The sequence below is a fragment of the Sciurus carolinensis genome, chromosome X (assembly GCF_902686445.1).
Source record: "Sciurus carolinensis chromosome X, mSciCar1.2, whole genome shotgun sequence".
In the NCBI taxonomy this organism is placed as follows: Eukaryota; Metazoa; Chordata; class Mammalia; order Rodentia; family Sciuridae; genus Sciurus; species Sciurus carolinensis.
The window spans coordinates 16487149-16543823 of record NC_062232.1 but is presented as its reverse complement, the minus strand read 5'-3'; the positions used below and the strand labels follow the sequence as shown (position 1 = coordinate 16543823).

General features: G+C 38.0%; 1 protein-coding gene across 1 annotated transcript; it reads left to right on the top strand.

The window, feature by feature from the left end:
• Nucleotides 1-10212: 10212 nt before the first annotated feature.
• Eif2s3 (eukaryotic translation initiation factor 2 subunit gamma) lies at nt 10213-27925 on the top strand. The gene is made up of 12 exons (XM_047535785.1): nt 10213-10315; nt 10891-10954; nt 12693-12820; nt 12919-13040; nt 15342-15436; nt 16160-16318; nt 17302-17436; nt 19966-20060; nt 20464-20608; nt 23045-23214; nt 25026-25198; nt 27488-27925. The coding sequence occupies exons 1-12, from the start codon at nt 10247-10249 to the stop codon at nt 27549-27551; spliced, it is 1419 nt and encodes a 472-aa protein (XP_047391741.1). The 5' UTR covers nt 10213-10246; the 3' UTR covers nt 27552-27925.
• Nucleotides 27926-56675: the final 28750 nt, after the last annotated feature.

Genomic DNA, 56675 nt, shown 5'->3' with positions numbered 1-56675 from the left:
ACAAAATAGGGTTAGGGATGTGACTCAGTGGTCAAGTACCCCTGAGTTCAATCCCTGGTACCAAAAAAAAAAAAAACCCACAATCTGAGGATCCCCAAAATTTCTGTCTTTTAACTTCAATGTTTTAATAGCCAAATAGAATAATTTAGGGACTGAGAGTATAGCTCAGTGGTCCTGGGTTTGATCCCTAGAAACAGTAAGTAAATAAATAACTTGAACCCTTATGCTGTATGACTAGGAAATTGGTATCTTTATAAAATGTTGGAAGATTCCTGGCTAGTGCTTAAACATCTTGGTTATTGCTGGTTACCTCTCACTTGGACTGGCACCTCTCAGCTTCTTTCATATTACCTCTGGCCTTCTGGTCTATGACCACCTCTCCATCTCTTTCTATCCACTCCTTTCTAATTCATGAACCTGACCCACATTCTTAGGCAAAGCACAAACCTAAAGGTATCACACAGAAAATTTAATCTCTAAACAGGTCATGGCAACTGGGTGTGGTAGCACATGCCTGTAATCCCAGTGGCTCCAGTGACTGAGGCAGGAGGATTGCAAGTTCAAGGCCAGCCTCAGCAATTTAGTGAGATCCAGAGCAATTTAGTGAGATCCTGTCTCAAAATAAAAAACAAAAAGGGCTGGGAATGTGACTCAGTGATTAGACACCTTTGGGTTCAATACCCATTTCCAAAAATAAATAAACAGGTCATGGCTTCTAGAAATTCCTATACAGGGATTTCCTCACTGGTCATCCCTAGGTCAGATCTATAGTCATTTGATGGAAACCCATAAGTTTATCAGTTGTTTCTCCCATCTCTTCTCTTCTCCAATCTCTTGAAGACCAAATCCATTTCCCTGGACCCAGCTGGGAGAATACAAATCCCCAAACATTCAAAAGGGTGTGAGTGCAAAGATAAAAGAAAACAAAAACAATCTTCAAAGGGTACCCCCATGAAACAGAACGTGACTGAAATATGCATATTTGTATTATTTCACCACTGTGGTGGGGGAGGGGGAGCTACTCAAGGAAAATGAATTAATAATTTGGCTTATGTCGACATGGCCAAGAAGACTCACCAGGGTCCGTCCTGGAACCAAGCGCTTCTTCACTAATTCACTTCCCTGCTTAAAGCCCTAGCAAACAAATATCTGCTGATAGTTAGAATAACTACATGGCCCCTGCAACTAGACATCAAGGGTTCAGAAACATACAGACCTGGCCTCAGAGTCCCCAATACATTGTGATAGGTTTAGGCAACATGGGGTGTTATGAGGTAAACAAGAATTCTCAGAGGTGGTGATCTATAAATTCAATCCAAAGAAAAGCAGGGAAAAGGGTGAAGTAAAAGACTTCCACAGGGTAGTTTGTTCCAGGCTTGGGAGAAGTAGCAAGACATCTTTAAAGAACTACTGATGATTTAGTAGGGTTAGTGTTAGTACAAAAGAAAGGAGATAGGAGTAGGGGGAGAGGCATTCCAATTTTATATATTTATCTCCTTTTTTTTTGGTACTGGGGATTGAACTCAGGGGTGCTTACCACTGATCTATATCCCTGAGTTGCTAAGGGTCTCACTAAGTTTCTGAGGCTGGTCTCATACTTGCCATCCTCTTGCCTCAGCCTCCCAAGTTACTGGGATTACAGGTGTGCACTGCCTCACCCAACTGAGGCATTCCAATTTGAACTGGGATGATCAGGAGAGGAGATGTCATTTGAGCCTTGACTTGGGGATGAGGGAACAGACTATAACAAGCCTTGTAGACCACTGTAAGATCTTTGGCCTTTGAGAAATTTGGAACCACCAGAAGATTTTGAAAACAGAAGCAGTATGATTTGACACTCAGTCTGTCGTGTAAATAATAGAATTTAGGTAGACAAGAATGGAACTGGAGGATGGTTTATGAGAATATTCCACAGTAGTTTCCATTGTGGAATGGATGGAGGTTACAGTGGAGATAGTAAAAACTGGCCAAACTCTACAAATATTTTGATGGTACAGCCAATAGGATTTCCTGGATATAGGGATAAAGGAAAGAGAAGAGTCAAGAATGTTGCCAAGGTTTCTGATCTGGGAACTGAAAAGATGGATTTGGCATTTTCTAAGATCTGGAAGACCTCAAGAGGAGCAGGTATGATGGGTGTGGGGCAGAAAAGAGAAGGTACAATGACTGCACCCAGGGGCATGCCAAGGATGGGGTGCCCTCTGGGAGAAAATAAGGAATTGGTCTAGAAGATCAGACTAAGTGTGGTATAAGTCAGAGAGAATAGTACTATAAGTCGTTAAACATCCACTATCAATAAATATGCAACCATTTTAACTGAATATGATTACCTTGAAACATGGTGTAGACAATGCCCCTTGTAAATGAAATATTTGAAAAGAATAAATTTTAAAACACATTGATCACTTTGTGTTGTTTATGAACCAATGAAAAATAGCACTACGCTTCAGAAGGCTCAAAATTCGAACCATATATTCAAGACTTCAAGAAGTGTTTACAAAATTACCAAAGGGCTGAGCATAACTGGAGCAAGGACTGGGCCCTGGGACACACAAATGTAAGGGAGTAATCCGGAAGAAGATAAGGAACTGTCAAGGAGACATAGAAGGAGTTGCCAATGAGATAAGAGTAAGACAAAGAGCGTGCTATGCTAAGCTAGATAGGAAAGTGCTGTAGTTGACAAGCATCCACTATCAATGAAAAATGAAATAAATGTCCCCATTTTAACTGAATGCATTCACTTTGAAACACAATTTAGACAATACCCCCTTGTAAACAAAATGTTAAAAAGAACAACCCCTCCGAAAGCTAATCATTTTTAAGCTGTTTGTTTGGGAGTTAAACCCAGGGGTGTTTTACCACTAAGATACATCTTCTGCCATTTTATTTTTTATTTTGAAACAGTCTCACTGAGTTGCTGAGGCTGGCCTTGAACTTGTGATCCTCCTGTCTCAGCCTCCCAAGTTGCTGAGATTACAGGCATTACAGGCATGCGTCACTGCACCCAACAATGCTATATTTTAGAAGTCTCATAAGACAAGTCGCATATTCATGAACACTGCATTTCAGTCATGGAAACATACACACACAACTGTGAGTGCCAGAATTGAGGAGCAGCGATGAAGAGTTGCTATATAGTGTTGCATGATGAAAGTGAAAAACAAACAAAATCCTACAAAATTGCTTCTGCCAGCAGCACAACTTTAAGGTTTGAGAACAATGGCTAAGGATAGAAACAGAATTGAATGTAGGCTCTGATATTATTTATGGTTCTAAAACTAAGTGGATTTTGGGTGGGGGGTACTAGGAATTAAACCCAGGAGTGAGCCACACCCCCAGCTTTTGTTGAGACAGGGTCTTGCTAAATTGCTTAGAATCTCACTAAATGGTTGAGTCTGGCCTCAAACTTGCAATCCTCCTGCTTCAGCGTCCCTAGTCACTGGAATTACAGGCATGTGCCACCACACCCAGCTAAAACTAAGTTCTTAAAAAACAGTGATTGTGTAACTATCTCAAGACAAAATTTCTTTTTTTTTTTTTTCAGTACTGGAGATTGAACCCAGGGGTGCTTAACTCTACCACTGATCTGCACCACCCCTCAGTCCTTTTTATTTTTTATTTTAAGACTTAGTTTGGCTTACTTGCCAAGGCTGACCTTGGATTTGCAATCCTCCTGCCTCAGCCTCCGGAATCAAGACAAAATGTCTTTGTAGATACAGAGACTTTAAGTAAGTCAGTTCTGGTTTCCTCAGCTTTGGGTGTGGGTAACTGATGGGAAAGCAGGAGTATAATTTCACAGATGAACATTGGACCCAGGTCTGACTGAAAGTTGGGATGGATTTCATGCTGTCTAGGGACGTGGAAGAAGAGGCAGTAATGTCTTGGTGAGGAATGGTAGAATGCTAAGCACAGGTGAGACACCATACTCTCTGGGATTGGAAGTCCCCATACTGTCAGATGGCAATTCTTCCCAAATTGATCTATAGATTCAAAACAACCCCTATCAGTTGGGGGTGTAGATCAGTAGTAGAGTGTGTGCTTTGCATGCATGAGGCCCTGAGTTTAATTCCCAGCACACACATACCCCCACAAAAAATCAAAAGTCCAGAGGAATGGGTATGGAGTTTCAATTTTACAAGATGAGCTGGATGTGGTAGTGCACACCTATAATGCCAGCTACTTGGGAGGTTAAGGTAGGGGGATTTCAAGTTTGGGGCTAGCCTAGACAACGTTGCAAGACCATGTCTCAAAATAAAAATAGCTGGGTGCAGTGTAATCCTAGCAGCTCAGGAGGCTGAGGTGGGAGAATTGCAAGTCCAAAGCCAGCCTCAGCAACTTAGTGAGGCCCTCAGCAACTTAGGGAGATTCTGTCTCAAAATAAAAAATAAAAAGGACTGGGGATGTGGCTCAGTGGTTAAGATTCCCTGGGTTCAATCCATGGCACAAAAATAAATAAATAAATAAATAAAGGACTGGGGATGTACGGAAGAAAAATCCCCACAAGAAAAATCAAAAAGTTCTAGAGATTTGTTGTGCAACAGTGTGCATATAGTTAACACTACTGTATTGTACACTTAAACATGGTTAAGATGGTAAATTTTATTCCATTTTTTCACCACAATTTATTTACTTATTGGTACCAGAAATTGAACCCAGGGGCGCTTAACCACTGAGTCTCACCCCCAGCCCTTTCTATTTTTTATTTTGGGGCAGGGTCTCACTAAGTTGCATAGGGTCTCACCAAGTTGCTGAGGCTGGCCTCGAATTTGCAATCCTCCTGTCTCAGCCTCCTGAGTAGCTGCAATTACAGGGGTGAGCCACTGTACCCAGCTACCACAATTTTTAAAAATCCAGCAGACTACTTTACAGAAATTGATAAGCTGACCCTAAAACAGATATATGAATACAAAGGCCCCAGAAAAGCCAAAACAATCTTGAAAAAGAACATATTTAAAGGACTTACACTTCTCAGTTTCAAAATGAAGTACAAAATTACAAAAAAATCAAATAGTGTAGTATCAGTATAAGTATAAACATAAAGATCAATGGAACAGAATTGAGAATCTATAAATAAGCCTTTATTTGTGGTCAACTTATTTATTTGCAGTGCTGAAGATGGAACTCAGCACCCTGCACATGCTAGGCAAGTGATGTACCACGGTGCTAAACCAAAAGTCCCAAGATCAATTTATTTTTTGACAAAGGTACTAAGGCAATTCAATAGGGAAAAGACAGTCTGCAACAAATAGTACTAGGACATGCAGAAAGATGGATTTAAACCATCACCTCAAGCCACACACAAATAAATATTAACTCAAAATGGATAACAGATCTAATTGTGAAAACTGAAACTATAAACCTTTAAGAGGAAAACAAACGAGTAAATATTTATGACCTTGGGTTAGGCAAAGTGTTATTTTTTGAGGGGGTTCCTGGAGATTGACTCCAGGGCAGGGGCACTTTAACACTGAGCTGCCTCCCTAGTCCTTGAAATCCTCCTGTCTCAGGCTCCCAAGTCACTGGAATTGCAGGTGTGCACCACCATGCCTGGCAGGCAAAGTGGTTTATTTTTTGGGAGTGTGGGGTAGGGGGTGGTAATGGGGATTGAACCCAGAGCACTTAACCACTGAGTCACATCCCCAGCCCTTTTTTAAAATTTATTTAAAAAAAATTTTTTAGTTGTTGATGAACCTTTATTTATTTTTAAATATTTTATTTAAAAAAATTTTTAGTTGTAAATTGACACAATGCCTTTATTTATTTATTTTTATGTGGTGCTGAGGATCAAATCTAGTGCCTCACACATGCTAGGGAAGTGCTCTACCACTGAGCACAGCCCAGCCCCCTTTTTTATTTTTTGAGACAGGGTCTTGCTAAGTTGCTTAGGGGCTCGCTAACTTACTGAAGCTGGCCTTGAACTTGCAATCCTCCTGCCTCAGCCTCCAAGTCACTGGGATTACAGGGATGTACTACCACACTCGCCATGCCAAGTGTTCTTAAGATATGGTGCCAAAAGCATGATCCATAAAACAAAAAATGAATTGGACTTGATCAAAGTTTTAAAAAAATCAACCCTTGTTCTTCAAAGACACTAATTTAAAAAAATGAAAGACAAGCTGTGTAGGGTGGCACACACCTGTAATCTCAGCTCCCTGAGAGGCCAAGGCAGGATGATCACAAATTTATGGCCAGCCTGGCCAATTCAGTGAGACCATCTCGAAATAAAAATAAAAATAAAGGGTCAGGTCCTGTGGTGCATGTCTGTAATTCCATCGACTCTGGAGGCTGAGACAGGAGGATCACAAGTTCAGGGTCAGCCTCAGCAACTTAGTGAGACCCTGTCTCAAAATAAAAAATGAAGGGCTGGGGATAAAGCTCAGTTTGTAGAGTGCTTGCCTATTAAGCACAAGGCCCTGGGTTCAATCCCTAGTACTGCCAAAAAAAAAAAAAAAAAAAAAAGGAAAAAATGAAAAGTAAAAAGGGCTGGGGGATGTAGCTCAGTGGTTAAGCACCCCTGGGTTCAATCCCCAGTACCAAAATAAAAAAACAAAAATAGTAAGAAAAAAAAGAGAATTGTCCTGTAGCTCAGTGGTAGAGTGCCCTCAGGTTCAATCAACAGTACTGCCAAAAAAAAAAAAAAAAAAAAAAAAGACAAAGTACAGACTGTGAGAAAGCATTTGCAAATTATACATCTGATAAAGGATTTGTATCCAGAATATAGAAAGAATTCTTGTAACGCAACAAAAAGATAAATGGGATGGGGGTGTATGTAGCTCTGTGGTAGAATGTGTGCTGAGCAGGCTGAAGGCCCTGGGTACAATCCTAAGTATTAAACAAAAAAGAAAGAAAGAAAGAAAAGAAAAGAAAAGAAAAGAAAGAAAGAAAGAAAGATAAATAAATAACTAAATTTTTTTAATGGGCAAAAGATTTGAATAGACATTTTACCAAAGAAGAGATATGAATGGTGAATGGCCAATAAGTCTATGAAAACATGCTTGGGCTGGGGGTTCAGTTCAGTGGGAAAGTATTTGCCTAGCATGTGCTCAAACCCTGGGTTCATTCTCAGTAGGGCAAAAAACAAAAAACAAAAACAAAAGATGTTCAACATTCATTAGTCATTAGGGAAATGCAATTTAAAACCACATTCACTAGAATGGCTTTCATAAAAAAGAAAATTATAAAGTTGTTTTTTATTTTGTACCAGGTATTGAATCTAGTAACACTTAACCATTGAGCCACATCCCTGGCCCCTTTTTTATATTTTATTAACAGACAGAGTCTCAGTTGCGTAGTGCCTCTCTAAGTTGCTGAGGTGACTTTGAACTTGTGATCCTCCTGCATCAGCCTTGAGAGTCAATGAGATTACAGGCCTGCACCACCACATCCAGTTACAATTGTAAGTAGTGTTGATGATATGACGACACTGGGGCCCTCATATGTTGCTGGTGGGAATGTTAAAAGATGCAGCCCTCTTGGAGAATTGTTTAAATGTGTCTGAATGTCAAACACAGATTTACCACAGGACTCAGCAATCATACAACTCGATATTTACCAAGAGAAATTAAAGCATGTTGTCATAAAAACTTGTACACAAATATTCATTAGCAATATTATTCACAATAACCAAAAAAGTAGAAATATTCATTAACTGGTGAATAGATCAACAAAATGTAATTTGAAATTGTATTCAACAATCCCAGTTCTGCTATTTTTTAGATATGCAATCTCCAGTGTTATTCAGTCTTTCTAGGACTCAATTTCCTCACTTGTAAAATGGGAATCATACTAGAAACCCTACTGGACTGTCATGAGAATCATATAAAATTAACAAGCTTCGGGGCTGGGGTTATGGCTCAGAGGTAGAGTACTTGCCTAGTATGTATGAGGCACTGGGTTTGATTCTCAGCACCACATAAAAATAAATAAATAAAAAATAAAGGTCTTGTGCCCATCTACAACTAAAAAGATTTTTAAAAAATTAACATGCTTCATTGGGGTCAATAATTTGTTAACTTTTTTGAGAGAAGGCCTGAAACTTCTGGGCTCAAATGATCCAACTGCTAAAAAAAAAAAAGATCCAACTGCTTCAGTCTACCAAGTAGCTGGGACTACAGGCATGTGTCATTGGGTACCTGGCCCAATAAATTTTTTTTAAATATTTTTTTTGTTGTAGATGGACAAAATAAAATATCTTTATTCATTTTTATGTGGTGCTGAGGATCAAACCCAGTACCTCACACGTGCAAGGCAAGCACTCTACCACTGAGCTGCAGTCCCAGCCTCCAATAAGTTTTAATGATAGAACATGTTATATTCTATTTACTGTCAATGCTCCTCCCCACCCCCAAAACTGGGGATTGAACTCATGGGTGCTTTACCACTGAGCTACATCCCCAGCCCTTTATATTTTATATTTTGAGACAGGGTCTTCATAAGTAGCCCAGACTGGCCTAGAATTTGTGATGTTCTGCCTCAGCCTCAGGAGTAGATGGGATTATAGGTATGTGCCAGCACATATGGTGTCAATGCATTTTTTATTGAGATATAATTCACATACCTTAAGATTCACCATGTTACACTGTACAAGTCACAGGTTTTTAGTATATCCACAAAGAATGTGCAACCATCACCACAGTTCAATTCCAGAGCATTTTTGTCGCCTCAATGGTTTCTTTTTCAATATTTCTTTTTAGTTGTAGGTGGCCACAATACCTTTATTTTATTCATTTATATGTGATGCTGAGGATCAAACCCAGTGCCTCACACGTGCTAGGCCAGTGCTCTACCGCTAAGCCACAACCCCAGCCCCTCAATGGGTTTTCTTAATCGGCTGGTATAATTATTTAAAATGTAAGATTAAAACCAAATAAACATCTCCACCCAAGTACATTATATTGTAGTTCCCATTATCACTTATCCAGTGAATGCATTTACTGACACATAACTTCCTATACTAGGTAAAATGCAGTACCTAAAATATCTGCGATATAAAACACGTAGCTAGGCACGGTGGCACATGCCTGTAATCCCACCGACTAGGGAGGCTGAGGCAGGAGAATCAAAAGTTCGAGATCAGCCTAGGTTACTTGGTGTGACCCTGTATCAAAATAAAAAATAAAAAAGGGCTAGGGATGTGGCTCAGTGGTAAAGTGCCTCTGGGTTCAATCCCCAGTACCAAAAACAAAGAAAATATAAAACACTTGAATTTCATTGAACGTAGATAGCCTAAATTCTTATTCACCTCTTCTCACATTTTTTCCTAGTTAAAACGACCAACTGTTTATAAGAAAAATCGTATAGAAATATAAGGAGAAACGAAAAAAAAAAATCACTTCTTTTTAACCCACGGAGAAAAAGGGCTTAAGGAAGTCTCAAAACTCTAAATTTAAAAATACTGATTTATCTGTAATTCTTCCATTAGAAAAGTGGGTTTTCTTGGATCTGTTCTTAAAAAGACACACACCCTCTGGACAATCTCACGACACCTAGCTTCTATGTGATGCTAAATTCACACTGAACAGTCTGGCGTCACCAAGGACCGCCTCCCTGGCCCTTGAAACCGCTGCCTGGGAACAAGCTAGTCGCTGCTGAGTCCTTCACCAAATCTCCGCTTGAGGGCGCCGTCCCCAACGCAGGCCAGGGACCGCGCAGGGACGTGAGCGTGGCCAGCTCAGCACGCGGCGTCCTCCCGGCCGAGAGCCCCGTCACGGGCGGGGGAGGACCCGGAGCCGCTACCGGCTTAATAAATTACAGAACTGATTAAAATAAACAAGTATATATATAAAGTAAGAGATACATATGTATTTGTAAGGGACACTCCTTTCTGCTGTCAAACCCCGGGTAAGATTCCCAGGTCTGGTGACTCTTTCGGCACAGCCCACAGGAAACGGAAATGGCTTCTCCCATGCCAGCGCGCATGTCACATTGCATTGCCCGCCTCGCAACCGGGAGGGGGGGGGGTCCTCTTATGGGGCTGCCCTCAGTGTTGCCTGCACAAATATCTAACTTTTCTGCAAAAAATAGATCCCGAATCTTTGCATAGTGTTTTTAAAATAAGCCTTCTTGTAGACCATGTGCAATTAAAGCAGAGAGAAGTCTAGGCAGTGAGGTCGCTCTGCTCCTGTCATCCTTTTTTCTAAGTCTGGAATCTAGTCGGCCTTCCCGCCTTCGCTTCCCCGCCCCGCCCAAGGGGGCCTGCGTTCTGTCAGGCGGCAGCCCAGAGCAACTTCCTTCCTCTCCGGGCAAGATGGCGGGGGGCGAGGCTGGAGTGACTCTTGGGCAGCCGCACCTTTCTCGTCAGGATCTCGCCACCTTGGTGAGGTTTCGCTTCGGGAGGATGGAGAGTGAGCTCGGGAGTGGGTATGACCGATCCTTCCGGCAGGTGTTGAAACAAGGCAGTGCCGGGATGTCGGGAGCGTGAGTTTATGAGGCAACCTCGAAGCCGGGCTCCCTAACCCGCGCTCCCGCCTGCACCTCTGCGGGTCCGTGTGAGCGGACTTGGGGCTGTGGGATCGTGGGACCTCGAGCTCCTGAAGGATTCGGCCAACTCTTGGTATTAGATGTCACTAAGATTTTCACCTGTGATGGTCTGGGAACGGGGTGTCTACAGTGCCCTCACTACGCTGGGAACTAAGGCCCTAAGATTGGGGGCCTCTGGCCTTCAGACCCCCTTTAGTGAGGTTAGGAGTCTTGTGTTGTGTAACCATGAAGGGCTCTTATGGCTTCCCGACTATTAGAATACAAGATCATTTTATACAAGAAAGGCACTTTAGACGAAGAGAACTCTAAAGGTGGTGGTGAGTTGTACTGTACATAGCGAATGTAAAGTCAGAGGAAAAGTTCTGATTTGTCTTAGGTACGAAGTTTTAAAATAAATGTATTTCATTGCAGGATGTTACCAAGTTGACGCCACTGTCACACGAAGTTATCAGCAGACAAGCTACAATTAATATAGGTAATATAAAAATGATTTAGGGACCTGACTTACAAGTAGTTTTGATATTTCCTTTTAATGTAATTACCTGAATAGTATGAGGATTTAAATATTCAAGAATAGATGTTGAGGGCTGGGGATGTGGCTCAGTGGTAGCGTGCTTGCCTAGCATGAGTGAGACCCAGGGTTTCATCCTCCACATCACATAAAAATAAAAATAGAGGTATTGTGTCCACCTCTAACTAAAAAAAAAAAAAAAAGAATTTGAGCTCAGTGCAGTGCACATGCCTGCAATGCCAGCTACTTGGGAGACTGAGGCAGGAGGATTGCTTAAACCCTGGAGTATGAGTCCAGCCTGGTCAACCTAGTGAGACCTTGTCTCCAGAAAAAAAAAAAAAAAAAGCCCTGTGAGCATCCACTAGATTTTTGTGTGGTTGCAGGGGCAAAGAATACTGCTCATGTAAAACTGGGATTGGTGGCACAGGCTAGTTATCCCAGGGACTCTACTTGTGAGGCTGAGGCAGAAGTTTGGCAAGTTTGAGGCCAGCCTGGACAATTTAGTGATACTGTCTCAAAATTTAAAAAGAGCTGGGAATTTAACTCAGTGGTAGGGTACCTCTGGGTTCACTCCCTGGTCCCAGTGCTGGGGAAAAAAAATAAAAGAGAAATGCTGCACATGTTGAGCAGCCTACCTGAGAAGAAAAGATATAGACATATGAAAAGTTTAACAGCATAAGGCACTATGTAATCATACATGACTGAAATTTAAGAGGTGAAAATACAGCTCTTCTTGTCACACAGGGTTATTGAAAGGACAGAGTTTATGAAATATTTATTTGATACATAAGCTATGATTAAGTAGACTTTTTTTCCCCTTTTTAATTGGCACCTAGAACTTTAGAGGAGAAGTTACACTGACTGATTGTAAATTTTGGGTATTTGAGAGTCTATACAAACAGCATAGTAAAACCTAAGACTCTACCATGAAGCTATTAAAAAGTTGTAAAGAATGTGCTGTCTTTGACAGCATTGCTGTAATTAAACTTGGGTTGTTTCCTTGTTTTCATGAATTCCTTTTGTTGTTGTTGTAGATGGACATAATACCTTTATTTTGTTTATTTATTTTTATGTGGTGCTGAGGATTGAACCCAGTGCCTCACACATGCTAGGCAAGTGCTCTACCACTGAGCTACAACTGCAGCCCTCAGTTCAGCATATTGACAAAGTAAATAAGTACAACAAGTCTAGACACCATAAAAAGGAATTTATGAGGGGTTGGGGTTGTGGCTCAGTGGTAGAACAGTTGCCTAGCATGTGTGAAGCACTGGGTTCGATCCTCAGTACCACATTAAAATAAATGAATAAATACAATGAAGGTATTATACCCATCTACAACTAAAAAATAAAAAACATGCTGGATGGTTTCTCCACAAACAAAATATTATTTTATTTGTTTTATTTTTTATGTTTTGCAGTACTGAGGATCAAACCCATGACTTCACACATGCTAGGCAAGCATTCTACCACTGAGCTACATCTCCAGGCCTAAGATTATTAGTTATATGGAAAGTTCTTCAGTTCTGTATCAGAATAGGTGTTTAGTAGGAAAGGATATGTAGTAAGAGAAATTGAAGTCATTGGTTTTGCACTGATATTTACAGTGAATTAAGGGTTTGAGTTTTCTCCTCTTAACACTATTTGAAAGAAATACTTGGTATAAGTGAATGCATTTGAGATAATATTTGTACTTTGTCTCTAGGTACAATTGGTCATGTAGCTCATGGAAAATCCACAGTTGTAAAAGCCATTTCTGGAGTTCACACTGTCAGGTTCAAAAATGAATTAGAAAGAAACATTACAATCAAGCTTGGATATGCTAATGCTAAGGTGAGCTGTGTATTGTGAAACTAGAAACTTTTAAATTTTAATTGTTGTACAGATAACAACTTGAAATCTTTTTTCTTTTTTTCTCTTGAAACTTGTAGATTTATAAACTTGACGACCCAAGTTGTCCTCGTCCAGAATGTTATAGGTCATGTGGAAGTGGCACACCAGATGAGTTTCCTACAGATATTCCAGGGACCAAAGGGAACTTCAAATTAGTCAGGTGACCACTTTTGTGTTAAAAAGTTTACACCTTTTGGGGCTGGGGTTGTGGCTCAGTGGTAGCATGCTTACCTAGCACACATGAGGCCCTGGGTTCGATCCTCAGCACCACATAAAAGTAAAATAAAAGTATTGTGTCCACCTACAACTAAAAAACATATACATGTAAAAAAAGTTTACACCTTTTATTTTGCTGTTGTGCAAATGTTTTTTTAGAAAACATTTGAAGTATTAAATAATGAACTAATTGCTGAATGGTTTTGTTATTTTTCTAATACTATAGATTTTATTGCCTGTAATAAGGATAATTGAAAAGTCAAATATTTAAAAAAAGAAAAAAGAAAAGTCAAATATTTCAAATTAAGTTAAAATACTTAAATTTCTTGCCAGGCACGGAGTGTTGCATGCCTATAATCCTAACTACTTGGGAGGCTGAGGCAGTAGGATCACAAGTTTTTTTTTTTTTTTTTTGGTGGTACTAGGGAATTGAACCCAGGGCCTTGTGCTTGCAAGGCAAGCACTCTACCAGCTGAGCTATCTCCCCAGCCCCTGGATCACAAGTTTGATTCTATCCTGGGCAACTTAGCAAGATCCTGTGTCAATTTTTTTCTTTTTTTAAAGTGGTACTAGGGATGGAACCCAGAGCTTCATGTGTGCTAGGCCAGCACTGTACTATTGAGCTATGTCCCCAACCTCAAAATAATTTTTTTTAAAAGGGCTGTGTATCCACAAAACATTAATTAAAAAACAACAACAACTAAGTAAATAACAGAAAGATCAGTAGAATAGAGGGAAGGTAATGGGGAGAGAAGAGGGGAGAAAAAGGAGAAGTACTGGAGACTGAATTAGAACAAATTGTATTCCATGCTTTTATAATTATGTCAAATGAATCCTAATGTTATGCATAAATAAAAAGAACCAATTTTTTAAAAAATGGCCGGAAATGTAGCCCAGTGGTACAGCACTTGCCTAGTATGCGTGAAGCCCTGTATTCAATCGCTGGTACCACCCAAAAAAAATAAATGAATAAATAAAAATAATTAAAGGTTCTGCAAACTTACAGTATTATGTAAGCAGAATGGAAGAGAAAGAAATAGAATTCTTGGCTTTATAAATTTTTTTAGACCTTTTTATTGTTGTTTGTGTGTGTGTGTGTGTTTTTAAGATGAACAAAACCATTCTTAAGTACTTCTCTAAAACACATGTACTTATTCCTCATCTATTTTCTGAATGTTATTGCATATCCTAGTACTTTATCAGAGAATGTCTGTTAGTAATGTCTATGGGGGTTGCAGATGCCCCACAGATTTTAGCTCAGAGGCAGGGCTAAGACTAAGGGGAGGTAGATGAAGCCACTCTGGGCCCAAGATTAAGAAGTGAAGGGGCTGTAGATATAGCTTAGTTAGTAGAGTGCTTGCTTCTCATGCACAAGGCCCTGGGTTCAATCCCCAGCACCACCAAAAAAAAAAAAAAAAAAAAAAAAAAGTGGAGGGTAAGCTAAAAATCTCAGTAGTAAGTATAAATGCTTTAATGTGATTTTTATTAATTAATTCTTGCAGTACTAGCAATTGAACCCAGGGGTGCTTTACCACTGAGATATATTCCTAGCCCTTTCATTTTGAGGCTAAACTGCCGAAGTTGTCCTCAAACTCAAGATCCTCCTCCCTCAAGCTCCTGAGTAGCTGGGATTACAGGCGTGTGCCACCATACCTAGCACAAATTGTTTTTTCAGATACCAGTCTTTATTCTGTTAATGCCATTTTTATATATCATTAGGTTTTGGCTTTCAAATAAGTGACATTCCAATTGTATACTTTATACCATTTTTCTATACCATACTCACTTTGTGTTTGGGTTTTTTTTTTTTTTTTTTTTTGGTCACTTCAGTTATTTCTACATGTAGCTAATATTATTTGCTTTGTAATGATCTGTAGCGATTTTATTCTCAGCAAGTAATCTTATTTCCAAGGTCTAGAAACACCAACTCCTCTAACCATTTTTATAGCAATAAGAATTATCTCCTAAGTCAGGTGTGATGACCCATAGTTGTAATCCCAGCTCAAGAGACTGAGGTAGGAGGGTCACAAGTTTGCAGCCAGCGTCAGCAACTTAGTGATACTCTATCTTAAAACAAAGAGCTAGGGGTGTAGTTCATTAGTAGAGCACCCTGAGTTTGATTGCCAGTACCATCATCAATAACAACAAAAATTATTCTTAAGTGATTTAACTTTAAAGAAATCTACAATTTGCATTTGTAAGTATTCATTCATCTGAAGACTGATTGTTATTTCTCAATTGTTAGACATGTTTCCTTTGTTGACTGTCCTGGCCACGATATTTTGATGGCTACTATGCTGAATGGTGCAGCAGTGATGGATGCAGCTCTTCTTTTGATAGGTAAATACATCAGAATTTGTTTGGACTAATCAGTGTGGAACAAACCCAAGATGGAATATTTAAAGAGGAACTAAGGCCTTTAAGGGCCATATCCATTGCCTAAGGGTAATATGAATGGGAACTAACATGTCATCCAGGATGACATTCCTACCTAGAAGCTGTCACAAAATACTAATCAAGATAGACCTGGGGCTAATAGTTTCTGAGAATTCTTATCATAGTATCCAAAAGACTGAAGGTCAATAATGTGTTTTCCCCATCTTTGTCACATAAGGTAGTTTATTATTTTAGCTTAAAATTTATGTGTAGAAGTATGTGATGCTTGACAACAATATCAGGACTTTTGCCTTGAGTAGGGCTAGAATATTCTAAAGTTTTCTTTATTGGATGCCAGTGATGCTTTTTTTTTTTTCCCTGCAGATGGTGATAAAATAATACACATAACAAAATTTATCAGTTTAGCCACTTAAAGTATAAAATTTAATGGCATTAAGTACTTTTACAGTGTTGTGTAATGTAGTGATTGTAGCAGCACTATTATCTAGTTCCAGAACATTTTCTCCACAAACAGAAACTCCATGCTCATTAAGCTCATTAATTCACTTCCCAGTCCTTTTTCTCCCCAGCCCCTAGCAACCAATAATATGCTTTCTATCGCTGAATTTACCTGGTCTGGCTATTTCTAGCTATACTTATACATCTTTTTTATTCCTCATCAACTAGCTGGTAATGAATCTTGCCCTCAGCCTCAGACTTCTGAACACCTTGCTGCTATAGAAATCATGAAACTGAAGCATATTTTGATTCTACAGAATAAAATTGATTTGGTAAAAGAAAGTCAGGCAAAAGAACAGTATGAACAGATCCTTGCATTTGTACAAGGTAAGAAGCCATAATATCTAATAAACCCATGAATCATTTTGAGAGGCATTTAATCCAGGCACTAGATAATAACTTTGAATAAAGGATACTTACCTAAAAACAAGGTAAATTTAGGGGTCTTAAGTTTTATTTCTGTACCGAGTATTTGTTAGCAACTTGATATAACTGGTAAAATGTGTGTTTTTGAATTCGATGTACATAAATATATTTTTGCTAGCTGAAAGTTAGAAATGAAGTTATATTCTAGAATCTTTTATCACTCAGATTTTAGAAAAAATCCTCAGTACTGAGGGTGTAATTCAGTGGTAGAGCACTTGCCTAGCATGCATGAGGCCCTGGGTTTAATCCCTGGCATGTGTCAGGGGGGCTTTGTGATAGTAGAATGGATAAAAGTATTGTAAAAAAAAATCTTCATAGTGTCCCTTTCTGTAGCAGTATAGTATTTTTCATTTCAGGGAAGATTTGATGCATATCATTGTTCACATTTGATTTTCTCTTAGAATCTCATTTTTCTTGTTATAAAGGTTAACTTCGTATGAACCCAGTTTTGTCACCATGAAAAAAAAAGTCATTTTGATTAAAATCTGATTATGTTTTGTCTATTTCTTTGACGTCTGTTTGATGTATAATTAATAAGGAGCAAATGTTATATGTGGCAGCAGTCTTTGATTAGCAGAGTCTGTAATTCTATCTTAACATTTATTGGGAGGTTAATTACATGTTATTAGAAATCTTTTCAACTAGTAAAGTACTCTTTCCCAGGAGTGTTATTAAAGGGAATAGTATTCCTTTTCAGGAGTTAAAACAGTGGTGAAATATTGTCATTTTTCCAAACAGAATTATTGCTTTCTACTTATTGCTGTCATTTGTGTGGGGTTGTATAGAACTCTGTTTTAGTAATCTTAGTTGTTTTATGTAACAGATGCATAGAACAAGTTTATTAAAACTGAAAAATTTTGATCTTTCTCAATTTTGCCATATAGGTACAGTAGCAGAAGGAGCTCCTATTATTCCAATTTCTGCTCAGCTGAAATACAATATTGAAGTCGTCTGTGAGTACATAGTAAAGAAAATACCAGTACCCCCAAGAGACTTTACTTCAGAACCCCGACTTATTGGTAAGTGATAGAAATCATCTTTAACTGTGTGTCTGTCTGTCAGTCTGTCTCTCTCTCTCTCTCACTGGGGATTCTACTCAGGGCCTGGAGCATGCTAGGCAAACCATCTACCACTGAGCTGTACCCCTAGCCCTTTTCTTCCTTTATTTTGAGACAGTGTCTCACTAAGTTTCCAAGCCTGGCTGCAAATTTGTGATCCTCCTACCTCAGCCTGCCAAGTAGTTGAGATTACAGGCATGATCCACCATGCCCAGCCAATCTTTATCTCTTATTTTGGTCTCTTCCACATTAGCGATTCACATTTATGGGCGTTTCTTAATATTTCCTCTTTCTACAGAGAGATAATAAATACACAAGTTTTTGAAATTGATTAATTCTGAGATTGTATTGGCAGTGTTAGATTGTATTGCCAAATGAGGAACAGAGTCCTGAATACTATAGAAACTATTAACCTTTCCAAAACTCAGCCTGTTGTATGTTATATAATGTTTTAGGATGTTACAATTTCCATACAAATGATGCCACTGTACCATTGAAAACAGACATTTGAGTCCCTTTAAGCCTTCATTTTGGGTTCCTGTGTTGTTTGGTGGGAAAAGTGCTCTTGAGTGACCTAAGTATAGGTTATGTAGTCCTAGAATTGTTTAGTTTTGCAGAAGCCACATAATATAGAAATTTCTTATATAAAATGGCATAGAATTTGTATGTAACCTACACACATCTTCCAGTATACTTTTATTTTTTTGTGGTGCTGGGATCAAACCTAGGGCCTCATGTATGCTAGGCAAGCATTCTACTACTGAGCTGTAACCGTAGCCCCCTCCTGGATATTTTAAAGCATCTCTACATTACTTGTAGTATCTAATACATTATAAATGCAGTGTAAATAGTTATTGTATTGTTTAGGAAATAGTGACCTCCCCCCAAAAAAAAAAATAAATAAAAGTTTGTATGTATTCTCTATAGACTGTTGATTCTTTTCTTTTTTTTTAATCTGCTGGGCATGGTGGCATACACCTGGAATCCCAGCAACTCAGGAGGCTGAATCTTTATAACTACTCTTTTTTTTCTCCTTAACAGTATATGAGAGTCATTCTACATCATTATAAAAACTCTAATACTCTAACATTTTTTTTATTTTGTGATACTGGAGACAGAATCCTAGCCTTGCACATGCTAGACAAGCACTCTACCACTGGGCTATATCCCTAGATCATTGTTTCTTCTTTTTTTCTTTTCTTTCTTCCTTTTTCTTTGATCTTTAATTTCTTTTTAAGTTTATTTCAATCTAAGAGAAATTAAAAGACTAGTCTTAGCTCTAGTCTTTCTTTGTGAGAACAAATCATAATGATGGACTATTACATAAGAATAGTATGCTAGTCATAAAATATAGAATGCTAGTCATAAAATTATAGCATGAGACCGTATTAAAATTATACTTAGAAATTTCCTAGAAACAAACAAAGATTAAAGCGTATTTGACTTTTTGAGAAGGTGGGGTACCAGGAATTGAACTCGGGCACTCAGCCACTGAGACTGGCTTTGAACTCACGATCCTCCTGCCTCAGCCTCCCCAGCCGCTGGGATTACAGGTGTGCACCACCACGCCTGGTGTATCTAACTCTTAAATAACACAAAACACAGATGATGATGCCCCCACAAAATAGCATCCAGTACTTAGGTACATCAGCAGAAGTACACTTTGTTCAGTTAGTAAAACAAATAGCACACCTAAAAATTAGCCAGCTGTTTCACCTAAAACAGAAGATAGAGGAATTCAGAGCTAATATTCATAATGAAAGTAGACACAAATTAAAAGTATGCATTTAGGCACTGAATCTCAGAGAGTTGGCCAAAACATTACAGGGGATATATCCCTAGATCTTTTTATTTTTTTGCTTTGAGTCAAGGTCTTGCTCAGTTGCTGAGGCTGGCCTTGAACCCAATATCCTCCTGCCTCAGCCTCCCTACAAGCTGGAATTACAGTCATGGGCCACCATGACCAGCCCCTGACATTCTTATTTATTTATTTAATACAAGGGATTGAACCAGGGGCACTTAACCACTGAGCCACATCCCCAGCCCACATTTTGTTATTTGAGACAGGGAGGGCCTCACTAAGTTGTTGAGGCTGGCTTGGAACTTGCAGTTCTCCTGCCTCAGCTGCTGAGACTACAGGTATGCACCACCCAACATTCTTTTTTTTTTTTTTTTTTTTTTTTGGGTGCTGGGGATCGAACCCAGGGCCTTGTGCTTATAAGGCAAGCACTCTACCGACTGAGCTATCTCCCCAGCCCCCCAACATTCTTTTTAATAGCTTAAATGGTATTTTATAGTGCAGATATGTCATAAGATGACACTTACCAAGGAACTTTCAGGTTATTTTCATTTTTCTCATCATAAGTAAGGCTGTAATAAGCTTGGAGTAGTAAAATTAGATAATTAGATATTTTTGAAAAGTTAACTTGGAAAAGAACATTTCTTCTAAAGTTAAATTAATAGAAATAGTTTTAATTTGTTTTCTTTTAGTTATTAGGTCATTTGATGTCAACAAACCTGGTTGTGAAGTTGATGACCTTAAGGGAGGTGTTGCTGGTGGTAGTATTCTGAAAGGAGTATTAAAGGTAAGGTAGGTTTGGGTTGTTGTGTTTTTGTTTAGCCCTGTCTTAAGAAAAAGGATGAATAATCCAAGTTGAATTAAATGGTTTATGGTGTTTGTTATTTGATATAGATTTGTTTGCTTTTATGTCTTTGGAATGTGTCTAACCTCTAAATTTACAGGCTTCTTTTGAGTATGAAGCCCATTTTATGTGGTGATGGGTTTATGTAGTAGGTAGTAACTTGAGTGGTTCTGATTTTGAAGGTCTCTTCCACATTTATTTTTTTCTTTTATTAAAATGGTGATCTTTGAAATAGAGGAAGGTTAACCTTTTCAGTTTTATGGTTTTCTTGTTAGAACTTTTTTGATAGGTAAATGATAATTGTGTTAATTCATACTAATTTTCACTACTGGTTATATATTTACAGGTGGGCCAAGAAATAGAAGTCAGACCTGGTATTGTTTCCAAAGACAGTGAAGGAAAACTCATGTGTAAACCAATCTTTTCCAAAATTGTATCACTTTTTGCAGAACATAATGATCTCCAGTATGCTGCTCCAGGAGGTCTTATTGGTAAGGATTTCCCTCTCATCCCTTTTCTTTTAATTTGCACATATTCATGGTACTTTTCATGGGAAATGGATTAATATAAAGGTATATTGTAGTGGTTTTTGTTTGTTTTTTATTGTACCTAGGGGCATTTTATCACTGATCTATATCCCTGGATTCTTGGTGGTTTATTTTTGTTTTTGTTTTTAAGAGCACAGATTTTTGCTGTGCTTGCCCAGGCTGGCCTTGAACTCCTGAATTCAAGCAATACTCTTGCCTTAGCCTCATAAGTAGCTAGAACTGTAGGCACATGCCATAGCAGTACCCATCTTCTGCTTTTTTGAGGGGAGGGTGGGTTAGAGAGTGGGTTTGTGTGTGTGTGTGTGTGTGTGTGTGTGTGTGTGTACACATGCACATGTGGGGTTGAGCCTAGGGCTTTGCATATGCTAGGCAAGTACTCTCCCTCTGGACTACATGCCCAGCTTTTTTTTTTTTTTTTTGAGACAGGGTCTTGTTAAGTTGCTGAGGCTGACCTTGAACTTGTGATCCTCCTGCCTCAGTCTCCTGAGTCACTGGAATTATAGATGTGTCCATGCCCAGCTTGAGTGATTACTTTTTATGTATGTTTTGTAAATGGAAAGTTATTCAGATATGTTGGTTGAATGATGTCAAATAATGTTTACACTGCAGTGGAATAAAAGAAGATAACCTCTAAGTGGGTGTGATTGTGTGCACCTATAGCCCTAGGTACTCAGGTGACTGAAGCAGGATGATCACTTGTGCCAAGAGGTTCAAGGCCAGTCTGGGCAATGTAGTGAGACCATGTCTTAAAAAAAAAAAAAAAGTAAAGGAAGATAACTTAAACTGTGTAGGAATCACTCAAAGTTGTGGGGGTTTTTTGTTTTGTTTTGGTTTGGTTTGGGTTTTTTCCGGGGGTGTTAATGGGGATTGATCTCAGGTGCTTTACCACTGAACTACATCCTGTCCTTCTTATTTTTATTTTGAAACAGGGTCTCTCTTCTCACTAAATTGGTAGATTGATAAGGGCTGAGGTGTAGCTCCATGGTACAGCAACCCTGGGTTCCATCCCCAGTGCCAGGAAAAAAAAGAAAAAAGTGAAGATTCAGCAAATATTAGTGATATTGTCATGTCTTTGGATTAAGGAAGAAAACGTTGGGTGAAAAAGCAGTTTATTCTTCACCAAACAAATTGGTCCTCTGGTTTTTGCCTATATAGTTCATTTTTCTATTCTGCCCTGTAATTAAGTGATTATTGCATAAAGCTTTACCTTTTGTTTTGTGGACAAGGAAACTCTGGAAACTTTTTTTTTGACACGGTTTCACTGAGTTGCTTAGGACCTTGCTGAATTGCTGAGGGTGGCTTTGAACTTGCAATGCTCCTGCCTCAGCCTCCCGAGCCACTGGGATTATAGGCATGTATTACCATGCCCGGCTTGGAAACATTTTTTTATAATGTAATTTACTGCCTGGTGTGTTACATGCCTAATAATCCAAGCTATATGGAGACTGAGGCAGGAGGATTGCAAGTTCAACCAGTCTTGGCAATTTAGTAAGAACTTGCCTTAAAATAAAAAGGACTGGAGATGTATCTCAGTGGTAAAGTGCCCCTGGGTTCAATCCCTGGTTTAAAAAAAAAAAAAAAAAAAATGTAATTTATGGAACTCTTCAAACTTAAAAATAGAAAGTAGACTATTATGGTGATAACCTTCATGTAGCAACCTTTCAACTAACAGCCTTGCTAAATTGCTGAGACTGGCTTTGAACCTGCAATCCTCCTAACTTAGCCTCCTGAGCTTCTGGGATCATAGGCATGTGCCACCACACCTAGCTAAGCTCTTTTTGATCAACCTTCCAGGAAATGGCATGAAAATATTCTGCAAACTACTCATGAATTTTGTATCTCCCCCCGCCCCCTTGGGTACTGGGGATTGAAGCAAATGGTGTGTTCTACCTCTGAGCTACATCCCCAGTCCTTTTTAAATTTTTTTTTGTAGTCATAGATGGACAGAATGCCTTTATTTACTTATTTTTATGTGGTGGTGCTAAGAATCAAGCCCAGCACCTCACATATGCTAGACAAGCGCTGTGCCACTGAGCTACAGCTGCAGCATCCCCAGCCCTTTTTATTTTTTGTTTTGAGACAAGGTCTCACTAAGTAACTGAGACTGGCTTTAAACTCAATATCCTTCTGCCTCAGCCTCCCAAGTTATTGGTATTACAGGCATATGCCACCATGCCTGGCTCAATTTTTATATCTTTTTTCATATTTCAGCAAGGATATTCAAATTCAGTTTATATTAGGTTATTATCTCTATTTGCCTTTTGTTTAGAATATAACAAAGAGAATCTTTCTGTTCTCAGTTGCCCAAAGGATGTGTGAATTTATGAAACAGATATCTTGTTATTCCTATGTAGCTGTGTACGTATTATTTTACATTAGGAGTTGGAACAAAAATCGACCCCACTTTGTGCCGTGCTGACAGAATGGTGGGGCAAGTACTTGGTGCAGTTGGAGCTTTACCTGAGATTTTCACGGAATTGGAAATTTCCTATTTCCTGCTTAGACGACTTCTAGGTGTACGCACTGAAGGAGACAAGAAAGCAGCAAAGGTAAGTGCTCTTTGTAATTTCTGTTTCCCAAAAAGTGGCCATGATGTTAAACCCAGTTTTTTGTTTTATTCTCATATAGTTAAAATAGAATTAAGGTAAATCGTTTTGACTTCCTGAAAATCAAGAGCAACTATATGGCAATCAGTTTGAAAACAAAGAAAAGAGTAGGGAAAAGTATTTGTGTCATTTATGATATAGACATGATATTCCTAATATCTTTGTGTTTAAAAAAAGTGTTTCAATAAGCATGTTGGTAGAAAAAGGAAAAGAAAGGTTGAGGGGAGATCTCATGAAAATTGAATGAGAACAGTAGAATAGAGGAAAGAGATCAGGGGGAGGGAGAAGGGGCAGGAAACAGGAGGTACTGGGGAATGTTATAGCCAAACTATACTGTTATGTTGTTCGCATTTATGAATAACAACAAATCCCACCATTATGTACAACTATAATGCACCAATAAAAAATATGGGAAAAAAAGAATGTTAGCAGAGATGGAAAAATTACTGACAGCTAAGTTGGCAAGGATATAGAAAATAAACAAGTTATAGAAGAGTTACAGAATTGCCTCTTTTCAGTGGAAACACTGAACTTTCTGACTCTCATCATGAAAAATTCATATAACACAAATAGCATGAAGTTATTTTCATGAAAAAGCAAGGAAAGAAATCATTTGACTTTGAGCTACATGCCTATAAAACTTGAGGTTATGTTCTTCAGAATTCCTGTAGTACAGACTGTTTTTGTCTCTTTTTACTTTTTTTTTTGTCTCATTTTACTTTTAATGAAAATATAAAGGTATTAAAATAATGATCTGAATTTTGGCATTAGGTTTTAAATAGCAAAAATAGGAATAGTAGCTAAAAATTCACCTAATCTTTCAGATAAACATGTGGAAGGTGTTAGCCAATTTTGAAGAGGCACAGAGAGTTCAGTTGCTGGCTTAGATACATGAGTGGAAATGCATCTCCAGAATCGCTTTATTGACTTTTCTTTTCTTTTCTTTTCTTTTTTTTTTGGTGCATTGTAGTTGTACATAATTATGGGATTTGTTGTTACATATTCATGCATGCACATGATATTATTAACTAATAGCCGTTTTCCTGCCCCTTGCCCCACTTAGGAAATTTTGTATCTCATTTCTACTACAGGTTGTTCATCCTTAATTTAAAAATCTGAGGTCCAAAATCCAAAACTTTTTTGAGCACCAACATGATGCCACAAGTGGAAAATTCCACACCTAACCTTATGTGATGAGTCATAGTCAGAACACAGGTGCACTAAAAATATTATATAAAATTTCCTTTAAGCTGTGTGTATAAGGTTTATATAAAAGACAAGTGAATTTTGTATTTAGGCTTGTGTCCCATCCCCAAGTTAAGCTTATTATGTGTACGCAGATATTTTAGAATCCAAAAAAATCCAGAACACTTCTATTTCTAGGCATTCCCAGTAAAGGATATGCTATCTCAATCTGTATACAACGTCTTCAGAATTTTAGGAGGTTTTATGCTATGGTTACTAGCTTATTTTTATAAAGGTAGATCTTGTGTGAAGTCAGCATGTGCCAAATCAACCAGTTGTTATCTTTAGACTGTATTATAGTTCACATTTCATTGTAATGAAATTTCTGTAGAATTTTTTTTCTTTTATAATTGTCTTTCTTTCCCCATATTTTTTTCTTGGTACACTAGTCATACATAATGGTAGGGTTATAATTGTCTCAATTCCAAAAATATTTGGTAAATCACCATTCTTTTTGGAAAGCATGTTCTTGATTTTGGGATTTGTTCTTCCCTAATTTATTTCCATAGGTCCAAAAGCTGTCTAAGAATGAAGTGCTCATGGTGAACATAGGATCACTGTCAACAGGAGGGAGAGTTAGTGCTGTCAAGGCTGATTTGGGCAAAATTGTTTTGACTAATCCTGTATGTACAGAAGTAGGAGAAAAGATTGCCCTTAGCCGAAGAGTTGAGAAACACTGGCGGTAAGTTTATTAGCCTTTGCCGATGCAAGAGTCAGTTTCCTTAAGTCCATGGTTGTGTAAACACAGGTGCATATTCTTTGAACACAGTTGTATAGCTTTAGCTTTCAACTATTTATTTTGATGACTTAGAAAACTATTTCTAACCTCAATTTGTAGTCCCATATTTTAGTCCAAATACTGTAATTGGCTTCCCTATGCAAACATCAGTGAATTCAGATTCAATATTTCCATTGTCTTTTTTTGTGTGTGTGTGTGCTGGAGATTGGACCCAGGGCCTTGCACATGCTAAGCCTGCCCTCTACCACTGAGCTATACCCCCAGTCTGTCTTTGACTTTTTATTTATTGATTGATTGGTACCAGGGATTGAACCCAGGGGTGCTTTACCACTGAGCCTCATCCCCAACTGTTTTCTATATTTTTATTTAGAGACAGGATCTCACCGAGTTGCTCAGGACCTTGCTAAGTTGCTAGGGCTGGCTTTGAACTCACAATCCTCCTGCCTAATCCTCCCAACCCACTGGGATTACAGACATATACCACCATGCCCAGCCTTTTTTGACTTTTTAAAAACTATTTGTTAGTAATTTCATACTTACCAGGGAAATCTCAAGAATTGTACAGATAATTCCTATATACCCCTTACCCAGATACACATGCACACACACATTTATTTATATATATAAAATGTTTTTTAGAACTATGGGTAGCTTGTTGGTTGAATACTGGCCTAGCATGTGCAAGGTGCTGGGTTTAATCCCTGGCACCAAAAACAAAACAAACAAAGCCGGACACAGTGGCATATGCCTATAATACCAGTGACTCAGGAAGCTGAGATGGGGATCATGAGTTCAAAGCCAGCCTCAGCAACACCATCGGATCACAAATTTAAGGCCTGCCTCAGCAATTTGGCAAGGCCCTAAGCAGTTTAGTGAGACCTTGTCTCAAAATAAAAAATAAAAAGGGCCAGGGATATAGCTCAATGGTAAATCACCTCTGGGTTTAATCCCTAGTACCAAAACCCAAAACCAAACAAACAACAAAAAACATACAAAAAAATAAAAAGGGCTGGGGATGTAGCTCAGTGATAGAGTGCTTGCCTGGGAAGCCCACCCTGGGTTTAATCCCTAGTACCACAAAAAAACTCTCAACATGGAACTATGTTGTTATTACTTGTTTGTTTCATTTCATAGATTTGAACATATTTTTAAATAAAGACTCTTTTGGGGTATTTTTACTAATATTACAAGAGGATTCTATCCAAATAAAATTGGCAAGTATGTTAAAATTCGAATAAGAAAAAAGAGAGCATCTGAATGATCATTACGTGTTTATTTATTTATTTTGGTGCTGGGAATTGAACCCAGGGGTACTTTAATATTGAGCTACATACCAGTCCTTTTTTGAGACGGGTCTCAAAGTCATCAAGGCTGGCCTTGAACTTGGATCTGCCTGCTTCAGCCTATTGAGTCGCTGGTATTACAAGCATATGTTGCCACTCCTTGCTGATCCTTATATTTTTAAGAATAGTGAGTTTTTTCCGTGTTCAGGTGGACTTTGTTCAAGAAGCTACAGTTGAGGTAGCAACCAAAGGGAACAGAAGTCCCTTTGTTATCAAGAGTAATCAGTTTACCAGTGACTCTGAAGGTTGAGGCAGGAGGGTCACAAATTTAAGGCCAAACTTAGCAACTTAGTGAGGCCCTAATCAACTGAATGAGACCCAATCTCAAAATGAAAACAAAAAGATCTGGGGATATAGCTCAGTGGTAAAGCATCTTTGGGTTCAATTCCCAGTACCCACCTCCCCCCAAAATAGTTTGCTTATAGACTGTGAGTTCCTCTGGTTCTCTTAAATTTCCTTTACCATTTGGGGTCACACTAAATGCATCATGATCTGTTGATGTGCTATGAGTGGTAGAAAAGCATTTTTCAAAGAGAAAAGCATAGAATGAGGTTTTGAAAGACAATCAGACTGATTGGTTTGTGTATTGGCATGATTCCTTCAGTGGAGTAAAGAGCTCTTAGTTGGATCTGAAGGGTTAGGTATATTTTGATAGAATGAAGACACATATATTCATGGTAGCAATTTTTGTTTGCTTTTCCTGTCATGCTAGCCAGATCTTATCTGGTTCTAAGAATCTAAGAAAATAGTGTGGCCTTTATGGAGGAGCAGTCTGTGGGAACAAATTTGAATTTAGAAGATAGGCAGGTAAAACTAGTTCTATCATATAATTGTTTGGTGATGATAATGAAATGGATGTAATATTCATAATTCTATTTTCATTTTTCAGTTTAATTGGTTGGGGTCAGATAAGAAGAGGAGTGACAATCAAGCCAACAGTAGATGATGACTGAAGAATCCCAGTTAAATAATACATTTGGATGGAGCTGGAATTTCTCTTTAACAACCTAGGCGTATATTTTCAGAGCAATACTCGGCAATTAATTTCACAGCTCATTACCTTAGTAGGTAGCTGTAAGGTTGTTCTCTTTTTTTGTTGATGAAAATTTAACCTCTAGCACTAATATAGCATCTACAATAAATATAAAAATTGGTGTAATGTTGGATTGAATCTACATTTTAACAGAAGTTAAACATTCCCAAGTAATGTATAATTTATACATCAATGTGGGTTTAAAATGAAACTGTTTGCTACAATCAGCCTTTGCTATAGCATGCACGCCACGGAATCTGTCTGAAATAAAATTTTTCTTGTTCTTTTTCATGATTCTTTTTTTTTTTTTTTGTGGTACTGGGGAATCGAACTCAGGGCTTTGTGCTTGCGAGGCAAGCACTCTACCAGCTGAGCTATCTCCCCAGCCCTTCATGATTCTTTTCAGTAGCACCAGGCTGAGGGACTGTTGTACCAGTAAAAACTGGAAGACATAGCTCCCCTTTGGCCCCATACTTTATGTCACTTTATCTTGATATTTTGAGAGAAAATTGACCTTCTGAGCACAAGTGCTCATTCCCATAGACAAACCTTTCCTCTTATTTTCCTGGACTAAAACATAGGAAACCAGAACCAGAAGTTCTCACCCTCTCACCATGGTGCCCTGAGATTATTTCTGCATTGGTTTATGCCTAAAACAACACTCATTGGAAAAAATGTTAACCAAGTGATTCTAGATAACCAACAAAGATCTTTCCAGTCCTTATTTTTGGGGCATTTTGTTGATTGATTGGTTGCACTGCTGGGGATTGAACCTAGGGTCCACAAAGCAAGTATTCTACCACTGAACTGTACCCCCAACCCTGTTTGTTTCTTAACCACTTAATTGGTGTGATTATGAAATAGACTCTAATCTTAGTAATCTTTGGACTTTGCAAGGGATTAAAAGGTAAAAGATGTTAGAAAGCAAAGGGTGAGTCCTTTTAATTTTTAACACATTTTCCATGTCCCTATACTCTTCCTGGTACTGTGCTTTTAAATTTTTATTTATTTATGATTTTCCTCCATAAGAGATTCTGTTAGAGCACAGATGGTATTTTTTAAAACTCCCAGTATTGAAAAGTAGGCCTATTTAATAAAAGTACCTGGGACTGGGGATATGGCTCAGTGGTAGAGTGCTTGTGTAGCCTGCACAAGGCCCTGGGTTCAGTCCCCAGCACCAAAAAAAAAAAAAAAAAAAAGTATCTCAATGAGTTTTGGTAGTCTGATAATATGCTTTAGTTTTTTTTTTTTTCTTAAACTTACACTGAGGTGAGATTTCATGCCACAATCATCATATTGTGCTCTTTTGATCATTGAAGCTGCCTTGAATTTTTGATGCTGTGGGGTAGTAGGCTGTTATTAGTGAGTTTTTTTTTTTTTTTGCAGTACTGGGGATCAAACTCAGGGCCTTGTGCTTGCAAGGCAAGCACTCTACCAGCTGAGCTATCTCCCCAGCCCATTAGTGAGTTTTGAGGAAATATTAATGTTACACACTTGATTGACTTTGAAGGGTTGTGCTGTATCACAAGAAACCCATTTAAATAAAATAAGGTTCTAAATCTAGCAATTTTATATCTAACGTCCCCACGTGGTTTTTTTGGAGGGAGATCTTGGGGGTTTTTTGGTTTTGCAGTACTAGGGATTGAACCCAGGGCCTCATGCATGCTGGGCAAGTAAGTGGTCTGCCTCTGAGCTACATCCCTACCCCTTTTTATTTTGAGACAGGGTCTCACTGAGTTGCTGAGGCTGGCCTTGAACTTGTGATCCTCTTCAGCTTCCTGAGTAGCTGGGATTTACAGGCATGCACCACTGTGCCCGGGTCCCCTTGAGTTTTGTAAACACTGTATATCAAAAATTCTGAAATAAGACCCAAAATATTGACTAACATTGTAATTAATCTCATGTCAGACAGAAACCAAAAATCTCTTAGAATTAATTTCAACCATCTACATGAATTTTAACAACTTTGCAAAGCATTGTGCTTAGCCTAATAAGTATATACAGATAGGAAAACAATGGACCTTATTGTCATAGAGTTTGAAGTCAGTATGATGATTCTCAGCAAAAGATATACCTGATCAAGAATCTACCTGTAAGGCGATGTTCCTGTTGAAGGTATGTTGCATATATAAATCCTCTTGGCTCTACCATCAGCATATTTTCAAAATTTTCAAAATCTGACCAGTTCTCGTCACTTCCATTGTTTACCACCCTAGTCAAAACCACCAGTGACAGCTGAAGTAACCTAACTCCATTTCTGTGCTTACCCTGTTGCAGTCTGTTCTCAGCACAGTAGCCAGTTACCTTTTTGTAAGAATGCTATGTACGCCTCTTTAATAATAAGTTGTACAGTTAGTCTAACTGAAATAAGGGTTGTGAAGACAGTCTGACATTATTCATATGACTTCCAGGCTCACCTGGAAAACTCCTATTTTACTCCTAAATAACCTCCAAAGATTGTATGCACACACTTGTATTTTGCAAAGGAAAATTTCTAATTGTGCAAGTAACTAGACTCATAAAACTTATGGAATCTTTTCTAGAAAAACTTGATACAGTGATGCTTCCAATTAAATGGATGCTTTTCCAGAATACTTATTTGTGCGCGTGTGGTGATCCTCTTGCCTCAGCTTCCTGAGTAGCTGAGATTTACAGGCATGGAGGAGCTCAGGGTTTCATGCATGGTAGGCAGGTGCTTTATCACTGAGCTACATTCCCTGTCCTAAAAGTTTTTTTTTTTTTTTTAATTACTAAAGATAAAGCAGATATCCTTAAAAGATTGATACTTATGAGACAGGTTATTAAAAAATGACCTCTCTGGGGGCTGGAGTTGTAGTTTAGTGGTAAAGCGCTTGCCTAGCATGTGTGAGGCACTAGGTTCGATCCTTAGCACCACATAAAAATAAAGGCATTGTATCCATATACAACTAAAAAATATATATTTTTTAAAAATTACCCCTCTGTTGGGCATGGTGGTGCTCCCCTGTAATCCCAGCAACTTGGGAGACTGAGGCAGGACAACCATAAGTTTAAGGCCAACCTCAGCAATTTAGCAAGACCCTGTCTAAAAACAGTTCTTTTAAAAAGATGGGAAGTAGCTAAGTGGTAGAGGCTTACCTAGCATGCACAAGACCCCTGAGTTTAATTCACAGTACTGAATTTTTTCTTTTTTTTATAAAAGAAGGATATGACTAATAAACAGTATTGAATTGGGAATACCGAATCTTGTACAGATGACTGTGCCTCCTTTAATTTTTCTACTAAAATTTTCAGTAAGGCTTTTTTTTTCGGGGCGGGGGAGTGGGTACTGGGGATTGAACCTGGGGTACTTTACCACTGAGCTACATCTTCAACCCTTTTATTTTGACACAGGGTCTTGTTGAATTGCTTGGGGCCTTGCTAAATTACTGAGGTTGACCTCAAGCTTGCAATCCTATCTCAGCTTTCCGAGTCACTGGGATTACAGGTGTGTAGCACCAAACCCAGCTTAGTAAGACTTTTTAAAGAACTTGTCCAGCTGAATTGAAAGATTTGGAAAAATTACAAGAATAATAAACTTGAAAAAATTATGATTGGAGGGCTGACAACCATATTTTGGAATACATAAAATCACATTTACCTTTATAAATATGTGTGGTATTGATGCAGGCATAGGGCAATCATTGAAATAAGCTTTACAACCAAATGTGAAGTTACAGAAATAAATGCTGTGGGCAGCACTGATGTCAGTGAGGGAAAGGGTATACTTTTTATTTTTTTTTTTAAACAGGGAAAAGAACAAAATTTGTTACATTCCTAAGGCATAGGAGTATTAAGCTCTAGGATAGATTATTTTGTAATCAAAATAGCTAGTCGTGCTGGGTGTGGTATATTGCACACCAGCAACTTGGGAGGCTGAAGCAGGAGGATCAAAAATTTGAGGCCAGCCTCAGCAATTTGGCAAGGCCCTAAGCGACTTAGCAAGATTCTTATCTCAAAATTTAAAAAGGACTGAGGATGTAGCTCTGTGGTAGTGCTTCTGGATTCAATCTCCAGTATCAAAAATAAAAATAAAAAGTCATTTAGGGATAAAAGTTTTATTTAGAATTGTATTTAAGATTTAATTTTATTGAGACAAGATTATGGATAAAGAAAATACAGATTATTTTAGTAATTGAGGGGAAGAAGGTAAAACAAGAAATCTAAGACCCTTAAGAAAAAAGTTGAGTAGCTGGGGTTGTGGCTCAGTGGTAGAGCACTTGCCTAGCATGTGTGAGGCACTGAGTTTGATTCTCAGCCCCACATATAAGTAAATAAAATAAAGGTCCTTCAACAACTAAAAGAATATTTTTTTTTTAAAAAAAGGAAAAGACAAAAGTTGAACTGGGCACTGGTACACACCTATAACCTCAGTGACTCAGGAGTCTGAGGCAGGAGAATCACAAGTTAGAGGCCAGCATCAGCAACTTAGTAAGACCTTGTCTTACAAAAAATAGAAGGGGTAGGGATCTAGCTCAGTTTTAGAGCATTTGCCCAGCATGCACAAGGCCCTGGGTTCAATTCCCAGTATGACAAATAAATAGAAAGGGCTGGGGATGTAAACTCAGTGCTGGAGTGCCCCTGGGTTCAATCCACAGTACCACAAAGGAAAAAAAAAAAAAAAAAACAAAACAGGTGGTAAAAGCAAGAATCAATAAATGGGATAGATTCAAACTAAAAAGCTTTCTCTCAGCAAAGGAAACTATCAGCAATGTGAAGAGAGAGCCTACAGAGTGGGAGAAAATCTTTGCCACATACACTTCAGATAGAATTTGTAAAGAACTCAATCTCCAGAATTTGTAAATCTCCAGAATTTGTAAAGAACTCAAAAAACTTTACACCAAGAATTTTTCTTATTTCTTAAGACAGAAGCATATGCTATTGGTCAGATCCCTCCTTTTCTGATAGACATTTAAAGCTGCGAATTTCCCTCTAAGCACGACTTCTCTGTATCCCATCCTATTTTTCAAATTAAACTTTTTTATTATGATATAACTGTGAATTCACATGCAGTCCTAAGAAATCAGAGAGAGCCCCTGTACATTTTACACAGTATTCTCTCATGGTAACATCTTACAAAACTGTAGTACCATATCACAACCAGGATACTGACACTGATAGCCATACATGATTTTTTTCATTAACAAGGATGCCTCATGTTACTGTCATGCATCACATCAGCTTTCCTCTTACCCTTCATCACCTCCATCCTTCGCCCTTGGTAACCACAAATCTGGTGTCCATTTCAATAATCCTGTCATCTCAAGAATGTTATATAAAGCTGGGTATGGTGACTGCACGCCTGAAATCCCAGTGACTGAGGTAGGAGGATTGCAAGTTCAAATCCAGCCTCAGCAACTTAGTGAAACTCTAAGCACCTTAGCAAGACCCTCTCTCTAAATTAAAAAAAAAATGTTCACATACAAACACACACACATAGGGTTGGGGATGTGACTCAGGGGTTGAGCACCCCTGGGTTCAATCCTGGAATCATATATTTTAGGATTGGCTTTTTTTTTTTTTTTTTTTTAGCATTTAGCATAGTTCTCTTAAGATTCACCCAAGTTGTTGTGTATATCAATAGGTAGTTCCAGGCTGGGATTGTAGGTCAGTTGAAGAGTGCTTGCTAACACATGTGAGGCACTGGGTTCCATCCTCAATACCACATAAAAATAAATAAAGGTATTATGTCCATCTATAACTAAAAAATATTTTTTTAAAAAAGTTCCTTTTTGTTACTAAATAGTATTCTGTGGTATGGATATACCATGGTTCATTTGAATTAGTTACCTATTGAAGAACATCTTTGTGGTTTCGTTATTACCTGTTACAATTAAAGCCACTAGAAATATTCATACACAGGTCTTTTTATTTTGTTCATTTGGATGATGCTGGAGATCTAACCTAGGACCTCATATATATAAAGCATGTACTCTACCACTATTCCTAGTCCCTGTATTGGTCTTTATGTGAATTTAAGTTTTCAGTCTCCCAGAATAAAAGCTTAGGAGTATAATTTCTGGGTTGTATGATGATTACATATAGAAAGTTACATGTTTAGTTTTTGAAACTGTCAAAATTGCCAGGTGAGCCAAGTGTGGTGGTTCATGCCTGTAATCCCAGCAATTTGGGAGACTGAGGCAGGAGGATTGCAAGTTCAAAACCAGTCTCAGCAACTTAGTGAGGCCCTGTCTCAAAATAAAAAACAAACAGAAAGGCTGGGAATGTGGCTCATAGGTTAAGCACACCTGGGTTCAATACCTGGTACTCCCCCACAAAAAAAATTGCCAAAGGTGATGGTTCATGCCTGTAATTCCAGCTACTTGGGAGGCTAAGGCAGGAGGATTACATGTTTGAAGCCAGCATCAGCAATTTAGTGAGACCCTGCCTCAAAGAAAAAATTTTAAAAAGGGGTTGGAGGTGCAACTCAATGGTAGATCACACCCCTGAGTTCAATCCCCAGGCATACACACACGAAAAAAAAAAAAAATCTGTCAAATTTTTCTGAATGGTTATACCATTTATGTTCCCACAAGCAATGTGTATAGTTTTTCCACATCCTTGCCAGGATTTGGTGTTGTCACTATTTTTTATTGTAGCCATTCTGATAGGCATGATACCTTTTTGTGGTTTTAATTTGTGCGTCTAGTAGCTAATGGTATTGAATATCTTTTCATGGGTTTATTTGTCTTCTGTGTATCCTCTTTGATAAAATGTTCATATCTCTTCCTCCTTTCATAATTGAATTATTTGCTTTTTTACTGTTGAGTTCTGAGGCAGTGATGCTTTGTCAAATATGTGGTTTGTAAATATTTTCTCCCAGTCTTTAGCTTGACTTTTTTCATAGTCTAAATAGGTTCTTTCACAAAAAATTTTACATTTTGATGAAATTCAATTTACCCATTTTTGGGTATTAAGCTTAAGAACACTTTGCCTGGCCCTAGATTCTAAGAAATTTCTCCTTTTTTCCCCTTAAGGTTTTGTAGTTTTATGTCTTACATGTGAGGCCAAGATCCATTTTTAGTTAATTTTTATATGAGGTGTGAGGTTAGGTTGAGTTTCATTATTTTTCTTATAAACGTATAATTGCTACAGCACCATTTATTGAAAAGGCTATCCTTCCTTCATTGAATTACTTTTGCACCTTTGTTAAAAAATCAGCTGGACATATTCTTGTGGTACTGGAGATTTTTTTTTTTTTTTTTTTTTTTTTACGTTTACATAGGGTAATGATGTTTCTTTTTTTTCCCTTCCCCCCACCCCTCCCACCCTTTTCCCTTTATACAGTCCTTCTTTCCTTCATTCTTACCGCTCTCCTTAGCCTAACTCTAAACCTAACCCTAAACCTAATGCTAACCCCTCCCACCCCCATTATATGTCCTCATCCGCTTATCAGCGAGATCATTCGTCCTTTAGTTTTTTGAGATTGGCTTATCTCACTTAGCATGATATTCTCCAATTTCGACCATTTGCCTACAAATGCCATAATTTTATCATTCTTCATTGCGGAGTAATATTCCATTGTATAAATATGCCACAGTTTCTTTATCCATTCATCAACTGAAGGGCATCTAGGTTGGTTCCACAATCTGGCTATGGTGAATTGAGCAGCAATGAATATTGATGTGGCTCTATCTCTGTAGTATGCTGATTTTAAGTCCTTTGGGTATAGACCAAGGAGTGGGATAGCTGGGTCAAATGGTGTTTCCATTCCAAGCTTTCTGAGGAATCTCCACACTGCTTTCCAGAGTGGCTGCACTAATTTGCAACCCCACCAGCAATGTATGAGTGTTCCTTTTTCACCACATCCTCGCCAACACCTATTGTTGCTTGTGTTCTTGATAATCGCCATTCTAATTGGGGTGAGATGAAATCTTAGGGTAGTTTTGATTTGCATTTCCCTTATTACTAGGGATGTTGAACATTTTTTCATATATCTGTTGATTACTTGTACATCTTCTTCTGTGAAGTGTCTGTTCATTTCCTTAGCCCATTTGTTGATTGGATTATTTGTATTCTTCGTGTAGAGTTTTTTGAGTTCTTTATAGATTCTGGAAATTAGCGCTCTATCTGAGGTATGGTTGGCAAAAATATTCTCCCACTCTGTATACTCTCTCTTCACATTTCTGATAGTTTCCTTTGCTGAGAGAAAGCTTTTTAGTTTGAATCTATCCCAGTTGTTGATTCTTGCTTTTATTTCTTGTGCTATGGGAGTCCTGTTAAGGAAGTCTGATCCTAAGCCAACAAGTTGAAGATTTGTACCTACTTTTTCTTCTATAAGATGCAGGGTCTCTGGTCTGATTCCAAGGTCCTTGATCCATTTTGAGTTGAGTTTTGTGTAGGGTGAGAGATAGGGGTTTAATTTCATTCTATTGCATATGGTTTTCCAGTTTTCCCAGCACCATTTGTTGAAGAGGCTATCTTTTCTCCATTGCATATTTTTGGGACCTTTGTCTAGTATGAGAAAATTGTATTTATTTGGGTTTGTGTCCATGTCCTCTATTCTGTACCATTGATCTACCTGTCTATTTTGGTACCAATACCATGCCGTTTTTGTTACTATTGCTTTGTAGTAGAGTTGAAGATCTGGTATTGCAATGCCCCCTGCTTTGCTCTTGCTACTGAGGATTGCTTTAGCTATTCTAGGTTTTTTATTCTTCCAGATGAATTTCATAATTGCTTGCTCTATTTCTGCAAGGTACATCATTGGGATTTTAATTGGAATTGCATTGAATCTGTATAGCACTTTAGGTAGTATGGCCATTTTGACGATATTAATTCTGCCTATCCAGGAACATGGGAGATCTTTCCATCTTCTAAGGTTTTCTTGAATTTCTTTCTTTAGTGTTCTGTAGTTCTCATTGTAGAGGTCTTTCACCTCTTTTGTGAGATTGATTCCCAAGTATTTTATTTTTTTCGAAGCTATTGTGAATGGGGTAGTTTTCCTAATTTCTCTTTCTGAAGATTCATCACTTATGTATAAAAATGCATTGGATTTATGAGCATTGATCTTGTAACCTGCTACTTTACTGAATTCACTTATGAGTTCTAAAAGTTTTCTGGTGGAATTTCCAGGTTCCTCTAAATATATAATCATGTCATCAGCGAACAGGGATAGTTTGAGTTCTTCTTTTCCTATTCGTATCCCTTTAATTTCTTTGGTTTGTCTGATTGCTCTGGCTAGAGTCTCAAGGACGATGTTGAATAGAAGTGGTGAAAGAGGGCATCCCTGCCTTGTTCCAGTTTTTAGGGGGAACGCTTTCAGTTTTTCACCATTTAGAATGATATTAGCCATGGGCTTAGCGTAGATGGCCTTTATAATGTTTAGGAATGTTCCCACTACCCCAATTTTTTCTAGTGTTTTGAGCATGAAGGGATGCTGTATTTTATCGAATGCTTTTTCTTCATCTATTGAAATAATCATGTGATTCTTAACTTTAAGTCTGTTGATATGGTGAATGACATTTATTGATTTCCGAATGTTGAACCAACCTTGCATCCCTGGGATAAAACCCACTTGATCGTGGTGCACTATCTTTTTAATATATATTTGTATGCGATTTGCTAAAATTTTGTTGAGAATTTTTGCGTCGATGTTCATTAAGGATATTGGTCTGAAATTTTCTTTCCTCGATGTGTCTCTGTCTGGTTTAGGTATCAGGGTGATATTGGCTTCATAGAACGAGTTTGGGAGAGTTCCCTCCTCTTCTATTTCATGGAATAGTTTGAGGAGTATTGGAATGAGCTCTTCTTTAAAGGTTTTGTAGAACTCGGCTGAGAACCCATCTGGTCCTGGACTTTTCTTTGTTGGTAGGCTTTTGATGACCTCTTCTATTTCATTGCTTGAAATTGGTTTATTTAGGTTGTGTATGTCCTCCTCGTTCAGTTTAGGTAATTCATATGTCTCTAGAAATTTGTTGATGTCTTCGAGGTTTTCTGTTTTGTTGGAGTATAGATTCTCGAAATAGCTTCTAATTATGTTTTGTATTTCACTCGTGTCTGTTGTGATGTTTCCTTGTTCATTCCGAATTTTAGTAATTTGAGTTTTCTCCCTCTTTCTCTTTGTTAGTGTGGCTAAGGGTTTATCAATTTTATTTATTTTTTCAAAGAACCAACTATTTATTTTGTTAATTTTTCCAATTGTTTCTTTTGTTTCGATCTCGTTGATTTCGGCTCTGATTTTAACTATTTCCTGTCTTCTACTACTTTTGGTATTGGTCTGCTCTTCTTTTTCTAGCGCTTTGAGCTGTAGTGTTAAGTCGTTTATTTGTTGATTTCTACTTCTTTTTTTGAATGCACCCCATGAAATAAATCTTCCTCTAAGTACTGCTTTCATAGTGTCCCAGAGATTTTGATATGATGTGTCTTTGTTCTCGTTTACTTCTAAGAATTTTTTTATTTCCCTCCTGATGTCTTCTGTTATCCATTCATCGTATAATAGTGTATTATTTAGTCTCCAAGTATTGGAGAAGTTTCTGTTTTTTATTCTGTCATTTATTTCTAATTTCAATCCATTATGATCTGATAGAGTACAAGGTAGTATCTCTATCTTCTTATATTTGCTAACAGTAGCTTTGTGGCATAAAATATGGTCTATTTTAGAGAAGGATCCATGTGCTGTTGAGAAGAAAGTGTATTCGTTCTTTGTTGGATGGTATATTCTATATATGTCTGTTAGGTCTAAATTGCTGATTGTGTTGTTGAGATCTATAGTTTCTTTATTCAATTTTTGTTTGGACGATCTATCCAGTGGTGAGAGAGGTGTGTTAAAATCGCCTAGTATGATTGTGTTGTGGTCTATTTGAATTCTATAATTGAGAAGGATTTGTTTGACGTACGTGGATGAGCCAATGTTCGGGGCATAGATATTTATGATTGTTATGTCTTGCTGATTTATGCTTCCCTTAAGCAGCATGTAATGTCCTTCTTTATCCCTTCTGACTAGTTTTGGTTTGAAGTCCACATTATCTGAGATGAGGATGGATACTCCAGCTTTTTTGCTGTGTCCGTGTGCATGGTATGTTTTTCCCCATCCTTTCACCTTTAGTCTATGGGTGTCTCTTTCTATGAGGTGAGTCTCTTGCAGGCAGCATATTGTTGGATTTTTCTTTTTAATCCAATCTGCCAGTCTGTGTCTTTTGATTGATGAATTCAGGCCATTAACATTCAGGGTTATTATTGTGATATGATTTGTATTCCCAGTCAATTGACTCATATTTGTTTTTGACATGATTTGGTTTCTCCTTTATTTGGCTATTCCTTTAGGCTAGCGCCTCCTGTTGCTGATTTGCATCGTTGTTTTTCATCTCTTCCTCATGGAATATTTTGCTGAGAATGTTCTGTAATGCTGGCTTTCTTTTTGTAAATTCCTTTAGCTTTTGTTTATCATGGAAGGATCTTATTTCATCGTCAAATTTGAAGGTAAGTTTTGCTGGGTATAAGATTCTTGGTTGACATCCGTTTTCTTTCAGGGCTTGGTAAATGTTGTTCCAGGCCCTTCTGGCTTTTAGTGTCTGGATTGAAAAATCTGCTGATATTCTTATTGGTTTCCCTCTGAATGTAATTTGATTCTTTTCTCTCGCGGCCTTTAAAATTCTGTCTTTATTTTGTATGTTAGGTATTTTCATAATAATGTGCCTTGGTGTGGGTCTGTTGTAATTTTGTATGTTTGGAGTTCTATAAGCCTCTTGTATTTGGTTTTCCATTTCATTCTTCAGATTTGGGAAATTTTCTGATATTATTTCATTGAATAGATTGTTCATTCCTTTGGTTTGTTTCTCTAAGCCTTCCTCAATCCCAATAATTCTTAAATTTGGCCTTTTCATGATATCCCATAATTCTTGTAGATTCTGTTCATGATTTCTTACCATCTTTTCTGTTTGGCCAACTTTGCTTTCAAGATTAAATAATTTGTCTTCAATGTCTGAGGTTCTGTCTTCCAGGTGCTCCATTCTATTGGTTATGCTTTCTATGGAGTTTTTAACTTGGTTTATTGTTTCCTTCATTTCAAGTATTTCAGTTTGGTTTTTTTTCAGTATCTCTAACTCTTTATTGAAATGATCTCTTGCTTCCCGTATTTGGTCTTTTAACTGTTGATTGGTGCGATCATTTAATGCCTGCATTTGCTCTTTCATCTCCTCCTTCAATGCCTGCATTTGCTCTTTCATCTCCTCATTTGCTTCCCTGATCGTTTTAATTACGTACATTCTGAACTCCCTTTCTGACATTTCTTCTGCTGTGCTGTCATTGGGTTTTATTGATTTAGTATCTAGGTTTGTTTGGGACATTTTCTTCCCTTGTTTTCTCATATTGGTCAGTTGTCAATGGGACCCTGAGATATTGCAGTTTTCCGCTATTGGCTTATAGTGTCCCGGTAGATTTCCAGTGTATCGCCTCCCAGCCTTCAGTAGCCTGATGTCTTGGAGGAATCTGATAAAGCAGCGTATCCGAAGAAAACTGCCCCTAGCCCCCTACTGGTTCCACGATTTGGAACTGGCTCTGTGCTGAAATGCTCTCACTGTGGGCCTGCACCGTGCAGCTGGCCGTGTGGGAGGAGCTCACTGCCGGAGTGTGGAAGGCTACCTTGGGAAGACTCTAGCTGCCCTGCCCGGCTCCAATAAGCCACCTCTATCTGGGCCTGCCCCCCGGGCCGAGCTTTACCCAGTGGGCAGACTCACCCGTGGCTCTATTTCAGTCCGAGTCTCTCAATGCCTCCCCTTCTTAACTCCTGGGTTCTGGAGCGACAGGGGGTGCAGTCTCCCTCTAGGCCGCCATCTTGGATCGCCCCGAGAAGAGAGCCTGCAGCCGGAGTGGGCAGAGCCGCCTGAAGAGGTGTCTGGCTGCCCTGCCCTGATCCCAGAGGCTGTTTGCGGATCGAGGCTCTCTGTTGGTTCGGGGGCTTGTGGCTGGTTCTATGTAGAAAGTCTCTCACTGGGCGGTCAGCTCCGAGAGGCTAGCCTTGAACGGCACCTCCCACCGCAGGGGTCCAGACTACTTGGGGAAGTCTCTGGCTGCCCTGTCTGGACCCTGAATCTGCTTGCGTGCCAGAGTACGCTGAGCTGCACTGGCTCCGGGACTCGGAGCTTGTTCTGGTCGGAAAGGCTCTCACTAGCGGGCCAGTTCCGTTCCGAGAACCTGGAGAAGCTGGCTGTGTGGGCGGGGCCCACCGCCGGAGTGCGCAGGGCTGCCTGTGGATGACTCTAGCTGCCCTGCCCGGCTCCGATAAGCCACCTCTATCTGGGCCTGCCCCCCGGGCCGAGCTTTACCCAGTGGGCAGACTCACCCGTGGCTCTATTTCAGTCCGAGTCTCTCAATGCCTCCCCTTCTTAACTCCTGGTTTCTGGAGCGACAGGGGGTGCAGTCTCCCTCTAGGCCGCCATCTTGGAACCGGTACTGGAGATTGAACCCAGAAGTACTCTTGTCACTGAGCCATATCCCCAGTCTTTTTAAAAATTTAAAAAATTGCCCCTCCTGCCCTTTTTATTATTATCATCTTTAATTCAAGATAACGTCTTGCTAAATTGCAGAGGCTGGCCTTGAACTTGAGAGCCTCTTGCCTCAGCCTCTCAAGTAACTGGAATTATAGGCATGTGTCACCATGCCAGGCAGTTGAGCATATGCATGTGGATCTGTTTCTAAGTTCTCCATCTGTTTCATTGATCCATGTCTATCTCTCTACCAGTATCACACAATCTGGATTACTACAGTTATATAATAAATCACGAAATCAGGTGATCGATGCCTTACACTTTATTCTTGTTCTTCAAAATTATTTTAGATAATCTACATTAGTTAAATTAATATTTTCCTTCCATACACACATTAGAATAAGCTTGTCTGTTTCAATTTAAAAAAATTGCAGCCTGGTGTGGTGGCATATGCCACCAGCCTTCTGCTCAGGAGGCTGAGGCAGAAGGATCATAAGTTCAAAGCCAGCCTCAGTAAATTTAGCGCCTGTAAGTTCAACCCTGGTACGCCCCAGCAAAATATGTGTGTGTGTGTGTGTGTGTGTGTGCATATATGTGTGTGTGTGTATATACATATGTGTGTATATATATATACATCTAGGATTTTGATAGGAATTGTACTAAGCCTATATACCAATTTGAAGAGAATTGACACCTTTTCTGTTAAGTCTTTCAATCAATGGTCACAGACTGTGTCTCTCTATTTATTTAAATCTTTTTAATTTTTTAATCAATGTTTTATAATGTTCAACATATAAGCCCTATGTATGTTCTTCCAGATTTACACCTACTTATTTCATTTTTTCTAAGCAATTGTAAATGCTATGTGTATTTTAGTACAATCAAAAACAACCCTTTAAAAAGAATCACACACTATGATGAAGTGAGGTTTGTTCCATGGATGAAAATCTGGTTTGATATTCAAAATCAATCAATGTAATCTACCACATTGTATTTTAAAGTCTGGTATTCATGTGTTCATTGCTAATACATGAAAACACAATTGATGTAGTATGTTTATCATGTTTATCTTGAAAATTCCATTGTAATTGGATTATTTGCTATGACTTTGTTGAACTCACTTTTTAGTTCTTAGAATTCTTTTATAGATTTTCTATGTAGACAACCATGTCATCTGAAAATAGGAACAGTTCTATTTCTTTCCAATCAAGATATCTTTTATTCCGTAATCCCATTGGCTCAGGAGGCTGAGATAAGAAGATCGAGAGTTCAAAGTCAAGCTCAGCAACAGCAAGGTGCTAAGCAACTCAGTGAGAACCTGTCTCTAAATAAAATACAAAATAGGGCTGGGGATGTGGCTCAGTGGTTGAGTGCCCCTGTACCAAAAAAAAAAATTATATATATATTATATATATATATATATATATATATATATATATATATATTATATAATATATATATCTTTTATTTCCTTGCTGCACTGACTAGAATATCCAGTATTTTAAAAAATGTTTTTAGTTGTAGATGGAAACAATACCTTTATTTTATTTATTTATTTTTATGTAGTCCTGAAGATTGAACCCAGTGCCTCACATATGCTATGCAAGTGCTCTACCACTGAGCTGCAACCCCAGTCCAAACATCCAGTATTATGTTGAATAAAATGATGAGTCATCCTTGCCTTGTTCCTCTTCTTAGGGAGAAAACATTCAATCTTTCACCAGTAAGCATAATGTTAGCTATAAGATTTTTTGTAGGTTTTCTTTTTTTAGTTGAAGAAATTATTTTCTATTCCTAGTTTTCTGTGAAGTTTATCGGATTGATTGTTGAATTTTGTTGAATCTTTTTCTGCATCAATTGATATGATTATGTGATTTCTCTTTTTTAACTTGTTGATGTGATGGATTACATTGATTGATTTTGAATATTGAACCAGATTTGCATCCATGGAACAAATCTCACTTGATCATGGTGTATGATTCTTTTTTTTAAATTTATTTGTTCTAATTGGTTATATATAGAATGCATTTTGACACATTGTACACAAATGGAGCACAGCTGCTCATTCATCTGACTGTGCATGGTGCTGAGTCACACCAGTAGTGTAATCATACATGTATATAGGGTAATAACATCTGTCTCATTCTACCATCTTTCCCATCCCACCCCTCCCCTCATGCCCCTCTGCATAATCCAAAGTTCCTTCATTCTTCCCTATCCACCCCCAGCTATGAATCAGCATCTGCTTTTCAGAGAAAACATTCGGCCTTTGGTTTTGGGGGATTGACTTATTTTACTTAGCATGATATTCTCTAGTTTCATCCATTTACCTACAAATGCCATAATTTCATTCTTCTTTAAGGCTGAGTAATATTCCATTGTGTATATGTACTACATTTTATGTATCCATTCACCTGTTGAAGGGAATCTAGATTGGTTCCATAGCTATTGTAAATTGAGCTGCTTATGATTCTTTTTTAAAAGTTGTTTTTCTATTGTAGTAAAAACACATTGCATCAATTTTCCCATTTAGCCATTTTAAAGTGTATAAATGACATTAAGTAATTTCATGTTGTGCAATCATTACCACTATCTAATTCCAGAACATTTTCATCACCCCAAAAGTGAAACCCTAAGCAGTTGAAATCCATTAAGCAGTTATTCCCCATTCCCATTCTCCCCAGCCCTTGGCAACAACTAATATACTTTCTGTTTATGTGGATTAGCCAACTCTGGATAATTCATATAAATGGAATCATATAATATGTGGTCTTTTGTATCTGGTTTCTTTCACTTAGCGTAATGTTTTCAAAGTTCATCCATGTTGCAGCATATGTCAGTATCTCATTCCTTTTTATAACAGAATAATATGCCATATTTTGTTTATCTATTCATCTGTTGATGGACATTTGGGTTGTTTCCATGTTTTGGCTATTGTGAATAGTGGTGCAATGAGCAATCACATACAAGTTTTCATCTAAACAACTGTTTTCAATTCTTTTGTGAATGTACCTAGAAGCAGAATTCCTGGGTCATAGTAATTATATGTTTTAACGTCTTGAGAAATCGCCAAACTATTTTCCAAAGTGGCTACACCATTTTACGTGGAATTTTTAAGATTAAGAACTCAATTTCTTTAAAAAATATAGAATTATTTAAGTTTTGTATTTTTTATTGCATGCATCATGGTAGTTTATATTTTTAGAAGAATTGGTGCATTTCATCTTTTTTATTTAAAAATATTTTTTTAGTTGTAGATGGACCTTTATTTTACTTATTTATACATGGTGCTGAGATTTGAACCCAGTGCCTCACACATGCTAGGCAAGCACTCTACCACTGAGCCACAACCCCAGTCCACATTTCATCTTAACTGGTAAGTTTTCGTGTAGAATGGTTTGTGGTATTCTTTATTGTCCTTTGATGTCCACAGGGACTGTGGTGATCTCCCGTTTCTTTTTTTTCTTTTCTTCTTTTTTTTTGTATAGGGGATTGAAGCCAGGGATGCTCTACCACTGAGCCACATCCCCAGCCCTTTTTACCTTTTATTTTTTTAGAAAGGGTTTGGCTAAATTGCTTAGGACTCGTTAATTCGCTGAGACTGGACTCGAACTTGCTATCATCCTGTCTCAGCCTCCCCAGTTGCTGGGATTACAGGCGTGCACCACCATGCCAGCATAGCACTCTGTTTCATTCTTGATATTGGTTATTTGTGTCTTTATTCATTCTCATTCTCTCTCTCTCTCTCTCTCTCTCTCTCTCTCTCTCTCTCTCTCTCTGTCCTGTCTAGCTAGAGGGTTATCAATCTTATTGATCTTTTTTTTAGATGTTGATGGACCTTTATTTGATTCATTTATTTATATGTGGTGCTGAGAATCAAACCCAGTGCCTCACACATGCTGGGCAAGTACTCTACCATTAAGCCACAACCCCAACCCCAATCTTATTGATTTTATTCAAAGAACCAGCTTTTGATTTTTTTTTATCTGTTGTTCTTCTGTTTTCACATTGATTTCTGATCTTTATCATTTCCTTCCTCTGCTTGCAACCTTTCTTCTTCTTTTTTCTTTCTTTTCTTTTTTTCTTTTTTCTTTCTTTCTTTCTTTCTTTTTTTTTTTTTTGTACTGGGGATTGAACCTAAGGGTGCTCTACCATTGAGTTATACCACCAGCGCTTTTTATTTTTATTTTGAGAGAGGGTCTCACTAAGTTGCTGAGTCTGGCCTCTAAATTGCAATCCTCCTATCTCAGCCTCCCTAGTAGTTGGAATTACAGGCATGCACCACTATATTTGGTTCTTAGTCTTCTTTTTCTAGGTTCTTCTATTGGGAATTTAGATTAATACTGAGAGATTTTTCCTTTCAGCACTACTTTATCTCTGTCTTGTAAATATTGATATGTTGTCTTTTCAGTTTCATTCAGTTTGCTCATGGCTCTTCTTCTGTCTTCAACGTCAGCAAAGAAGCCAGGTGTGGTGGCACACACTCTAATCCCAGCAACTACAGAGGCTAAGGCAGGAGGATCACAGTTCCATCTTGGGCAATTGAGCAAGACCCTGACTCAAAATAAAAAATAAAAAGGGCTGGAGATATAACTCAGTGGTAGAGCAACCCTGGGTTCAATCCCTACTACCCCCTTCCCCCCAAAAAATCCTCAACAATGAGCTGATGGCATCTTTCTTGCATGTATCACTCCAATACTCTCCTGCCTCCCTCTTTCACTTTTGAGTACCCTTGTGATTACATTGAGCCTGTCCAGATAATCCAGGATAATCTCCTGATTTCAAGATCTTTAATTTAATCACATCTACTAAATCCCGTTTGTTATGTAAAGTAACATACTCCTATCTACTGGAGATTGAGAGTTTGTTTGGAGGTTCTAGCAAGGGAGTGCAGCTGCTCTTATACACCCTTGACTAAAGAACAGTCCTTCTCTATCAAGGGAAGGTCATCCTCTTCCACCAAAGATTCGACTTTGGGAGGGACACACATTGCACGTGAAGTGGTGAGGGAGGCACTCAGGGACACTTGACCACTGAGCCACATCTCCAGTCCTATTTCGTATTTTATTTAGAGACAGGGTCTCTCTGAGTTGCTTAGTGCCTTGTTTTTGCTGAGACTGGCTTTGAACTCGCCATCCTCCTGCCTCAGCCTCCCAAGCTGCTGGGATTACAGGCTTGCACCATCGGGCCCAGTTCTTCATATGTTTTGAGTCTCTTGTTAAGTATATATGTATATATAATTTATCATTGTTATGTCTTCTTAATGTACTGATGCTTGTGTCATCATGAAATGTACCTCTTTGTCTCTGGTAATATTTTTTGTCTTAAAGTCTCTTTTGTCTATTCAGCCTCAGTCAGGAATGTGCTTGCCTCAACCAATATGGTGGCCTCAGGTTGGGAGAGATGCTTATCCTTCCCTCTCAAATTGTCACTTCCTCTGATAGTGCAGCTATGCCTTGACATGGCCCACTGAGACTACTTTATGGCAGAAAAGCTGCCACTCCTCAAGATCAACCCTAGCAGAACTTCCATGTTTCATTTCTGTTCAGAGTATATCAAAGAGTGGAATGGCTGGGTTATATGATAATTCTGTACTTAACCATTTGAGGAATTGCCACACCGTTTCAAAGCAGCTGCACCATTTTGCATTCCCACCAACAGTATGTGAGGGTGCCAGTTTCTCTGCATTCCCACCAACACTTTAAGACTTTTTTTTTTTTTTTGGCAGTACTGAGTATTGAACCCAGGCTTCATACATACCAGGCAAGTACTGTACCATTGAGGTACATCCAAGCCCCTGTTATTGTGATTTCTTTGGCTGCATGTTTTTTTTAATTTCTAATTGTTTATCCTTCAGCAGATTTTTTTTTCCTTTGAAGTCCATAATTTACATTAAGGTTCATTTTTTGTATGTTGTGTATTCTAGGGTTTCTTTTCTTTTTTTCAGTGTTAGGATTGAACCTAGGCTCTCTGCATGCTAGGTAAGTACTCTGCCAATAAACTACATGACCAGCCCCCATTCTAAGGAGTTCTGACAAATGTCTAATGAATAGATTAACTGTCCTAAAAATCACCTATGCTCTACCTACTTATCCCTTCCTCCCTTCAAGTACCTGCAGTCACTGATCTTTTTACCGTCTGGAAAAGTTTGACTTTTCCAGAATGTAATATAGTTGGAATCAAACAGTATGTAGCCCTTTCAAATTGGCTTTTTTTTTTTTAAAAACTTAGCAATATGCATTGAAGTTTCCTCCATGTCTTGTTTTTTCTGACTTAATAGCTTATTTCTTTTTAGCACTGAATGACATTTCATTGTGTGAATGTACCACAGTTTGTTTATCCATTCACCAATTTTCAGTCATCTTGGTTGTTTCCACAGTTTGGCAATTATGAATAAAGCTGTTATAAACATTCACACGCAGGTTTATATGTGGACATAAGTTTTTTTTTTACATTTTTGTAGTTGTCAATGGACCTTTATTTAATTAATTAATTAATTTATTATTTATATGTAGTGCTGGGTATTGAACTCTGCCTCACAAATGCTAGGCGAGAACTCTACCACTGAGCCACAACCCCAGCCCCTATATGTGAACATAAATTTTTAATTCATTTAGGTAAATACCAAAGAGTGTGATTGCTGGATCATATGTTTAGAGTCTGTTTAATTTTGTAAGAAATTGCTGAACTGGCTTCCAAAGTGGCTGTATCATTTTGCATTCTCACCCACAATAAGTAAGAGTTCCTACTGGTTACTATGACCTTTGGATTCAAGGCATCCTACTGAGGACAAAGTGGTATCTAATTGTCATTTTGATTTGCATTCTCCTAATGCCTAATAATGTTGAGTATCTTTTCATACACTTGTTGTTCATTTGTATGTTCTTTGGAGAAATTCAGATCCTTTGCCATTTTTTATTTATTTATTTTTAAATTATTGAGTCTTTAAGAGTTCTATATTTATTCTAGGTACAAATTTCATGTCAGATTTATGATTTGCAAATATGGTGTTCCATTCTGTGGGTTTTCTGTCCACCTTCTTTTAGGGAGTGGGGGAGAGGATTGAACCCAGTGGCACTTTACCACTTAGTTACATTTCCAGACCTTTTAAAATTTTATTTATTTATTTATATTTTTTAGCTGTAGATGGACATAATACCTTTATCTTATTTATTTTTATGTGGTGCTGAGGATGGAACCCAGTGCCTCACACGTGCTAGGCATGTGCTCTATCACTGAGCGACAATCCCAGCCCTTAAATTTCATTTTGAGACAGGGTCTTCCTAAGTCACCGAGGCTGGCCTTGCACTTGAGATCCTCCACTTTAGCATCCAGAGTCACTGGGATTACAGGGATGCAACACACCCTCCTTCTGAGCATCTTGTTAGTGTTCTTTGAAACATAAAAATTTTTGATTTTGATGAAGACCAGTTTATCTAAGCTTTCTTTTATTGCTTGTGGTTTTGATGTCATACCTAAGATTCCTTTGCTAAATCATGATTTACTTTTGAACCCATGAATTATTTAGTAGCATGTTAGTGTTATAAATAGTCATTAAAAAAACTTTTATTGTTCCTTTCTATTAGAGAGTGAAGTCTGTTCAATCTTGATTCTTTGAAATTTGTTGAGACTTCCTTTGTCATTTATGTGTTTGTTTTTGGTACTGAGGATTGAACCCAGCGGTGCTTAACATCCCCAGCCCTGTTTTATTCTTACTAAATTGCTGAGTCTGGCTTTGAACTTGTGATCCTCCTGCCTCAGCCTCCCAAGTCACTGGGATTACAGGTTTGTGCTACCACACCTGGCTTCAATGCATTATTAATCTAGGGTAAACAGTTTCATGATCTGTAACAGAGTTTTAAGGAACATGTGAAACTGCTGGAACAGTCTTTGACTTAAAATAATCTCTTCCATAGTTCATATTTTTTCAGGAAAACTTAACCATTGTTCCTCAAGCTTCTATAAAACCAGTCCAGCCTCTTTCTATAAAATACATTACAAGAATATTTATTACCCTTTGCAGGGTGGGTATAAGATATTTCACTATATTTGCTGTCAAGTATTCACCAGAGAAATTGTTACTGGAAATATTACTTTTGGGAAATGCTATTTTGTCAGGCTGAAATATTTTTTCTAACATCTTATGTTAATGATGTACCTAAAAGTAATAAAAGGGTATTCAAAATGAATCTGAGTAATTTTTCTTTTCTTTAAGATGGGTCTTGCTAAGTTTCTGAGGTTGGCCTCAAACCTTGAGATCCTCCTCCCTCAGCCTTCCGAGTAGCTGGAATTACAGATATGAGTCACCACGCTCAGCTTTGAGTAAATTTTCTTTTATCAGTATTAAGAACATTATTTCAGGTGACTATTTAAAAACATCTCATTTTTGCACAAAAAGACTAAAACTATAAATTTACTTGGGTAATTATTTTAAATCCTGATATAGTTTTACAAATACATGATTGGTTTATTTACTAGAATGATGCCATCATGTATGACTTTTAATAGATATTTAAATAAATATTTTTGGATGGAAAAAAAGATGAAGAAAGGGGAAAAAAAAGAAATGATTGGTTTAGATTAGAGACATTTTTGTTCATCATAAGTGGTTGACCAAGCTGGGCACAGTGGCACAGCCTGTAATCCCAGTGTTTCAGGAAGCTGAGGCAGAAGGATCAGAAGTTTGAGGTCAGTCTTAGCAACTTAGTGAGACCCCATCTCAAAATAAAAAGGGCTGAGGACATAGCTCAGTGGTAAAGGGTCCCTGGGTTCAGTCCTCAGTAACACAAAAAAGATAAATAAATAAACATTTCAAAAGCATAGAGGAACCTCATTTGGAGGAATAGATACTATTATTGGAAAACAAATAATCTATAATTTTGCCTAAATAACATTTCTGTGAATTGAATGCTATTTCAAAATTTATTAGAGAAACTTATATATGAAAAAATTATTTTTAAACCATATAGTACTGTATTAACAGGGCCTATTACAATTTTCAATAATAATTTAAAGGAATTCTAAGGCTAAAATTATGAAGTGCTTTCACAGATAGTTTATTTAAATGAGCAAGGCTATAAGATAAATATGAATGAATAAATGTTCTCTTTTAAAGAGGGGAAATAATGAAAAATACAAGGGGAGGAGATCACTCATTTTCAGGGTTTTGTTGTTTTTGTTCACAATTTGGTATGTGGTCCTCCAGGGGAGTGTCCCAGTAGTTCCATTATTTATTTAAAAAATTAGATGAAATCCAATAAACTAAGTAAAAAGACCATAATATTAAAATTGAATTGAAATTTTTATATAAGCCCATGACTAAGAATTACATTTGCAGGACTAGGGTTGTGGCTCAGTGGTAGAGCACTTGCCTGGCATGTGTGAGGCACTGGGTTTGATCCTCAGCACCACATGAGAATAAATAAATAAAATAAAGGTATGTGTCCATCTACAACTAAAAAATATTTAAAAAAGAATTACATTCGATATCTGTTGCTCCATAACTGTATTACCACAAACTTAGGGGTTTAAAATAAGCACATTACTCTCTCACACTTTCTTTTTTTTTTTTTTTTTTCTGTCTCACACTTTCTGTGGGTCAGGAGTCTGAGCGTGGTTTAGTTAGATGCTCTGCTTTTGTGTCTCATAAAGTTTTAATCAAAGTGTTGGCCAAGGGCTGAGAGTGTAACAGTAGCAGAGCTCTTGCCTAGCATGGACAAGACCCTGAGCTTCGTCCCCAGTACCTTGGCCAGGCCTGCAGTTTAATCTGCTTCCAAGACCATGTGTCTGCTGGCAACCTTTAGTTCCCTGCAGCCTGCCACACTGAGGGCCTCCGTTTCTTGCAGGCTGTCAGCCAGAGGCTGCTCTCAGTTCCTTGACATATGACCCTCTCCATATAAGCAGCTGGTTTCTGCAAAGTCAGCAAGGGAGAGAATCTCCTTGTAAGAGGGGTATTACAGTCATAATGTAGTCATTATGTATATGACATAATCATGTATATGTAATCTTGTACATCTGTCACCTTTGCCATATACTACTGATTAGAAAGAAGTCACAGTTCTTCCCACGTTCAAGAGGAGGGGCTCACAAAGGGACATGATACACCAGGAGGCAGGGATCATGGGGAGGCCACCCTAGAATCTGTCTGCCACAAATGTGTATTTTTTTTCTAGCTCTGTCTATTGAAGTGCCCTAAAAGCAATATCACTTCATAATAAACAACACTGCTGGCCAGGTTGTTGTCTCTAAAACCCATTTCTCATAAAAGAGAAGAGGGGCTTTTTGAAGGAATGACTTATTTCAGGTTGGGTCAGGGAAAGTACAAGGAGAGCCAGAAATATCTTATTATGCTAGAAGTCAGTAAAATTCTCAAGGATCAATGGAGTCATGTTCCATTGGATATAGTCATGACATTTAGAATACTACAAATGCTAGTAATAGCAGTGATGTAAAACAGATGGAATTTATGAAAATGCATGATTTAATAATGATGCTCAAAATAGGGAGTCACTATTTGACAAAGATATTAAATCAACTACTTACTATGAATAGTGGTAGTAGTAAAAATGTAAGCAATTTTATTCAGTATTTCCAGTAAAATCTGTATACTTAAGTAACCAAATATCCCCAATAGATGAGGGAAAGCTGTACTTCACAAATACAAATTAATAAATGCAGAAGGGATGATAGATTTAGAAAAACATTACTTTGCAAATTTTAGTGAAATTATCATGATAATGATAGGATCCTTGTGATTACACTGGGCCCACCTGGATAATCCAGGATAATCTCCACATCTCAAAATCCTTAATTTAATCACATCTGCAAAGTCCTTTTTGTCATGTCATGATAATGATTTTCATGCTAATCATCATTATCATATCAAAGCATGAATACTGATATTAAAATGGTTGATTAGAACTGGATTTTAAAAATTTTATTATTATATTATTTTGGTCCTGGGGATTGAACCACTGAACCACATACTCAGTTCTTTTTTTTTTTTTTTTTTTTTTTTTTTTTGTGGTGCTGGGGATTGAACCCAGGGCTTTAGTGCTTGTAAGGCAAGCACTCTACCAACTGAGCTATCTCCCCAGCCCACATACTCAGTTCTTTTAATTTTTTTTTTTTTACTTTGAGACAGGGTCTTAATAAATTGCTTAGGTCCTCACTAAATTGCTGAGACTGCCCTCAAACTTGTAATACTCCTGCCTCAGCCTCCTGAGTTACTGGGATTACAGGTATATGCCATCATGCCCAGCAAGGACTAGATATTTTTTAAATGCAAAGGTAATAATGAATATGTCACTTAGTTCAGGACAAAAATATACTGTAAAATGGAGCGATTAGGCAGTCATCTTTTTTTTTAATTTTAATTTTTTTTGGTACCAGGGATGGATCCCAGGGACTCTTAACCACTGAGGCAAATCCCCAGTCCTTCTTTTTTTTTTTTTGTATATATTCTATTTTGAGACAGGGTCTTGTTAAATTACTTAGGGTCTTGCTAAATTGCTGAGGCTGGCTTTGAACTTGTGATCCTCCTTAGGCAGTCATCTTCTTAATCCAGCACTCAATCTTAAAATCATTAATGGATTAAACTGTATATTACCTCTCTTCTGATGTGATTTGACATGAATACCTATTACTTATAGAACATTCTAGCAAAAAATGTATAATAAAAATGATACATGATGCTGGGCATGATAGTGCATACCTGTAATCCCAGTGACTCCGGAGGCTGAGGCAGGAGGATTGCAAGTTTGAGGCCAGCCTTGGCAAGGTCAAAGCCAGCCTCAGCAATTTAATATGACCCTGTTTCAAAATAATAAATAAAGAGTGCTTGGAATGTAGCACAGTGGTACAGAACCTCTGAGTTCAACCCCTAGTACTGCAAAGAAAAAAAAGTTACAGAAAATGCTGAACATAGAAGAGTCAATTTTTATCCAAGAGATAGCAACTCAACAACATAATGTGGCATATTTCTCAGAACAATTGTAGACAATCTCTTCCATGGTCAATGAACATCACAAGGAAAGGGACCTAAATTATCAGATGCTATTGTGGTACTCGAACAGATTCAAGTTTGGATCAAACTAGTGTGAAGGGTATTTTTGTTTCATCTGGAAAATGTCTAATAGTCTTAAGTATTTAATCAAATTAACAGATGGAGTTTCTTGGCAAAAAGTAGTAGGTTATAAGGTAGTATGTATGCTGCAATCCATTTTTGCAAAAAGTACACATGCACACAAGAGTGTAGGCAGAGATCTAGAAGGTGCAGGTACTTAAATGTTAGTAATGGTGACTCTCTGTGGGGGGGATTGTTGCTGTAATAAATGACCCCAAATGTAGTGGAAAGAACACAATTTTATTTTCTTACAATTCTGGAAGTCAGAATCCTGAAATGAGTTTTATGGGACCAAAATCAAGGTATTTACAGGTCTGGTTCCCTTTGGAGGCTCCAGGGGAAAATCTATTCCTTGTCTCTTCCAGCTTCTAGAGGTTTCCTGTGTTCTTTGCCTAATGACTGCATCACTCCAATCACTGCTTCTATCATCACGTCATCTTTGCTTTCTGACCTTCCCCACTTCCCTTTTGTAAGGATCTTTGTGATTACACTGGGACCACCTGAATAATCCAAGATAATCTCCACATTTTGAGTTCTTTAATTTAGTCACATCTGCAAAGTTCCTTTTGTCATGTAAAAAGTTCCAAGGATTAGTTTGTAGACATCTTTAGGGGACCATTATTCTGTCTACCACAAAATGTGATTTTACTTTTTATTTTCTATCTGCATTTTCTAATTTTGTGTAATGTACATGAATTGCTTAAAATGTGTAAGTTAAAAACAGAGAATATTAAGCTGGGCATGGTGACATACTCCTATAACTCCAGTGATGCAGGAGGATCACAAGCTCCAGCCCAGCCTGGGCAATTTAGCTAGATACCTGTCTCAAAAAAAAAAAAAAAAAAAAAAAAAGATAGGGAATATTATAGTTTGTGGACATTAATTTTTATCTGAATTAATTTGCAGCTTAAGTATCACATTCAGCCACTTATTTTCTTACCTTTTTGTTATACTAAATCAGAAAATTCCATTTCACTTTATATGTTGCCAAAAATGGCCATAAGTTTTTGATCAGAGGCTTCTGTAAGTTTGATCCAATGGGGACCCATAAGTTAAGAACTAATTTCTATTCAGTGTTGTCCCAGACACTAGATGAAGTATCATATTCAAATTAAGCAAATTTCAATGTTTACCTTAGGAGAGTGGTTGTCACTGGGGGGCAGCACCAGCCAGGGGTGTGCTTAGAAAACATGGGAGCTATTTTGTTCATTACAGATCTCCTAGCAGGGATTTACAAGGCATTTACAAGGCAGAAGCCAAGAATGTCATATGTCCTTCAATGCACATGACATTCCTGTAAGGCAAACTTTTCCTACATTTTACATAATTTTCAAATGTCCCTAGACATTCATGCATATGAAAAATCTATTTGGGATTTTCTGAATTTAAAACTAATCTCATTTTACATGTAAACCCAAAGTCCTTGTTTTCTTTATATAAAATTTATTTTTTAAAATATGGAGTGCTGCTGGGTGGGTTGGCACACACCTGTAATCCCAGCATTTGGGAGGCTGAGGCAAGAGGATCACAAGTTCAAAGAAAGCCTTAACAACTTAATGAGACCCTGTCCCAAAGTAAAAAATAAAATGGGCTGGGGATGTGGCACAGTGGTTAAGCACCCTTGAGTTCAATCCTTGGTACCAATAAAAAGTAAACAAATTAATTAAGTAAAATATGGAGTGCTTTCACAAATTTCATGCCATTCTAGTGCAGAAGTCACACTTTGTTGTATAATTCCAATTTTAGTATATTGCTGCCGAAGCAAGCATAACTCAAAATATTTTTTGCATGGTTTTAATATACATGGAATTTTCCAGGAACAGAACTACTATGTAAATTGAAAGGAGTGTATGTTTTGTTTGGAACCCTCCCAAGAATGGCTTAATGTTTTAGAAAACCGCACCAATGACGTCCATGCCATTTACTGGTTGTGTTGGATATCTTCCATTTGCCCTTCCAGATTCACTCTACCCTTCTTTACCTGCTGTGTACCCCAGGGAGGGGCTGTATCAACAGGTTTCCTTGCCCCTGGCTTTCAAGAGTGTCCTGTCAGTGAGAAGCATGGGCAGGAGATCTAGAAGATAGGAAAGTGAGGTAAGCTACTTGAAACGACCATCAGGAGCTAGGCTGGATGTGTATGGCAGTATTCCATTAGAAAATAATAATGAGGGGCTAAGGCTGTAACTCAGTGGTAGAGCACTTGCCTAGCATGCATAAAGCACTGGGTTCAATCCTCAGCACCACATTAAAAAAAAAAACAAAACAAAATAAAGTTATTGTGTCCATCTACAACTAAAAATATTTTTAAAAAGAAAATAATAATCAGTTTGGGTGTAAGCTGGTTGGGAGGCCCAAGTAAACTGTGAAAATGTGGTTCAGATTCTCATTATACTTGCTTTTAATGGTTTACTTCTTTAACCCACATTATGGCTTCCTAGAGAGCTCTTTTTGTTTGGGCAACAGGGGAAATGTACCGGCCTGGTTTATGCAGGTTTTGGGGCACCATCTGAAAGTGCATGGTAGCCAGGCATGGTGGCTTATACCAGTTATAGCAGCACCTCTGGAGGCTGAAGCAGGAGGATCACAAACTCAAGGCCAGACTCAGCAATTTAGTGAGGCCCTAAGCAACTTAGTGAGACCCTGTCTCAAAATAAAAATAAAAAGGACTGGTGATATAGCTTAGAGGTAAATAAAAACAAAATATAAAAGTTCATGGTAGCTGCATTCTAGCCTCTGAATGGCCATGGTGATGGAAAATAATCATGGGGTAAAACTTTAGGCAGTATATCTTATTCACTTTGAGTGGGAAAAAAATCTGTTTTCTCTCTGGGCATAATATTGTTGGGGGATGCAACCCCCCATGGCCTGGAGTGTTCCTGCTTGTTTTTGTTGGATATGCCAAGAACACAAATCCCTGACTGCTCTTTACCTGGACCATTTCTCAGGGTTGCATTGCAAGGAGCTGCCTTAAGGGGTGATGCTATAGCTCCGTTTAGGACAAAAAGCAAGTTTACTAAAAATGATGTGAATTCCTCAAGGCCAAGAATTCCTTGTCTGTGATGAAATTGTGTGCTACATACATAGCATGTACACCTGGACCCGTTGGCATGACCCCATGGAATTTGGAGTTAGGGAAATGAGGAAAATACAATGATACTCATGCTGGCTTGCTGTGCTGCTACTCTCCATGAAAAAAAAAGATCCATAAAAGACTAACTTGTAAGTAGAGGGAAATCCCAGACACCAACAAATAATCATTACAAACCTCACAATTGATTTTGCAAGCCTTTGGACATTATGTGACTTGTACCTAATTTCTCATTGAAGGGTGCAATTCTGAATTTTTCCTCTGTACATTTGGTCCCTTAGAAAAAAATTTCAACAATTTTTGTTCAGGCAAAACGCATTAGCAGAGGCATCACTGAGCATCTGTTAGAAAAAAACAGGTAAATTTTTTCCAGGTATTAGAGAATGA

What these genes read in the sequence shown, in the direction of transcription:
- Eif2s3 (XM_047535785.1), top strand. Translation starts at nt 10,247, where the DNA reads ATGGCGGGGGGCGAGGCTGGAGTGACTCTTGGGCAGCCGCACCTTTCT. An exon ending in TGCAGCTCTTCTTTTGATAG is followed by an intron (nt 15,437 to 16,159) that starts GTAAATACATCA and finishes CTCATCAACTAG; the next exon opens with CTGGTAATGAATCTTGCCCT. An exon ending in TTCTGAAAGGAGTATTAAAG is followed by an intron (nt 20,061 to 20,463) that starts GTAAGGTAGGTT and finishes ATATATTTACAG; the next exon opens with GTGGGCCAAGAAATAGAAGT.